Genomic DNA, 72089 nt, shown 5'->3' with positions numbered 1-72089 from the left:
GGGTTCAGGTTTCAGGCTCATCTGGGCAGGAGAGGAGAGAGTTTCCCTAGTGAAGTTCATATAACATCACACAGCGGAGATCAAATGGATTTGTCATCGTTTGACTAATGACAGGAAAGAGGAATAAACCCTATTAGAAAATCATCAAGAATCCCTCTGTCTCGGCTGATCGTCTTTGTGTGTGTTGTGTGTCTGCTGTAGAGAGGCCTCGGAGCCGATGCTGATGTATTTACTGTTAGATTGAATGCTGCAGATGATGTGATCTGAGGTTGATGGGCACCAAAAATAGCAAAATCTCTCTCTCTCTCTTCAGAATAAAGGAATGTACAAAAACTCCTGGAACCATTTCCCTTATTAGTTTTGTAGTTATTCAATCTCCATCCAGTTTTTTCTCACAAATAATATTCTTTAATCTGCATCCAAAGAAACATTTAGGCTGTAATTTCGCTGAGGGAGTAATGGAGAAACTTTTAACTCAGTGATGTGCAGATCATTTGGTACCCTCAGCTCCAGCAGCTGGGTCACACTGACAAGTTTTCATCTCAGAGAGAAATTTTAAGTTCAAGTCAAATATTTTTTAATGCAGAATACGTGTATTAAATTTAAGCATAGTATATATGTGGGTTTGTGTGTATTTGTATAAATATATGTAGTACACTGCTCGGACAGTCTCTATTAATTAAGAAACCCTGCACATGGAAGGCCCTCAGTGTCTGTACTCACCATGCCGTTCAAATGCAACTTCTCGGGTTGTGATTTACATGTAATGGTAGGCAAGTTGCAGACACAAACAGGGTATTTAGGGATAGACCAGAAATGTTCCTTTAGTCTTCAAGCCTCTAAATGAGCATGTTGGCGTTTAGGTTTGATGGACAGCTGATTTGGCAGGAGCATAGTGAAACAATGTAAACAAGGTATGAGAGGAAAATGTTAACATTGTGCATTTTTGCAAACTATGAATATGTTACATTTGTACGGTTTATATCATATCAATGTATCTAAAGTGACGTGGTATATTGGCTGACTTTGTCATACAGAGGAGGAGGGAACAGAGGACAGGGTGACTCCTGGGGGAGTTACCTGCCAAGCTCTAGACCACTGTTCAAGATTAACAAACAACAAAAGTGGTTGTGTTGTACGGAGTCATAGCTGTGTTTCCAGCCAACACATTCACTCCAACCTCATCACATATGGACGTTTGGTCCTGGACTTTCCATGTCAAGAAATGCAAGGTACCCTGAGTGTGTTGATTGCTGATGTTCTGGGACACCATGTCAACTTCTCCCTGTTACATGCATTGTCTGTTTTCAAAATACACTTCCCTTTTCACAGGAAATGTACAGTTTGTGTACAGTCTCTTTCAAAATAAACGCACTACATCTGTGCAACTATGGGGTGCCGTTGTAAAGTGGTTCACACTGAAATTAACACCAACATTTTGCCACATTTAGTTTCAAACAACGTTTAAAAAAAATGGTGTGAATTTTTTAAAGTCACTTTTTTCCACATTTACAGCAATATTTGAAATATGTTTAATATATGTCACAGTTAAATAAATAAATATTACAGATATTAAATGTTAAACCTAAATGTTAAATCTAAATCTAAATGTTAAATCTAAGTCTAAATCTAAATGTTATATCTAAATCTAAAAGTTAAATGTTAAATCTAAATGTTAAATATAAATATAAATGTTAAATATAAATGTTTAATGTTAAGTCTAAATGTACTTGGTGAAACTAAATATTTAGCTAATATGCAAATGCACACTGCCGGTCAGCGGAAGTACCAAAATAAAAGCCTGAGTGGTCAGACGGTGTTTATAGCATCAAATAACAAATTAAAACCAAACTAATCGGAGAAAATGAACACTTGAACATACATCAGCATGATAAGAACTACCTAAAATGACAGAAACCATGTTTGGGGAAATTTTATTTGACGTGTACTTTGAGTTTTTAGTGTCCCATCTGCTAACAGGGAGGGTGCGGCAATTTTATCTGAAAACATTGTGAGGGCCGTTTTGGCCGCAATTCAGAATTTCAGCAGTGCATTGTTGGCAACAGCGACAGCGATAGTATCCACCATAGAGCTACCACAGCACTCGGTAAGTTTGTTTTCGAACTTGCGTAGCATATGTTCCTTATGTTAGCATGTAAGCTATATGAAACTAGCTAACGTTAGCCCAGTAGAGATTTGCTACTAGCATCAATGTACTTCACCCATAGCGCATTTGTTTTGTTTTTTACCACTGGACATTGTAATGTTAGAAAACACAAAAGAAAATGTCACTTATATTTTATAGTAAATCTCTACTGGGCCAACGTTAGCTAGTTTCATATAGCTTACATGCTAACATAAGGAACATATGCTACGTGTGACATTGGAGTAAGACCAGGTTGTTCCAGCAACCTGTTAGCCATCAAATGTGGGTTTTGGTAGTAGTGTTTTTTAACAGCTTTCTAGGCACCACCTCACTGTGTTTCAAGCGGCTTTTAGGCACAATATGCAGTTGCTTTTTACCAAGAGCTAGCTATGTTTCCATCCAAAAGTGATTCGAATCATTGGGAAATGCCCATTAAAAGAAATACGAATCCTGTAGGTTTCCATTAAATGTACGGACTTTGGTGAAAACTACGAACTCACACGAGTTTTCCACAGAACCAGAAACAAAACAAGTCTCGCATTCTTCTTCTTCTTCTACGTTTTCTGGCGGTTGGCAACCAGCTTGTAAATGCATTACCGCCTTCCCGACCCGGAGTGTGGATATCACCATGGAAAGAAGTGCGTTACGTCAGACTTAATTTGAACATAACTGTTTCCATCCCCCGTTTTGCGAATCAACTTTTTTTTTAATCAACCAAAACCCGGCTAAAACGAGCGTATTTCAGTTTGTGCGAATCAGGGGATTTTAATTCGAATTTTGGCGTTTCCATCATAATTTTCCAATGCAATACTTCTAGATGCGCATCTAAACAGGCTGATGGAAATATGGCTACTGCTTTTTCTTCCCAAACCTAGTATTTAAGCCAAGACATGATCTTTTCCTACCCATAACCTAATCATAAATTGTTTTTTGTGCCTAAACCTAACAACATGTTAATTGTAGAGTTGTTGAAATGTGTCTGTGGTTTGCAGAAAGGTAGGCTGGCAATGCCAATTTTTTTCCTGCTGATTGGGTTATTTATATTAGTAGTTATATTGAGGAACAACTTTATCATCTGAGTGTACCAAACTAAAGCTATTCAATTTGCTACAACTGACGAGCTAATTAGGTATCTAGCATGCAAACTAACATTTGCAGTGCACTTTTACCCAGTGGATGTAAGGAAAGCTAGAGAGTTGGTTGCAGTTCAAAGTCTATAGCTCTGATCTTGAGTAACAGGCTGCTGTCTGACTGTTAGCCAGTGTGACTGTCTGCCTATGAAAGAAGTGTGATGTTACTTCTCCATGTACATACATGTTAAAATGAAAAAATGATTTGACCAGCCCAATGTAAAAAAAACAAACAAAAAATAAATTTACATGTATGTGTATGGAGAACCAACTGCAGTCCAACTGGTTGATGCACAGACAGGGTGCTTCATCATGATTCCAAAAATATTAAAAGATTTGTTTTTTTCCCATAATTGATGATGTGATTTACAGAGCAGATTTCTAACTAGACTTACAGTACATGATCTAAAGCAATTTTGGAAAGCAAAATAACTGGAATGTAAGGTTCTTTTGCTGTAAACATAAATTAGATCTTAAACTTTGACATTCCACATTTACTGTATGTGCATGCAGTATTTTAATGACATGAAAATATAGCATTTAAATTGGCCTTGGAAAAACAGCACTATGATATCAAGGTGGTATACGATTGACAAGGGAAATATCCAGACCTTCATAACATTGTCTTTTCAGTTTATGTTAACATGCCTTAACAATTAGCTCCTTATAATGTCATGAGCAAATCTACTGGATAGGGCCATCAGGTGACTAAAAGATTAATCTGATTAATTACATGCTCCGTGGTTAATAAATCTAAATTAATGGCATACATCAGTTTTTGCTGTTAAAGTATTTCTAAAAAACAATTTCAAATGAATTTTGGCAGATGTTTCGTAAGTAAAGCTCCTGTATTTTGGACACAATTGTCCCCCAGTCCTCTACCATTGAAACTGGTCTTGCAGTTTGCGTCTGAACGACTGGTTGAGTGTGGCTTGACAAGGCTGGCTGCTATAGTGCTAGTATCAGAGGCTGTGCTAGCTTGGACTTTAGGGTTCGCTGCTAAATGCTTTGCGTTGAAGTAATATTGCAAGTTGGAGTACTTTGATGGAACGATAATTCCTTACTACAGAAACTGCAGCGAAAGGTGCTCCTCAACAGTTCCATCTGGGCATTTTTTAAATGTAAATGTTCCATTTACAGGGCCAAACAACACTGTCTCGTCTGCCCCATCATGTGACAAAGCCACTGTGGCCTTCAATGACACAGTAGGTCAAAATTCACCACAGAACGCAATTAATTTTTTTAACATGCTATTTCTTCTGTGATTAATTAATCAAAATTAACGTGTTATTTTGACTTGTTTTATTTTTCAGAATCTTTGACTGTGTCTTATGAAGCTGTTCTTATCTCCCAGCAGTCCTGTGACATCTTTATGGATGTAGCTATCATCATAAATGGCTGTGATTCCACTGGATTCTGATTCACTTATTTGTCTCCCTGACACATCAAGCTAGAGTCACAATACATTTTCTCCTCATAATGATTTGGAGGCTGCTGAGAAAATGTATTCAGTCTTTCTACAGATATTGTTGCCTCATCCAATCACTCCACACGTGGAATTGGGTTTACATTAGGTTTTATGTGTTCATTGTATGACTCTTCATAATTTTTTTTTCTTACAGAGACACAGTGTTGTCTGTTGCAGCAGATATCTGCTCTCTTCAATGTTTAACATCCCAGAATACCCATGCAAAGCAGGATGGACTGCCTCCATTCCCAATGTTTAGATGAGGTCTCTGAATGTAACTCATTAGTCTTTGCTTGTTGGGAATCTTCCACTGTCTCATGCAGATGGATAGTCAGTGTGATGTTCTCTTAATGCTCTGTGGTCACAAAACAGGCCAGATCAATACTTGCTTCCCATAACTTATTGCTACAAAACACTGGTCATGCGTTTCAGAAATTATGGGTTTCTTATGCTTACTAACTTGCATCAACTAAGAAATGTTTTAAAACAAACAAAAACAAGCATGAGAAAATTATTTAAATAAGCAGTTTGTGGGGAAATAATTTAAGTCTTTGTGATTGCTTTGTTTTCTCCATAAATATTCATAGTCAGGGCCGAGGTGCGTCTCACCGTCTTACTGCTGTGGGCATGTGTCCTGCTAGATCAATACACTCTGGTCATAACTTATCAGCAATCAATATCTCAGGGCTATGCAGCAGTGTTTTTGGTAACCTTTATTTTACCCTGAGTTAGATCAGCCTTTTTTAACTGTGGTCTGATCTTTATTCAGTCATATATTCACATCTGGGTGCTTCTCAGTCACAATCTTAAACCACAAAAAGGTTAAAGTTACAATGTGTAATTTACGTGGTTGTTTATTAGCAAATATCAACTATTGCTTTCATAAATATATATCTACTAAAGTGTAATGCAATTCACATACAAATGGAAGCTTTCTCGTGGGCTTAGATTGATTTCTCTATATATACACAGGCAGGGCGCGGTCTGCTGGAGGCTGCCTTCTTGCGTCGCCATATTTGAATACAGTGGCTTCGCCTTTCGCGTTTATCTAGAACAGACAATGCATGTAACAGGCAGAACTTTGTTTGCCCTAAAGAATCCTGCAAGCACTTTTACTTTATTTTTTACTGATATTGGCAAATGTTAATTCCTTTGCTCAGATTGCACAAAAGTAGTAAACTTCTTTTTTGTATCTGGTGATGTGTTTTTTTATATTATGACAGTTTTCCTAATATTACATTTTTTGAATTGCAATATATCACCTTGCTTACAGTATTGGAATATATATTGAATTGTAACCCCTGTATCTTGACACATTGGCCTATTATATCACTTTGTTGCCAGTAATTTATATGACTTTTATGTGTCTTTTCCCTCCGCACTTAGTTATTTCTCTGCAACTTCCTCCCTCTGTTGAGTTAAAACTACAGACATGGCCATTATGGCTGATGTGTTGTCGCTCCTGTCTTGTCTCGTCCAGAGAACAAAGACACCTAGAGATGGACGACCTCTGTGTGTGTGTGACGAGACAGGAGACCGTTCTCATCACAGAGCAGCAAAGACCCTAATTTTTAAGAAAGCTGCAAAACAAAAAGATGAGGGCAGTTTCAAAAGGTTGTTTAAGGGGTTTAAATCAGATATGGTTTTTACAGGGTTTGACCAATCTGTAGACTCAAGACTGAACTCAACAGCAGTGGCAAAGCCAGTGACACAGCAAGATCTGTTAATAAAAACCTGATTTATCTGCATATTATAACTAAGCACATGCAGAAAGTCTCGATGTTCTCAACTTATATACATATAAATTCACTGACACTGTAATAATGCCTGGCTCAGTTTAGAACCTGCTTTACTCCAGGGTCATGTGTTTGAAGAATGACTTGTCATTAAATAAAGGATGCTTTCCACTTTTTTTCTTTTATAACAGAACTCTTATATTATGTAAATTCTTTAAGGGTTTTGTTTAATGACAATTTTTGCTCAATTTGGTACCACACCAAGTAGCATTCTTGCTTGCTTTAAGATATTATTATATGGTATGAAAATGAGACATAAAAGAGAAACAATGTTCAAACTGATTAAGTCTTTAAAGGAGCTGTTTATGACGTTCAGAGCTACCCAGTCTCACTCCAATATCATCTAAAACTGGCACTTGGTCAGTGACTTCCAGTGTGAGACATCGATGAAAGTCACTGACCAAGTGCCAGTTGGTCAGTGACTTTCATCAGTGACTTCCAGTGTGAGACACCGATGAAAAAAGTCATCATTTTATGTCGGCATGATATGTGGCTGGTCGCCATTGTTGTTTAATGGCACATGGCAGCATCAGGGGGAAATGCTGCAGGACAACAACAGAAGTTAAGGTAGTGAGTCCGAGTTGGGTTGGGTGGGGTAGGTGGTGGATGGGTCTAACAACCACCAACTTTCCCCCAGGAGGCCAGTGTTCACTCTGTTTGATTGCAATGCCAAACCCTGTTCTTTTTTCCTAAACCCAACCATCTCGACATCGAGAGTCCACGACCAAATGTCGATATGCGACACGGTCACACATCGACATTTGGTCACAGTGAGAATGTGTTGTGAGCATAGATATAGCAGAACTATTTGCTATGTAAAGATATAGTGGAGTAATGATATCCTGAGCAGAGAATGAGGTCACACTCCCTCTGTGTAATCAGAGCTTCTCCGTTCTTTGTTGTGGTAGCTACACATGCATGTTAGTGCTTGTGAGTCCTTTTGTGTCAATCATCTTCACACACTGAAACTTTCATTTGTCATTAAAGTTTATGGAACAGGTTCAGCCTGTACACCAGTGGAGGGAAGCAGGGGAACAAATGTGTCTTTCCATTTTGTCTCATATTGCAAAATGTCTCAACAATAGAAGCTTTTTGTGTGTGATGTATTTTTGGCGTATTTTAAAAAACTGCATGTGAAAAATACGGACTTGATGTGCAGGCCCTTAGCTCTGTTTATGGAGTTAGTCTGAGACTCTGAATCACATATATGTTTTGAATGTCACATACAGCTCCTTTGAATGTTCAGTTTGATAGTGTCAAGTCAGATCAAGATTGTATTATGAAAGAAGAAACAGATACACTTTTTGCATATCCCAAGCACTCCAAAAATGCATTTAAATGGTAATAAAAATATTTAAAATATATTTATAATTCCTTCAATTTCACTGGGACTCTGTGACCACCTGCGGTCGGTGCTCAGGCCCTAAAAAAACAAGAACTTCAATAAAATCCGAAGCTTACTGAAAAACATAGTAAGATAGACTGAATTAAATGGGGTAAAGATACACAAACACTGGAATGACCCTGGTAATTTTGTTCAAATCTCTAACACAGGAAACCATGTGGGCAACACACTGCTTGATGAAAAGTGCTTGAAAGCTCAGCGTAACGCCTCTCGTCCACCTTCCTACTTCCTCTGCCTTCCTCTCTGCCGCCCGCTGACCGAGTTCCTGCTGCAGCAGAAAACTACAGACGAGGTCATTATGGCTGACGTGTCGTCATCCCCGTCTTGTCCCGTCCAGACAGACAAAGCCAGAGGATCCTGTTGAACAGCTCTGTGATGATGAGACACTGGCAGTCTCCTGTCTGTCTCAGCAGGGTCTCAGGATGCTGTAGAGAGCAGGAGCTACATTCACTCCCATTCACAGTGGCAGCATGTGATGGAAAGCCTGTTAATGTTCAACCACGGACAGGAACTGATGCAGTGCTTCTGCCAGGGAACCACACACCCCCTCATTATACCTCCTCAACTGGACTTATTCATCATCTTTTTGTTGGCTGGCTCAAGCAGAGTACAAGATTTGAACAAGTAGCAATATGCACATGAATATGTTTATCAATATTTAATATGTGTAACACAACACTATTTTGATTTCTGAAAATGTTGGAAAAATATTACATAACATTTAAGTATGTAATACACACATATCTGTTTTATCATCATCATCACCATCATCATATAATGCTATATGATACAAAAGGCCCTGCAATTACTATGTATAAATACTAACATGAGGATATAAAAATGTAATACACATATATACATGCATATACAGACAGACATACTATGAATATGCATGCACATATACACTATACACCCTAAATTGATACAAGTGCAATTTCAGTAGTGTGTATGGGAGTGCTGGTAGAACTCAGAGATCCATCCATCTCCCAGGTGACAGTCAGTACTACTCCACCATGCCTCCTCCCAGCTTGCAACTCCACATGTCCTGTTACCCCCTGCTGCTCTCTCTGGCCTCTGAGAAGCAATGTGTCCATCCGTCCTGCTGACCTACACTTTGGCCCACAGCAAGATATCCCCACATCTCCTGTTAAGGTAGGTTATTCATGATCTCCAGAGAGTGAATATTAATGTTATGGTGATCTTAGGGCCTTGTGTCAAGTTTCATCATCAGGTCAAAATTTGCACTGGAAGAGGGTGGGGTGAAAAGGTTCACTTTCAATGCACCCACTTCCTTTGTTAAACATCCAGTGTGTCTCTGGAGATGTTGGTTGATCTGTAAGGGCTTGTGTCCACATAGCATATTTTCTCGATGCTGATGTGTTTTTTTAATAGCTAATGAGAAGAGAGTGAAATGCAAAGTCTAGTGTCTTTTTCTCAGAGCACTCCGAATGCTGTGGTTAACATGTGGTTAGGTGTAGGCACAAAAACCACTGGGTCCAATCCGATCTCACTCCAAATTGTTGAAAACAGGTGCCTCGTCAGTGACTTCCGGTGTCAGACAACAAAAAAAGTGTATAGTCAACCCTCTGTTAATGTAGCATTATGATAGCTTCAGAGCTAATGTTAGTGTTGAGATATTGTTGTCATAGAAACATACCCATGTGGTGGATGTAATTATAAAAAAAACACTGGGAGCACTTTTTTATAAAGCAGTGGGATGAAACACTCCCCAGTGCCCTGCCACCACTTTTCGGCTGAAGAAAAACACTGTGGACACAGGCCTGAAGTCCAGCACTTTTGTCCAGACTGAAATTTCTTGACAAATTTGGTTCAGACATTTGTGGTCCCCAGAGGATAACCTTAATGGCTTTGTTGACCCCCTGACTTTTCATCTAGTGCCACCATGAGGTCAGTATTTTTAGTTTTCAGTGAAATGTCTTGACAGATATTGGATGGATTGCCATGGAATTCAGTGCATATATTCATGATTCCCAGAAGATAAATCCTGATGACTTTGGTGAAACTCCAACTTGTCCTGAAGTGCCATCAGAGGACAAAACTTCAATAAGTCCAAAACTTGACACTTAATGGTAAATGGACCTGCATTTGTATAGCACCTTTCTGGTCATCCGACCACTCAAGGCGCTTTTTCACATTCACCCATTCACACACACATTCATACACTGGTAGCTGTGGCTACCATACAAGGTGCCACATGCTACTCAGTTCTTAACTCACTCACACACTGATGCAAGCATCATTAGGAGCAATTTGGGTTTTAGTATCTTGCTCAAGGGTGCAGCTGGAGGAGCGGGGGATCAAGCTGCTGATCTTCAGATTGCTGCTCTACATCTGAGCCACAGCCACCCCTTGACAGTTCCCCCAAAGGTAGTCTGAGTGGGCGGAAGTTCGCTGCATAGATCAGCCTCTTATTGGGCGGAACGAGCCACCCGCTGAAGTCCTGCCCTACCACTTCCGGTTGTGTAGCAGTTTTCAACCGTTTTTAACACGTCCTTTACTAACTTTTGCGGTGTTTGATCTTGCGGGGATGTAGCCATTTTTCTGCCATGGTTCGCCTCCTGTAGGCGATATTTTTGTGGGCGTGTTACACCAAAACCTGTTTCCCCCCAGCAATATTTTTGCAAGCGCACCATTGCTGTGGCACCGCCCAGAACGATTGTGATTGGTTGAAAGAAATACAAGAAAAACAAGCGGTTTTTTTTCTCCAATCTCAAAGTGAGAGTCAGCCCAGCCAGACCTTTCTTTTCTTGAGAAAGGTCTGGTGAGCGAGACTACCCCAAAAGTGAAGCCAAATCATCTTGATTGCCCCCTGGTGGCAGTATAGATCATATACCCCGCCCCCTCCATGTTAGCGGGTGGGACATGGACCAAACAAAAAGATCGAAGTGCAAGTCAAATGAATTTTCCCAAAGATGGTTTCTGTCATTTTAGGTAGTTCATACTGTTCTGTGATTAAGTGTTTGTTATTCAGATACTTTTGGTTAGAAGTGGTTGTTTAATGCTACAAAAAGGAAGTGTGACGTCATTATTGAAAGCTGTGTGTGTGTGTGTGTGTGCTCACGATTAATGGCTGTGATTACAATTGGTTGGATATTGAAAATTCAAATTATATTGCACTGACTCTGGCTTCAAATTTAATCACCAATGCAAGATGGCAGAATGGTATTGTGGCTCCATTTTTGTACAGGAAACACATTGTCTATCTTTTTTTTTTTTATGTTTTTTGGGTGTTTTAGCCTTTAATTGATAGGACAGCTTAAGTGTGAGGGGGGGAGAGAGAGGGAGGGACATGCAGCAAAGGGCCACAGGCTGGAGTCGAACCCGGGCCACTGCGGAAACAGCCTTGTACATGGGGCGCCTGCTCTACCACTAAGTCACAGATGCCCCCCATTGTCTATCTTTATCATACACCACCTGTTCACCACATGGGCATGACATTTGTACCGTAGTGAAAAAAACACTGGAATGTTCTGTCTGTTGATGATGTTGGAAAACAGATATTTAACTTTCTTCCCCTTTTCTCTTTTTCCAGAGCCAAGAACATTCGGGACACACTAGTGCATGCAGACACACATAGAAAATCCCCCCACCAGAGACGTCTGGACAATGCCACAGGCTTTTTCCCATGCCGCAACTGTGTTGCTTGTTCTAATGTCAAAAAGGTTAACACATTTACCAGTTTCATCCAAGGCTGTTTGTATATATGTATATTGTAATGGTGTGATGTTTGACACAGTGCTGGTACCCCTAATTGATTACCTGCCCTGTGTGAGAGGCTCCAGGTGTGCCCAATCAAGCTTGATTGAGAAGACTACACTATAAGAACCATGCCACTAGGACCTCTCATCATATGCACTGACGATAGTCCCTTGAGGACTGAAACGTTTGCTGCTTGTTTACTGCTTGTGAAGATCCCCAGTAAAATGATCTTTCATTAAGACTCTTAGTCTACATTTGTTTTCTGTGTGCGAGTCCTTTTCCGCTTTTTATCTTTATCATTGTCATTAATAATTGCCAAACTATGGAACTTTCAAGGTCAGACAACAATTTCTGTCCTTGAGAATGCACACAAAGCAAGGTGCAGATGAAAGTGAGCTTTGATGCAGGTCCATCAAAATTTTCACAACAAGTTGCACAGCATCTCTCCAGCACTCCTCATATGTGTCTGAGGTACTGTAGGTTGTTTGGTTTGGTTGTAGAAAACCAAAAACATCAGACACCGAAAGGAGGAATACAAAATGGTCCCAAAAACGGTGAATAAGGCAGTATATTTGTGCTTTATATGCTTGTGTGTGTGTGTGTGTGTGTGTGTGTGTGTGTGTGTGTGTGTGTGTGTGTCCTTACAGTTACCAGTGTAGTCTGTTAGCCCCCTACTGTTTCTTTTCTCCTTTCCCCCAGGACTGCTATTCACCAGGCCGTACACAGTAAATCAGCTCATCAATCTTTGTTGGTTAGTCCATTGGTCCTAAATTTTTTTTGGTTGTTTTTTTTTTTTTTTTAATTTAATACAAAACATATAATTTAATATTAAAAAAAATATATAGTGTGCTATATCTCTGCATATCTTTTAAGTTTAGCTGACTTGATAGAATAGCACTTTTTTTCATGGTTTGTTAGGTCACAGTTTATCCCAAATTTTGTCCCTATTAACATTTGTGGAAGTGTAAGACTGACTAAAATCCTGCCAGTGATTTTGTCAGGAGCTGTCCCATGGCACCCTACATCTCTAAATGCAGAAAGATGCTGTCAGTGTGTCGTCCCACAGACACAGCATCATATCATCCATCTCAGGGTGTCTTTGTCTCTCTGACAGGACAAGACAGGGATGACGACACATCAGCAATAATTGTCCATGCCTGTAGTTTTCTGCTGCAGCAGGAAGTCAGTGAGTGGCTAGCAAAGGGGAACACAGAGGACGTACAGAGCTGGAGGTCTCTCTCTGTCAGTGAGGTCATGAGAAAAACAAATGTAATGCTGTGGTGTCGAGAGAATTTTTATCAAATAGCATTTATCTCTAATAATGTCATAGAGGAGCGCTGACTCGTTATTACCTTTAGCTCACAAAGATGTCCTTTCACATTAACACTGAGAGCCGACCAGCTGGGAATTCACTACCATGTTACTGAGCCCACATCCACAGCAATACTGCGTAGCTCAAAGTCTTGGTGTTTCAGATTGTTTTCTAAAAGTTAGCGAGGCACACTCAAACATGAGCAGAACAGAAAAGCACCTTTTATTTTCTCTTTACAAAAAGAGGGTTAAAATATATATAATTGTTTTTTATTGTACTGAAATTTTAAAACTAAAAGATTAAAAGATATATGTCTAGCCTGATATATCTTCTTCCTCTATGCCATAGAGCTCCATTGCTCCATTGCCCCTGTAACTACTTACTAGAGCACCAAATGTGGATTAATCCGCCACTGAAAATAGTCCCCAACAAATCCACTCTTTCTACCTGTGTGTGTAACATTTGGTAAAAACCACAGTCCCTGGATGTTTAAGGTAATTGCTAAACATTTAAAAAAAAAAATTAAAACACATATTCATGGACCATCTTTAAAGATTTCCATATTTATTGAGAACCACAGCTGTAACTAGGTTGCAAGAAATAAAGTCCCACAATTCTAACCAAAACCAATTCCTACAAGATTTTTCATTTTTGGTTGTTCAGTGAGTTATATGTACTGCAAGTTGTTTTGGATTTTATTTTATTTTTTAATCAAGACAGGATGGAAAAGATGAAAATTACTGATGGTTTTTGAGATGTTTTTGAGAAAAAAATATACTGTAGAATATCATCAACCTGTCAGCTGATGCCAGTGGCAGGCTAAGAGTTACAGCTTTTCTTAACCTTCATCCTCCTTAGAAAGAAAGACTACTAGTGGAACCTTAATATGATGTATTTAACAAATGAATACATTTGACAAGGAAGTGTCTTTTGTGGAGAGTGGAATCCCTCCTTGGTGTGTGGGGAAGGTGTGTGGGAGTGTTGTGTGGGCTTTCCCCATACAGAGGGACTCTAAAGGCCAGCCTACACACACAGGATCCCACCTCTATCCCAGCCATGACATCCAGCTGGAGTCTGTCGGCAAAACAGCCAGCAAGGCAGAAACCATAGAGGAAGAGGACAACAAGAAGAGCAGAGGAGAACAAAGACTGTGCGAGGGTGAGCGTGTGAAGAAAGGAAGGCAAGTGTGTGATAGAGAAAGTGTGAGGTGGACAGGGATGCAGAAAGTGTGTGTCGGTGGGACCATCCTGGTGTGCAGAATAGGCCCACTCCTACACTCACATTCCTTGGTATTATATTGAAGTCAACGGGAATGACAGTATGGATGTGCACATCCCTGACAGCTGCACAGTGAGCAGAAGAGCATGAATACCTGCAGCAGCAAGAGATGATGCTCTTTCTTCCCAAGTCTGAATGCTGTAGGAGAGCTCAGAAAGCTCATGGCTTCAGCAGCAATAGCTACTAATTTCGTTTCAGGTTTCCATATGAAACACATGATCATTTGGTACTACTTTACTTAAACTCTCCCTATTTAGCATTTATGGGGAGTATAGAAAGGGGAGATACCCCAGGTGAATAGGGTAAAACTTTTAACTAACAGATATTGCCATAAAACTTTGTTTTTAACAAGTTTTTACAGAGGGAATTTTAGATATCTCTTTTTATCACTCCATAAATCAGAAAATACTGTAAACAGCTATTTACAAAAATCTATTTTTGCCATGTTTTTAATAATACAATGTTCTATAAATCAAGCTATGAATGATAGATTGATCAATCCCTCTGTAGAAAGCTCCAGATTATAGGTAGGAATAAAACAGGAAAGTTCGGTGTATGTAAATGGTAATGAATGTTTTGCTTTTTTTTTTTTCTATTTAGTTTCTTTGCAAAGTATTGACAATAAATCACATATACATAGCCACATCTCATCCATATGTGTCCATTTACTTCAAAAATGTTGTGGTTATTGAAACACATTCAGCATAGTGAACCAAAGAATAATGACGAACCTGATTCATATAGATACATTTTGCCTGACCTTCTCTGCCAGAGTTTCAATGCTATTTACAATGTTATATCCACTGGTACTGAAGTGGAGATTTCTGTCTCAGAGTCTGAGAAAAAAAAACCCAACTCATTTTGAGAAAATGGCCTAGAAATAGAAATACAAACAGAAATGTGTATTGTAAAATTCCATACATTTGTGGACCAAAAATATATATATTTTACAAATAGACAATTTTATGTTCAAATATGCAAATGAGGCATTACCTAATCAAATATGTGCCTGTTGCATACATTTCCAGACCAGAAATCTGAACTAAAATACACCTAAATATGTATTTTGGATGTTTTCCTTCCACTAGTCTGAAAAATGACAGGTTATGGAAGCAAAATAGCCCAAAATCTTAAAATTGACCAGTGGTTTCACCTGGTTTCCCCTAAATTTCAACAGCTTTATCTACACTAGTTTAGTCTACACCAGTTTTAAGCAGATCCAAGTGTTTATTAATATATGTGTTACAACTATCACCATAACTGGAGGCTGCTATATAAACAGATCATGAATCACAATAGTAAAACATCATAGTGTCTTTTAAACCCAAATTAAGCCACTGGTAATAAAACTGTTAAATAAATGCAACATTAAAACATGGCTTATACAGTATCAATCCATCAATAATCATGATCTGCAATCTAATAATATAACTTTAACAGCGACCATCCTGCATAATGAGTACTTTTATTTTGATTCTTAAAATTCATGTTGTTGCCATCACTTCTGTTGCTTCGATAAAGTAATATTTTGAATGCAGTGTTGTTACTCAGAAGGGGGGTATTTTCATACTGCAACTTCAGGAAATAAACTGAATATGTCTTGCACCACTGCTTTTAATTTGTAACACCCATCCCTATATAAATCTTTATACAGTATTATAAACACTCACAGAGCTTAACAATAAAGGAAAAACAACATGAAATGGATATCAAACAGCTCAATATATCACGCAAACATAACCAGTTCCACAGGTAAATACATATGTCGTCTTTTTGTATATGTAAAAGACTGGAGCAGTGGTGTGCAGAGGCCTCAGAGTAACAGTTTGTCAAGTGGCTCCCCCTGTTGGTCAGATCATTATAATCAATGACAGTATCAGCACACAAATCAAAGATGAAGGACTTGTCAGGCCTATACACTAATACTTACTACTTCAACATGACACAATAATGTAGTATCTTCAGACAAAAGTAAATTATCAGGCAAGGATAACACCAAACATCTTAAAGGAATACTTCACCCCACAGATGACCATTCATATATCATTTACTCTCCTCATGTTATGTCACATTTGCATCAAAGACTTTGTTTTTGGGGCATGCCTCCAGTGCAGGCAGAATCCAAAAACAGAAAAAAATTATTGATGAATTAATGTCATAGGGGTCCACATTTGATAACAGAAAAACTATATCAAAGCATCTGTTTACAAACTCAAACACACACTCAAACTGGTGCAGTATAATCTAAGTCTCATTTATCCAGTTGTATGCTCAGTACTTCCCAAACGGACAGCCCTTCCTGACAGGGAACTGAACAGAAAGTGAAACTTATCTATGCTCTCTTCAAACTCAGACTCCACTGACAGAAACAGTGATTTTACCTCGTTGAACACAGGAGCTGCTGGTCTATCACTGCCACGATCGGTTGGTTTGTCTGTGTCATTGTGTGATTTAAGTGTTTTAAGGGTTAATTCCAGGTGTGTTGCAGAGGGTATATGCAGGTATACGGGGTATACCCACCACTTTTTCAGGTCTATTAACCAAAAAGCCATTGGAATATATGGGAGAGTATACCCACTTCCTCCTTGGTTACCTACCCATCTATCAAGTGTACACCCACCTCATCAACTACCACTACACCACTGGTTAGTTTAAATTTAGTGCATTACACCTGCTGTGTGGCTTACCTCCACAGTTTCCCAGACACAAAAGTGTTTAATTTATTAGTGAATATACTGAGAATGTTTTATCTAGAGTATCATAACTGTATTTTTTATTATTTATTATTATATATATATATTTTTAATCTCATGGAGAGACCAGCTGAGAAAAGCAGGTGAAAGTGCTGACTTCCACACTGTGTCACTATGTCTGATGAACATGAAACATTTATGAAAGAGACTTCAGAAACTATTAATCAATAATATCATCAGTGATTCACAGGCATATTTTACCAAAACAAAAAAAAAACACAAAAAAAAAGAAGCCCAAAAGCAAGTTGGGATAAAATCACTTAACATAAAGTTAGACCGTATTTAAGTTATATTTCTTACATTTTTCTGTTGTACTGTATTTGTTTGTAGTATAAATAGTGAAACAGCATTAAAAAGGTGTTTGTGTCATTTTTCTATTTTGGTTCCTGGCAGCTCAAACTTCCGTTAAACTGACAAAACAATACATCAGACTTACATTTGAGTTCATGCTAAAATAAAAAGGATGTTATGCATGTGTGGTGAGGACAGTTTGAGCATGCTTAAGAAAGACAAAAATGAATGCAGAGAAAGCCTGACCATAAGATTAACCTGGATTCCTTATTTCTCACCCCATGCTTCCTTCACCAGAGATAGAATCCTGACTGTGGGACTTCCTGGAGGCATTTTATGATCATGTTATGGATAAGTGTGTCCACAGCTCTGCTGAGCTGTCACATCTCCCCATGCTCTCTCCACTGCTGCTCTCTTATTTCAATGGTGTTCCTGTGCTGAGAGGCCACTACAGTCCTGTGACAATGACACCACTGTGTTATTAAGCTTTGTGTTGTACTACATTCATCTGCCCCCCTTCATCTCCCTCTTCATCTGACCCCGTTCCCTCTCACTCACAGCCTTCTGCTGCTCGGGCAGCTTCTTGCTATAGATCCCCTCTTTCTTCCCCCCCAAGCCCCACTCCCCTCTGCCTCTCTACACTTCTATCTTTTATTCAATGAGCCATGACTCAATTCACATTTGTCTGTTGTTTACGTGGACGCCTACAGAGTTCCTCTCAGACAGCGGTGAGGGAAGAGCAGCGCAGGGGAGCTGGAAACTCTGCTCTGTGTGAATGTAGGCTGGGCTGGTGTTCTTGTAGTTAACCTCAAAATGTACGCAAAGAATAAATGTGAATTAAGATTACAGATAACACAAGAATAAAAGGCATGATTGGAATTTTCATGGAGTTATTTTTAGAACCTTACACAAATAAATGAAGAATCACAAAGGTGTTTCCTTCTATTAAATGCAATAAATACACCACAACAGTTAAAGTATAAAAAAAAAAAAAAAATTAGAAATAGCAGTAAATTAATTAGTGGAGGTCATGTCCTGCTATTTATTTAAAGTTTATGAGACACATAAACAAAAAAAACAACATTTTTTTTAGGATGGTATTAGTAATTGAAGTCATTGTGAATCCTTTTCATCTATACTTAAACTGTAAGCTAGCAACACCTTTTAAGTTTACACCTTTTTTAGATGTAAGAATTGCAAATACTTAGATTTGTAGCACTGCTAGTGATGAATAATTATATAAGAACATCTGAACTGATTTGTGCTGTTGCAAAATACATTACCTGAAATTATTTGGAAGCCAGCGTGTGCTCATCTGTACATGTTTATGTGCTTATGTAATTAAAATTTTTATTACATTTTTAACAGGAAAATCATTGACAAAGTAAAATGACAATCAAAAACAAACAGCCAGGAAGTCTAGCAAATATTGACAGACACTAATACAGTAAAGGTAGCTATTCAGTTGCAGTGGTGAGTCAATCAGTAGTGCAACGTGTCACTTACAGGTATACCATACCACATTATTAGTGTCTTTACATGATCACATTGTTCCCTCTAGACATATATTGCTGAAACTCTCCCATTGTTCATTAACCATATATGTTTTTCCAATGTAATCTTCCCAACATCTTTTTACATGCAGAAGTTTCCATCATTTGACCTATCCACATATTCAGTGCAGGAGTTTGAGGCTCCTTCAACACCTTAGAATCATCCAAGCACAGATTTTAAGACTAGTTTTCAATATTCTAAATACAAATCTATTTAAATTCTGCACTACAGTGTTGTCAAGAAGGAGACATAGCCTAAGCAAACTGGGCAGTTCACATTCTAACTATTTACCAATATAATCCAGAATGTTCCTCCACAAGGGAAGGACACTAGGACATTCTCATAACACATGCATATATGTGCCACGTCCTTTTCTGAATTTCCAACATAGATTGTCTTTAAGCAGGTCCATTCTATTGAGTCTCTTTAGAGTGTGATAATACCTGTGTATTGTTTTATATTGAATACATTTACTTGTGTATTTAAAGTTTACAGTATGAGTAAATGAAACTGAATATTTTTAATATGTGCAACTGAGATCCTGCTGCAGTCAACAAAAAATCAGGAAAAAATATATCACGGAAATTGTCCAGAATTCTCATTTATCTCTTCATGGAAGCAGTCAGATATGAGCAGGGAACTGTTTGAACTGAGCTCCATCTAGTGGTAAGATAGAGCTGATCTAGTTTGTTCATATTATCCACTAAAATAAAAGGACTTTTAAAAACCATCTCCAACTCAAGGAATACTTTTTTCAAATGTCCACCACACTTTAACTCATATAGATCAATCTAATACAATGCAATAGTTATTATGAACATACATTTTGAAAGATCTGATATGAATCATGCCCCATGGCACTTTAGTTTACTTTTAAATGAAGACTTTGTGGAATTTATTCCAAAGCAAGTAGATTTTTTCTTAGTGTAAACAAGGTGACATGATTTCTTACAGTGGTTATGAGAGGAAGATTGAGAGAAAAACTTGTTGAATCAACAAAATGTATTGCACAGCTGTACATACAACACATTTGTGCACAGTAATGAGCAAGATAAATATCTGTCTTACTTACTTATGAGATGTCTAAATATCTATACTATATACACCTAGCAGCTGCTACACATTCACTTTCTACAATTATAATTTATTTATAACAGGCAATAACAATGAAAACAAAGTGCAAACTTTAGTAGTCTAAAGTAAATAACCATCACAATCAACAAATCTTTCCACAAAATTGAAAAACACTGTTCTCTGAATTAATAAAATAATAAACCAATTAATCCATCCTCCAAACTACAAAGTAGGCCTATGTACAGTTACAATCAAGCCAAGTGGGTTCTCCTCTCCTCTCCTCTCCTCTCCTCTCCCTATTTTGTTAATCCTTTTTATTGCTCTCCTCTTCTCAATTTGTTTTTCTCCTCTCCTCTTCTTCTCATCTCTTCTTTTTGAAACAGTCACACACAAATTATGATTATTTTCCTAAATAATCTTTAAATATTGTTTAAGAAACCCAGAGAACTGCAACATGCAGCTCTGTAGTCCTCCTGTTCTCCTCTGCACTCTATACATAGCGCAGCCCCAAACTGCATGTCATTTTTATTTAAATTAATTATCAGACACACAACATGGGAGACATAAACTTCATTTCAGGTTGAGTTTTGGTTTAAAAAGATGCATGGAAGTTAGAAAGCAACTCGGCATCTGTCTCTGCTCACAGTGGGAAGTTGGTGAACCCAAACCTGGCAGAGAGCTGGAGGGAGACTGTATGATTTTATGCCAGACTAGCTTACTTGTTGTTAATGGTGGGTTACTGCTTCTTTAATTAGTCTAGCTCTTTCAAGATGTTTTAATAGTGGTTTAATTTCACAACAGTGACAAACAATGATAAGGCTTAATGCAAACACTATTGTTACCTAGCTGTCCATGACGGCAGATGAGAGAAATGTGATAACACTCTGCAGGGCGCACAATTTGCATGCGGCTGCCACATGGGAAGTTGAAGAGGGAGGGACAGGGGCTCGACTTAAGTGCAGCTGTCAGGCAACCAACACACTTTTAACTAAGAATTGATGCCATGGGCTAAATTTAAAAACCAAAATATAAAATTACTAAAAGAGCTGAGGGCAGTAAAAACATAGTTTGGGCCTTGAAAGATAAAATGTTATTTTTCTGCTATTACTGTTACATATCAGGCCTTTATCATTATCCATTATACTGACAGTAGATCTTCACAGTAAAAATGAAACACACCGCTATGATTAACGTTTTTATTTGAAGTATCATTCACCCTTGGGTTCCCTGCCAGTAAGAATTTAAAAGAAAACAAAATAACATTTCAAAAGTGACTTCAAATGAAAAATAAAACTTCATGTACAACAAATTTCACTTTCGAGACAAATTATACAAATTTGGACAACAAAACACACACAAACTCAACACTCCCATATGTGCAAGTACCTACTGCATATACAGGCCAACTCACCATGTTGTTTTTATTGGGATTAAGCTTAAAATGCATTTTCCAACACAATACTATTATTATGCAAAGTTCTGTTTATCAATAAATGCATGCATCCCAGTTTACTGTACACATGGAAAATGATAAAAATAAAACCAAATAAACTATACGTCCTTCACTGAAACTCACTGGTCACTTTGCCTGTTTTACATACAATAACCTTCAGCATAGAACACTGTCTCAAAGTATATCAGGACAAAAGAGCAGCATCAGCACATTTCACATTGCTGCTGTTGATTTAAAAAAAATATTTTCAAGGCTCCAGTAATGCTGTATTGCAGCCCAGTCTCCAGAAGAAATTATTGGCATTCTAAGTTTCTGCAAACCATGTTTACGTTACATTTGCGTGTTTCATATGTATCTATCAGTGTTTCTGAAGTATGAGCTGACTTTGTCATCAGGAGATGGAGGGGATGGTGGATAGTGTGTCAACTAGATGAGGTGCCTGCCAAGCTGCAGACCACTGAAGATGAGACCTACAAACAACAAAACTGGCTGTGAAGTCAAGTCATTGCTGTTTCCAGCATCTTTGTAGGCACCAAAAGTGAGTTTTTTTAGTGACCTATTGCTGCTGGGGGTAGCTGTACAAAAAAACGTTGTTTTTTACAGAGACATTGTTGCCCAGGATTATGCCCCCAAAACAAGGTATTCTAAGCCAAAACATAATATTTTCCTAACTATAACCAATGTACCTGCTACATAATAACGAACAAATGTAACATATCCGTGGTTTGCAGAAATGTACAATGCTAACATTTCATTTTTACTGGTGATTAGATTGAGTATTGCACTTCCATACATTGCACTTCCGAATTCTACATTTCCCATAATGCAATAGCATCTTCTGCAGACCAAGCCTGCCTTGCAAATGCCCACATCTTTTCATAATCCACACCGTCAGTAACGCAGGCTACTTATTTAAGATTTGACGTCTCCAAGCCCAAACTGAGATCTATTTTCTTAGACTTGACAAAGCTCCTGCAGAGCTGTGCGAGACGTAAGACAACTAGGGATGCACAATATTGGATTTTTTTGCCAATATCCGATATACTGATATATAAGAACTTATTTGGCTGATGACCAATACCGATATCGATATATCCACTTTTTTCCCTTCCTAATTTTAGTGATCATCAAGTCTCTTCTGTAGTGGAATTTAAGTCATATCCTACATGCATCCTGATGACCCACCAGCAGATAGAGACATGAAATAGAATGCTTTTTAATGTATGTAATATTCAGTCATTTTGCAAAATAAGAAAAAGCCTGTTGGCCGATTCTGATCATTCATTTTGAAGCCAATACTTGCCAGTACCAATGACGTGACGATATAAACGTGCCTCCCTAAAGACAACTGTTCAGTAGCACTCCTAAAGGTGAGTAAACTAAACTTGATGCGTAAAACTGGATTCCTGGACTCCATCATTACCAGCAAGCCAGGGCTTGAAAACAAAAGTTGTATGATTCACATTTAGCTCAGTTATTGGACAGAGGCTTGTACTGAATAGAGGATGCAATGAGCATAAGTGCAACAATCCCACAGCTCTATACAGTGTGGGAGTACCTTGTTTTCTGTCACTGTCTGAAGGACTTTTGAACCGACAGCAGCAAGTGGCCACAAGTATCACTTCCTACTTCACTGAATCTCCAGGGAAATCCCAAATAATTCATTTTCTCACACAGCCTGCACAGTGACTGATAGTGGCAACAATGAAAAAACAATTAAGCAATCACAATGCTTTCCTAACAATGATAATATCAAAATACAGGTGATTCTGTAGTACAGCAAATACACTGCAAGACAGTAATATGATACATCAAGATTAACTATAGACCTACAATAGCAAATCATTTTTCAGAAAGAATTAAACATCAGACACTTTATTTATTCACTGCATTATTAAGTGCTGCTTTGATAATTATAGACATCTCAGGTCAAACAGCCCGCTAGGCAGTTCAGCTCTGGCCTTTTACACATGTTTACATGTGTAATCATACAAATGTCTTTAGAAACAGCCATATACTGGCAAAAGGCTGAACCGGCAAAAAGCACAAGAGAGTTTCAAGTGTCTGCAGTGAGGAAAGGAAACTGCTGCAAAGTCATGAAAAATACAGATGGCACTTCACTTCACACACAGCAAAAAATAATGATAAATGCATTAGCCATATGTTCACCTTAGAATAGCAATCATTGATAACAGTGCATTGATAATAAATAACCAACAAAATTACCTTTATCTACTGTAAAGAAACCTGGTTTTCATTAAGTGCATAATATACTGTAATAGTAGAATTGGCTTTGTTTCACACTTTACACAAGTACTTTAACAAATTATTTAATTGACCCACGCCCAGTCCTTACATTGTTTTATAAGTCCAGTGTTACCAAATATTTTCCACTTTGAATTCCATTGTAGTATTGAACACTGAATATTAATAACTTTTTAAACCAGCACATGCTTCGTCAGAGGAAACCCTGTCTCAAAAAAATGACATTTATATACTACATTTTTTTGCCAAATACTGTGAATGCATTAGTGAACAGGACAACCTGGCACAGGGGACCCCTTAAAATAAGCCTCTGTTTGATGGGATTGTTTCTGCATTTCTCATTCATATGTCAAATGGCTCAATTGAAAGTGGGGATGCACTGATTATGTTGGTCCTGATTCTGGTCCTTTAATATTAAAGGGATAACTCAGACCTTTTGAAGTGGGGTTGTATCAGGTACATATTTATAGTCAGTGTATTACCTACAGTAGATGTCAGTCAACACACCTCCTGTTTGGAGAAGCAGGCTGGAATTCGACACGGAGGCGAGGCGATGTACTGCTGTGGAGGGGCCAGTAACAAAATACAGCCTATTTTAGCTTAGCTTTCATGCTGGACTCCAGCCTGCTTCTCCAAACTGGGCTGTGCCGACTGACTCCTGCTGTATGTAATAAACTGACTATGGATAAATATCCCGTACAACCCCAGTTCAAAGAATTTGAACCATCCCTTTAAGAATCTGTTGATTCACTCTCAGGTCTTATAATTTATTTCTCTTATTTTCTCTTTATACAGATGTACAGTGCATACTTTGTCATCAACTGTCAACTTTGTTGTTACTTTGTTCAAGTCCCTGAGGTGCTGTTTTTTTGTAATGCAGGACTTTGACACCAGAGATTAAGGTTTGCTGCGTCCCACATAAGGTTGAGATTGGGTTTCTACAACACTTTTTGAAGTTTTGGTCGATTAATCAAAAAGAAAACACGTAACAAAACAAGATTCCTCTAACCTTTGACTAAGTGCTGTGTGTTGCCTAAACAAAAGCATAGAACACTAATCAGGCCATCTTTGCTATGAGTGGATATTGTAAGAAAACAAAAGACACATGTTGTCACATTTTGTGGATGTTTTGAAACTGTGTTCAGTATGAACATTTTGCAACTTTGCAGAAACAAACACCTTTTCTTATTTTGTTGATTAAAAAAAAAGGTGTTTATACAGCATTATGTTTCTTTTGAAACATGAATACTGTTGCAAACCTGTATTATAATAAAAAGGTCATTTCTATGAGACAGGGTTGTCAGGGGATACCTTAGACATCTAAATCTTTTTATTTTTATTATTTTATTAGGCTTCATCAAAGAATCATTTTGTGATTCTTTTTCCTGATCACATGACTGCAAATTACAATAACAGACGTGGACATTTTCAGTCCAGTTTTAGATAACTGGTAATGCTTATGACTGACGCAGTTTGTGTCTGATCGATCACTCCATTTCCAATTGTGGCACTACTAGATGCTTCCACCCAGACTGAAGGGGGTGAACTTCTGGGCCTGCTGAGCTGCAATCTCAGCCACATATAGGGCCCCTGTCTTCAGGTCCAGGTCCACCAGGTGGGGCTTCACTTCATCAGCCAGCTGGATCACACTGACCACTCTGCACTGGCCAATCAAACCCACCGGTGGGGCATCCAGCATTGAGATCTGGTGGGTGTTAAGCTGGACAACAACAAAGTACTTCTTGTCCGGGGTCAAGCGAACTGAGTAGGGTGCATCCTCTGTGAAGCAGCTCCCCCATGTCCCCAACCAGTCTCCGGTGATGGAGTTAAAAACCTGGATCCTCTTATTCCCCCTGTCGGCCACCCAGACCCTCTGGGCGCTGTCTACGGTCACGCTGTGGGGGATGTAGAACTGAGCCGGGCGTTGTCCTTTTTCTCCGTGCGTCCACACTACCTCCTGATCTTTGGACAGCTTAATGAGACGGTTATTCATCCCGCCATCACCATCCACGATGTACATCTCTCCTGAGTCGTGGACAAAGATCTCAGCCGGCTGGTCAAACTGCAGAGGGTTCAACCCAGTACCTGCCTTCCCTGGCGTACCAAGCACCTGACAAATAAAAGAAAATATTCATTTGCATTTGCAACATTTGGCTTTTCCAATTCTACAGTTCACACTAAATAGTCTGATGGAAAACACCCTAGTGAAACCTAAAACAAGTGTACCAAAACAAATCAAACAAACAGTCACCTGCAGGAGCTTCCCAGATGATGAGTACTGTTTGATGCAGTGGCCGTATGGGCCGCTCCCCACATCTGTGATCCACACTGTAGGGTTTGACGAGGCAGCGTCTGCCAAAAACATGCCATGAGGCATCTCCAGGGTGGTTGTATTCCAGGACATGAGGAAATCTCCATCTGTGGTGAACACTAGCACCTTGGGCACATTGTTACCTAACAGCAAAGCGGAGGCAAACACCATGTGACTTGTTAACAGGGTGCACATTTTATACTGATTAGATTTTCACTTGTTCAAAGGAAAGTATAGTAAGGGGAATCAAACAAATAAGATATAAGTAATAATACTATTCAGTAAATTAAGGGTTGTAAAGATACAGTACCAAGAGGCAACTGTTTGACAACCATTTAATACTTTATAGTGGGCTAATCTCTGCTTCAAATTCAGGCTGACTTTATTTTTATAATATAAGTCAACATTAAAGCTCAAACAAACCAAACATTAGGGCTGGGTATTGGCACTCGATACCTTCAAGGTATTGACTGAAATAACACAGTACCAAGTAGTATCCAAGCTTCCCCAGTCAGACATATTTGACGAAGTTGGCAGATCAACATACTAAGATGCTGCCAATATGTTTGAAAGTATGGCTAAACTACATGCTTGTGGCCTCTGGGTATTACACACCTGAATGCCTCCATTCACATGATGGCTATCGAATAAAGCAGGATAAAGGTACTGAGCCAGTTACTCTATTATTACCAGTATAACTTTAAGGGTACTGGTACTGGCACTGGTATCGTAATTTTTTAAACAATATTCAGCCCCACCAAACATGCACCAAAGCAATGTTGGAACAACTGTCTTACGATGCATCCTTTATCTGTCTTTATTGTATACGTTTTTTATGTACAATTTACAAACGCTTTATAGATCAACTACAAGCCATTCATGAAAATAAATTTGTGTTTCCTTTATGGAATTCTAATTTTTGAATGAAACAGGCTGGCAACCTTTACTCTCAAAATCTTGGTGGGAAATGTGTGCGTATCCCTAATGAGATGGACCACAAATATTATCCCTGCACAATATAATCTGTGGCATTTTATTTGCTCACTGTCATCCAGCCTTGGGAGAATATTTCTCTGACCTCTTTGTGTTACTGCCATTTTCTCCTCCGCTTAAGAAACTCTTAAGCCTCTTAAAATATCTCCTCTCTACTCCTCTAACAGTTTTTCACCTTAGGAGGTTTAAGATGCTCTGTGAATAACTTTTATCTTTACAAGGACCTACTGTTAACTTTAAGGGGAAATTCTAAGAAAACAACAGTGTAACAATATACTACAAAGTGCGACTGAACTAACTCATAACAAAAGTAATGCTGACACTGCATTTTCATAGCATGCTGCACTATTAACCAGTACCACAACAGAATGAATTTTATATATTTCTGTCCTGCCATGTTGTATTATCTATAGCTTGTCTATAACTTTCTGTTACCAAATTAGCTTGGAGAAAAGTATTGCTTATTTTTAAGTCAAAGGGCTTTTGACCAAGTGAAGTCACAAGTCATTTGTGTTAAATGTAGAGGATAAGCCAACGCTTTAAGCCACTGAGATGCTGCACCAGGGATGACTTAATTGATGCACTGATCATTGCCATGTCTGATGAATGAAAGTCTGAGTCAAACCTACCAGTTAAACACTCGTCCATTTATTTTCCATCACAAACTTTTCAGTGTCCATTACACTGGAAAATGTTTCCAAAAATACTCAAAAACAAACACACATGTATCTCCTGCAGCAACAAGCTGCTTCAGTGGTCAAAACAGTTTTTCCTTCCGGGTGGATCACCTGACCACACAGAGAAAGGTTCCTACCATATGTATTGATGACTGCTAATTACTCTGTGAGACCTGATACTCAATACAACATACCCACCATACAGAAAAAGAAAAAATTCATGTATATTCTGCTCCTGCATCAAAGTTGAGTTGCAATTCTTTTTGATTTTGTCGAGTCGCATCGACTCATTAGATTTGTGACTCCAGTCTGACTTGAGTCTATGTCATGTTGCTCAAGTCCACACCTCTGGCATAGGCTACAAATTTTCACAATTAGAGAATGTAAGAATCACTTCAGGCCTTCAAACAATTACAAATGAAGGTTAAAATAAAATAACCATTAATCATTTCATCTATTCTTTTTGCCATAGCCACAGGAAGCCGCTAGAGAGGCTAACGAGGGAGCCTCCAGTTGCCTACCCCTATAATGAGGCATCGAGTCTGCAGTTAAAAATGGTAAGTTTGGGGATATTACATATTTACTTATAGTGTTCTGCTGCTTCTCCAAACTGGGGGCATGCCGACTGACATCTATTGTAGGTAATACACTGACTACTGACAAGGATCTCATACGACCCCACTTCAGAAGATTCAAACTATCCCTTCAAAGTTTTTTTAAGGAGTTTTTCTTTATCTAATTCGGGGGTCTAAAGACCAGGATCCATTTAAATATGCCAACCAAACCTACCTGTCTGATGAGGACACAGTCAACACAGCACCCAACCACACCCTGCAACACCTGGGATCCTCTTATCTCTAGCCTTATCCTGTTTACAGACTTTAGTTCCGCCTTTAATTCCTTCCTACTCCGTCAGCACTTCGCCACATTGGTAAAGCTCCTGAATTCCTGAATCCCCAGACTGCACAACAGAAAATATTTAAAAATAAAACTGGACAGCAGTGCGTGGTTGCCTATCATAGCACTGCAATTATACATGAATTTAATATTGGGGGGCTGTGCCCCCCTCAATATATGCTTTAAAAAATAACGTAATGATTATCATCAACGCTCTAAGGTAATGCATAGAGTAAGGGGGTAATGCATGTATTTACCTCTCTGTGCTACATACACCACAGCAGAATACTGGTTAACAGCCACTGCAAACACGTCCCCGGTGAACACCTCTGGGTTCTTGGGCCAGCCCAGGTCCAGTCTGTACAGAGGTCTGCCCAGCAGCTGGTAGTCATGTTTGAGGCTGGAGGTGACGGGAGGCTGGGTGCCAATGGTGCCGTACAGCACCATCATGAGCACGGCTAATAAAGCCATGCCTGACACTATCAAACACGTATGGTTTCTCTTTTTCATCAGCATCAGTTCTTCATCTGCTGCCTTGTGTTGCGTTTTATTTCCTGGTCCAGTGACGTTAGGTCGAAATCGCACTAAATGTTTTTAACAGCGCTTGAAAGAGCACTAGGCTAACTGAGGTCATCTACCGTAAAGCACGCAGTCTGCTCCGAAACATGCACAGCTTTAATGTGATACCTGCCGCGACGCTACAAAGTTAGAAATCCGGTGATCTATCATTTCAAGTCCGCATTTGATGTAAAATTCACTTCCTCAATTCCTCAACGAAAACAAACGAAAGGAAAGTAAATAAAGCAGCATTTCCGTTCAAAGTGTCACAATAAAAGCATGACTAAGGGACTGTTCTTTACTTGTCAGAGGAGAATGGTCGGTAGTGTGACTTCGCTTTGTTGTTGTTGTTGTTGTTGTTGTTATTTTTAAGCTTGACCCTCCCCGAAGCTACAATTTTTTTTCCTTAGCCTCCCTGGGTGGCTGGGGAAAAATGCATGTTTTTTTTGTTTTTTTTTATATACACCTTATGGGGTTCTTGGAGCTAATGCAACGAGCAAAGAGCATGGATGGAATGAGAGTTATCACAAAAAACAAAACAAAAAAAAGTTCAAATCCTCCATACAAATCGCATTATCATCACACAAGTTGTGTGTGCACATCAGCACAATATGGGTGCAATTTTCTTAAATAAACTGTACCAACCACTGGAAGCAGCGGCTGGTCAGAATAATATTTTTAACTTGGCACGGTGGTGATTTGCGTGATTTTTAAAGAAAACATGCCTTTAAAACCAGTTGGTGGGTTTGGGGACTTAGATGGTATTCAAATTAGATCCAAAATACAACTTTTCAGAGCTGTATGTCCCTTCCCTGGGCTAGAATAAAAAACACAATTTCCTCCCCAGTGTCTAAAAAATATTCCACATGCCATCCTCGTTTGGCACCATCTCTCCCCCTCGTAAGTAAGGAACAGTCCCTAAAATGCCAAGACATAAATGCTGGCTAATGCTCTACCGTTATCGTTGGTCGGGTTATGGGGCCAGATAGAAGACTCAACGTATAAGTATGGAATTAAACCTTAAAGAGACGTCGTTAAGTTCGGGGAAATCCAATGCGTGAGTGTTCGTATTTCAGACCGTGGCCACAATTTCGACGCTATTATTTCAAGGCTTTTATTTTCAAGGCAAACCATCTCAATGCACGGGAACTTGACGCAGCAGAACTGCGAGCAAAACATCTGAACCAGCACGTACTGCAGAACGGTGTGACGTCACGACGTATTGACGCAGCTTTGGCTGTGCTTCCCTGACAGTAGCTAATATTCTTGTAATTATTTTTTCAAGACTTTATTTTATCGCAGCGCGAATGACAGTCCGTGAGGGACAGAGACACCTTTCATGTAGTGTAAACCGTCGAGGAATCGATTCCATGGAAGTCGTGGACAGCCCGCTCAATCTCGTAAGTGTCGGTCTTGGTGTTGCAATAACAAGCTAACGTTACTGTAGCTAAGAGATTGCATAGGTAAGCTACAACAGCTAACGTTAGCTCCCATAGTAAGTTAGCGGCTAACCGCTGTGTTTGCCTTGTTCCTGTTGTTGTCCGGTAGCTTGGACATGCTACACATGATACATTTTGGTTTTCTCCTCGACAGAACGAGCAAGACGTCTGGCGTTGGAACATGGTAGCTACTGTCTGATTTATTATGCTGTCATGACCATATAATGTAAAGAATTACTGTTAACAGCGAGGGACGAATGTATTAGTAACGTTAGTTCACTTGTTAGTAAGGCCATTTGACAGCAACCTGCAGCTGATTACACATTTACACAGGGTAAATGCTGCCGCAGTGTTATTTCATCTTTATAATGTGTCGCTGTTTCCATTAAGGTTAATGACTGTGGTATTCCCCCAAAGACAAGTTACCTGATTTGATGGAGCATTCAGCATTATAATCAGCATTATTATTAAGGAGGACGACATTAGGGGGTCAGTAGCCTATAGGAGTCAGTAACAACCTATACATACATACATACATACATATATATATATATATAGAGAGAGAGAGAGAGAGAGAGAGAGAGAGAGAGACGGATGACAAATGTAAGGAAATGTGTATCAGGTAGGTGTTACTTCATGAACAGTTAATTTGCATTATGATACTCTTACATATTTATTCATAATAATACATACATATATATACATATACATATGCATATCCTTTATACTTATAATGTGTAACATTCCTGTGCAATTTTCTATGGTGCAGTATTTGAACTACTTATTGTGCAATAATATTTATAGATTTCTATATTTTTACAACAAAAATACTACACATCGTGTGTAACACAGTGATATCCTGTGCAACTGTCAATTATGGACATACAGTATCTGACAGTATCTGTATAAGTGAAAGGTGTATGTAGTTTTGTTCAAAACAATTAAGGAGACTTGCCTTCTCTGTCGACAGACTTTGGAAATTGAGTCACAGCTTGGAAAAATCTTTAGCAGGGCAGCAGGACTTCCCAAAAATATATATTTTTTATCTAGATGGCCAGCAGTCTTTGGGGAAATGACTGTAAAACTACATCCAAAACACTAACTGGTATAGGCTCCAATCCCATGTAGCCCCTACAAAAGAATAAGGGCCAGGGTATATTAATGGATTGATGGACAGAGGAATGTTTAGCTCTCTGACTTTAATCTACTGTTAATACTTGAGAGACACCAGCTGTAACTGTGTGGTGGAGAGAAAGTAAAATAAGTAGATTTTATTTATACAGCACTTCTCACAGAGAGGACTCACAAAGTGCTTCACATGGTTAAGATACAAAAAATACAATGAAATATCAGCATATAGTATAATCAGAAAACAACAAAATCATAGCAAATGCATGAAACAAATTACAAAAAATAAAATGCAGAGAAATACAGAGACAATACAATAGAATATTGCTGGAATGCACGCCTTAACAGATGTGTTTTTAACTGCCTTTAAAAATAGAGAGCACTGTCTAACATGTCGCTCCAAAACCTCACAGTCTTGTTCATTTGGGTTGAGATCACCTCATGCCCTCTGGATGTGCTTTGAATCCTCCTTCAAAGTCATCTAGATCTTTTCTTCCTGCCATCTTGAACCAAAATCAAGGTCAACTGGACCCGCTCAGAATTCCTGTTTATGTCATTAGGCATTTTGGGATGTTGATTGCTTAATTGTGTCATACAGTACACCAGTAAGGAAGCATAAGCATTTGTTGTGTTTCTCTTCTCATTTACTCATGTTTTTCCTTTAAAGGAGCTGTATGCAACATTCCAGGCAGGCTGGCGCAGGATTGTTTGCACACGCTTCTCAACATGGAGGTGGCAGAGCTGGCGGCTAGCTATGCTAACTCCATTAACAGTGCTGACAACAGTAACAGTGCTGACAGAGCTAGTAGCGTTATCATGAGGTGGGGATTGAGGGTGGGTGCCACGCTTCCGTGACAATATCATCCCGATATAGGTGGTATGAGCACTAGGGCTGTCAAAATTGCTCAAAAATGACGTTCGAATATTCCTTCTAAAAATAACTCATAGGTTCGAACCATTCAAATATTTTTTTTCCGCATTATGTCTACAAGAGGGCAAACTAATACAAGGAAACATAATTGTATATGAAACATAACTACCTGTAGGTATTTTTATTTCAACATAAACGTCTTTGAAAACATATACATACCTACACATTAAAACACATAAAACAATTATCTATAACATTACGTTATAAACGACCGCGGACCGTGTTTTTTTTCTCTCTCCACAATCGAATATCAATTTTCAAATTCGAATTTAAATTTGAATTTAGAATATTCGTTGACAGCCCTAATGAGCACAGTGCAGAGCGGCGGCAATGACCTAGCCAGTGGGATATACACACAGGGAGTCAAATGCACCAACATGCATGCGCGGCCAGCACGGCTACCACAACAACAACAGAGAAACTCGGATTACAGCATGCACAGAGGTAGCGTGACTTCCTTCTCTGCTCGGGACGCCATTACTCCACTATATCTTTACAGAGCTAATAGGGGTTTGTTGCTATATTAATGCTCTGAATGTTGCAGACAGCTCCTTTAATTTGTCAACTTTATATCCATAGAACAATCTGTCCTTTAAAATATCTTAAAGTAATCAAGAATTCCCATGATCAGTATTGTAAAATACACTTTACACAAATCTTACAAACTAGTTGTGGCTAACAAGAATATTTTGATGTAACAGAAGCAGTTTGGTAACATGTTTGATCTGCGGTTGTACGGCTGGTTGGATGTGCTGCCAAATACCAGCACTAACAATAACAATAACAACACTAGAGACAGCTTACGGTAGTTAAATGAACATTAAGTTCACAGGCAACAGCTCTGGTGGACATTGCTGCAGTCAGCATGCCAATGACACACTCCCTCAAAACTTGCAACATCTGTATCATTGTGTTGGGTCATTAAACTGCACATTTTAGAGTGTTATTTTATTGTGACCATCCCAAGGCACACCTGTGTAGTAGTGATGCTGCTTAATCGCTGTCTTGATATGCCACACCTGTCATGTGGATGGATTATGGATTATGTTGGTCACTGCCATGGATTTTAACATATCTGTGAACAAAATTCAAGAGAACTAAGACTTCTTTGTGCATTGAAAAAGTATTACATATTTTGTTTTAACTCTTGAAAAATGAGAGCAAAAGCAAGTGTTCATATTTTTGTTCAGTGGGTGATGAAGAAAGCAGCAGATCATCACATCAGAGAAGCTGGGACCAATAAATGATTGACAGTATTGCTGAAATAATGACTGACACTATAAATAGAATATCAAAATTTAGATATCTTTTGATTGATTGTATTAATTGACTAATTGTTTCAGCTCAAGCTGCATCTGTTTAAACCATGAACAAGGAAAGATTACGTTGATTTCTGTGATATTGGATATACTGTGTAAGAACAGCTCCCTCCTTGTACATTTCTTTCCCACCCACTGCTTCTTCATCTTCTCTTCTAAATTCTGTCCCCTAACCGTGTCTTCTCTGTTTTTGACCCACCTGTATCTAATTCTTCTCCCACCCTTCTCTCTTCCCTCCATGTGCCTGCGTTTCTTCAGGCTCATCAGCAGTGCAGGAAGGCAGACCGCTTGCTAGTGGCTGGAAAGTATGAAGAAGCCATTTCCTGCCATGGAAAAGCAGCAGGTAAGTCCAGTGACACTGTGACTGCAACACCTTGTGCAACTCCTTGTGCCACCTCTAAGGATAGCTGGCCTTAAATGAGCATATGATATGGTGGACTACATTTCATACAGTTTTTGTGTTTCCTATCTATGACATATACTCATATCAAGGTTTTCAGTGTTTTGTTTTGGAGTGAAAAAAATACTCTTGGGCTTAAAGTCCTTTATCCAGCTAAGCATGCATTTGACTTGCTATGGCTTGTAACTTTGCAACCAAATAAGAAATATGATGACTTTATTGAAGTCATCAAAGAACTACAGTTCTTCCACAGTTGATCTGATGTGATACATATATATATATATATATATATATATATATATAAAGCTTTTCTACCGTATTGAGAAAAAAATGCAACCAGACAGGGAATGTCATCTGCATGAGCACATCTCTCTTCCTCCTTGAGATTCAAACTTGTGCTAAACACACATGCAATGGAGAAAATGTCAGAGAGAAGCGAGGCTGAGATCACTCATCACCAAACTAAATTGATATCAACATTATGGGGTGACTTTGGTCATGCCCAATACTCATAAAACCCTACCCCCCCCATGCACAACAAAGTATGTGTTTCATTTATAACTGTAATCCCTAATGAAAAAACGTGAATGTTTAAACATCAATTATAAAATGAGCCATTGACATAAGTGAGTGTGTGTGTGAGTTAACAGTACAGACAGAAACTGTCTGGCTGCACTGTGACACACCTACAGTATATGTTAATTGTTATTAATCGCAGTACATTATTTTAAATGCTCATAGGTGATGTTCATGTTGTTGCCGATGATGATGATGATGATGATGATGATGATATTGATATCATTTAGTTGTTAATTTAACATGCTATAGTGCTGCTAGCGTGTAAACTAACATACATTAGTTATATGTTGACTGTAAGAAAAGATGGTGTATTATAGTCCTATGTGCGATGGGCCACAGGCATAACACCGAAATAAATATAGAAGAAATGAATGAATATACACTATAACATGTTGTATTTACATGCAGTTTTTTTTTATCAGGTTCAAAATTCTGCTTTCTAACTGATAATTATAATTGTGTGATACCGTATACCATGAAACCATGATATTAATGATATCTGAGATGCTTATAATGCAGTGAAAATCCCAAACTGTTGCAACCCTTATTGCTTCAGCATTTATTGTGAGAAGCTGTAAATTTTGTAATATAGCCTCTGTTTGCATTGATAATAGTGTGGACATTTTTTTGTGGAAAAAGAGAAGCAGGCCAAGTTTTAGGCCCCACCCATGTTGCTCAACTGTCCGTCTCTGTCTCTCTCTCTCTCACAGATCTTTTGACAGATGCAATGAAGACAACAGAGTGTGAGCAGGTAAGACATTACAGGTTTTTGTGTGTGTTCAGTTCCATGAACTGGTGTAAATCCCAGTTCAGACCAAAGGATCTCGACGAGATGAAAGTGTTTTCGAACGTTGCAGAGAAAAGTCGCAGCAGTGTGAACTGGCTGGTCTGAGCCCGACTCAAGCCAGCTGATCGTGTCACCTGCAACTCAGTTGGTCAAATCGCTGGCAGCTTGTTTTAGAATGTATAACACGTCACCTGTCTAAACAGCCAGTTGGCTTGTAGTGAAGTCCACTGGTCAAGTCCAAGTGACCACAGACAGCGTGTTTGCTTGCTGCAGCAGGTGCTCCGTCCCCGATGAGCCCTCTGTTTCCGTCCTCACAGTGTGCCAGTGTCAGATGGTGGGTCGCTGCTGCTCACTGTATGTGCTAATGCCTCCCTCACACACACACACACACACACATACACATACACACATTCTCACTGACTAATTAATTGGCGCTAGTTATTTATATTGTTGTGGCACATTCATCATGATTACATTACATTTTGTTTATGTTTTTTGCCGTTGCATCACTACTACAAATGCAACTGTAGCCAGTATCTCACTATCACTATCCTCATTCATATTTTAAGAAGATACAAATTATATTTAGTCACAAATAAGCCTGAAAAGCTGGAAAACAGAATGGAAGTCCAGAGAGTTGTTGCATAGAGATAATACACCATCTAACCTAGTTGCATTGGTGTGAACCAGCAGGTTTTTAGAACGCTGAAGAACAACTCATCTCGTTGTGAATCTTTGGTTGGAACTGGGCTTAACTCTTCTGTTCTCCATTTATCTAGACTTTATCTTGACTAAGACTAAAGCATTGTTTCACACGGCCTTCAGTCAGGCCATTTGCTTATGTATTGATATATCAGTAACAATATTTAACATCATACAACACTGCTATTGTGCCCAGCAAGTACTTTTACTTTTGATACTTTAAGTACATTTAACAATACTACTACTCTTATCAATGCTCCTTATTGGTTTGATACTTCATTGATACCCTTATCTGTGTATTTCTATGACAAAAAAATAATAAATTCAAAACAGGATTAGATATTATTTATATTGTTATTGAAAACTATTGTTTTAAAGAAGCAACAGCAATGTTTACAACAGCAGAGTCACAATATAAACTCAATACCTTCCTGCAAGGAAATCAAAAGAAGATAGTGATATTCCAAACACTAAAACAGACTGAAGTTTAAAAAGAATGTGCCATAGACATCGGTTACCATCACTCATTCATCCTTTCCTGTGTCATCCTCCCTCTTACTGCTGGTGTGGATTTACTGCTGGACATGTAAGGCAGGTAGAGGGAGGAGGGGCTGATGAGGGATGTCATCTCAGCCTGTAAGTAACCACATTTTAAGATACATGGCCGACATGGAAGGTAACATCGCCCTGGATTAGGGCTGGGGGATACAGACAAAAATTCATATCTCGGTATTAACGGGGTGACAAAGTTTGTCGGACAACAAAACATTAAAGTCTTTTCAGCTTTTGCTAACCACAAACTAGGGATGCAGTGATATACCAGTTTCGTGGTATACATGATATAAAAGTTGACGGTTATTACCATGTACATTTGCTTATCTATGATATTGACAAAAAATATCAACTAGACTGAGAATCTTCCCTTTATTTTCCTTATTTTCAAAGACAGAACATATTCACCTGTCCTCTCATCTTGTTGGATTATTACTTGTGCAGGTTTTATTGCTCACAGTAAGGAGTGTAGTCATTATCAACTTGAGTAAAAGGTTATCTTTCATTTCTCACCCCTGCATCTCTGCTCAGCTGCCCATTCAGTGTGTGTGGAAGAGGAGCTAAGCCAAAAAACTGAGGCTAATATGTTTTCATTTTAAAACTCATAACTATTGCTACGTTACCGCCTAGTGTTCACACTGTTCTAGTATTTTGAACCCCTAAAACTTCAGAGGCTACATGTGTGACTTTAAGATACACCAAAACTATATTTCCCACTCTGCTAATCTCTTTCCCTGGTTTCTTCAAGTACCGATAACCTAAAAAAGACAGCTGGAGGCAAGTTTAGAGCTGGTTCCAATTCATAAGTGGGTTTCAGGGGGGCATTCATATCTGTTAACTAATGCTTCAAAGACAAGGCTGCATACCAACTCTCAGTTTTTGCCCTGTATCAGTCTGATTTAGTGTAACTGTTAATATTGTGAGTGCTGCGGCTGGTGTTGATACTCTGTGTCTGCAGGCTCGCCTGTCCATGGAGCTGCAGAGGGACAGTCATATCAAACAGCAGCGACTGATCCAGGAGCGCTGGAAAAGAGAGGCTCGTCGTGAGGCAACAAAGGCCCGACCTGGCCGGGTGCAGCCCTCCAGTGGTACAGCCCTCCTCACCCAGACCCAGTCCACAGGCCAGCTTCAGCCCCATGGTTCACCAGGCCTCTCAGCTGCAGAGGGTATAGGAGCCAGGGAGAGAGAGTACGACACCTTGCTCTACCAGCTTCAGACTCGGCAGACTGGAGGCTGCCAGCCTTTGACGCCACCGTGCCCTGGATCTAAGACCACCAAAGATGACAAAACTCGCCTGGAAGAACAACAGACCACCATCGATGACCTGCGGCGCCTGGTCGACCACCTGATGGATGAAAACCAGCGGCTAACGGCTGAGAACGAACGGCTACAATCAGAAAATGCCCGGCTGCGCTCTGAGGCGGCTGAGGCGGCAGACTTCGTGGAACGTTCGGAGCTCTGGGTGCTCCCACAAGCAGGTGGCGCAATGGGAACAGGGGGTGGGCAGGAGAGGAAAAGCACAGGAAAGGGGAAGGAGATCGCAATCCCTCAGCTGCCGCCGCTGGAGATGCCAGCTCAGGAGGATCTGTGTCTGGATGACCTGCCTCCTCTGGAGTTGCCAGAGGACATCCAGAATGAACTACAGGAGCTACTGGACAGGGATAAACTGTGATAAGAGACATGTCTCACACATGCGCGTGCATGCACACACACACACACACACACACACACACACACACACACACAAGCACAAGGGTTCAACCAATATGGCTTTTGGATGCCAAAATGTTTGACATCTTAAACCCACAGGCTCTGTGTGATCAGACCTCTGCTCAGGTTAAAGGTGGACAGAGATATCATTGAAATTCCAGGAGCCCCACAAACTCTCTGCACTCAACAGATGATAAATGATAATCAGGCAGATGAAGTGATACCCTTACCACTAATACAATGCAATCAAAGTCAGAGATAAAGGAATAGTTGACCCACAATGTCAGTTGGAACATTGGTGAGATTGTGTGTCAGACTGAAGTATAAGAAGATGGATGTTAAGTTGTTATTTCTGTTCTGTTTTGTTTGATGAGACACAACATATTTTATTGTGTCTAGATATAGCCATTAAATAACTCTGAACAACTTAACCTGGGCTCAGACTACAGGAGTTTGTGCGCGATGCACCCTGATTTCAAAATCGGTTAGGATTTTAAAACTCATGTAGTTTGAGACTGGTTTTAGGCCCCGATCACACCGAAATCATTTTAGCAGGTGGAGGTGGCTTTATGTAATTGTTTTTAATGAGAACGAAGCTTTTTGCTTGCTGTATTTTGCGTTGCTACACGGCTCGCGTTTCTGCACTCTAGGCGCCTGATGTTTTTGCCCGAGCGCTCTGACCTCCTGGAGTTGAAAAAATTTCAACTTAGAGCGAAAAAGCGCCCCTTTTCAATCTCTGCATGGTCCAGTAGGATGACTGGAGAGGCGGGCCTTCTGTGGTGGTCATGACAACAAGTTTACAGTTGGTTAACAGTGGAGGAGAAACTGGTGGTAGTGGTTGCTGGATACCGAGAGCTATACGACTTTACAAACCAGTTACCACCATCTCAATAGAAAACAGCAGGCGTGGAAGCATATAAAAGTGCAGTACTGAAATAGCCATCATGGAGGCGAAACGCCTTGACCAACTGGTGGTGCTCAGTCATTCTGCAGGATCAACGAACTCCCTGTAGTTAGTATTCATTTTTGTTATGCTAGGCCTGACGATAGACAGCAGGTTGTCAACCCACCCCCAAGTCTTCGTAAAATGGCCATCATCAAGGTGTAACTCCTGGACCAACTAGTTGTACTCCCCATGATCCACCGTCTTTTTTAGGGTCTCATGTACCCACACAGATCTCTGTTTACCTGTGCCTAACAAACTATTTGCTGACAGCCTCTCACCCTCAACCAGGGCAAGAGCAAGTACCCTCTGCCTGTCCATTTTGGGAACTTGATACTAATTCCTGTGAAATAAATAATAATAAAAATAAACGGCAAATTGATTACACAGAAAGGTTATGGTAAGGAGGTGATGGGGTGGTTGCCTGGCAACAATAAAGAGGCGCAGCAGGGTTTTTTCTACTAGTGGCATTCAATTTACACAAAAAAGGCAACCTGTAAAACACTTTGTGTGTGACCGGGGCCCTAGGCAGCATCATTTCAGTGATCTGAAGCTAAATTAGAGGGCTTTTTTATTTATATTATATATTGATAAGTCGTATTTTTTCTGTCTGCAAATCTCGTGCGTGTGTGTGTGAGATCTGAGTGGTAAAAACAGTGGAGGAAGACAAGCACATGTAGGCCAATGACTGATTAATATATTATGATAATAAGTTGACTATTTAATTCAGTAAACATTAAATAAACAACAATATTACATTGTTTTATGAGTTCATTGGTTATAATTTGTAATTTGGTGTGATTTTATACTACCTTTTTTTAACTTCTGGAACCTGAAAATTCTGTTGAGGGATGAACAAAATACTGTCAGTGTGACGTCTTAAAGCAAACCGTTGCCTGAAACCTTATGAATGAGTACAACTGAACTTTCCTTTTTTTGTCTTAAATTCTCCTTTGTTTAATATAGTGTTTTGTTTTAGATAATCATGTAATCATAGACTTTTGATCCCCCTTCCGGTCTTACAACACATCTATGCTACACATGCTGTTTGGAATACATTTTGCGGTTATTCTGTGTTCCCAGCAGCCTCAGTCAGAGAAGTTGGAGAATGTAGCTACTAACACACTCACCTGATGTTACACTGACTGGGTATCAACTGTGTGGATGAACTGCTCCTTTTAAGGGCATCACTGGAAATGCTTATTCTGTTCGCCTTTTAACAGTGTCAGAGTTATTGGTCTAACCCTACCACACACACACATACACATCAGGATCATGTGCCGCGAGAATCACAGAAAAGCATATTGCTGTTGTTGAGGAAAAACTACATGGCTGCATTTTTATCTTTTTTATTTTCTCTTAGCGTACTTGAATTAAAGGCTTCAATGATCATTTGTCTGTGTGTGTGTAGTGATTTTTTTATGAGCAGATCTTTGTCATGACGTGGCTGCCAATGAAACAATAAGCACGTTTCTGATTTTCATGCAGATTGGTGTTTTTGTGCAACAACAGCAATATACACATACATCACATACACACACTGATGACATTTAAACGAGAAGGCTGAGGCACACACAGGTGATAGAGCCTTGCTGACACATCCAGTCGCTGCGTGTTCACACTGCGAGCAACTGAGTTAATGAGTTGCTGTATAAAGCTTTGTGTGTTTCATCATGTTGGCTAATGAAAAGAGCATACCAGTGTTTTGCATGTTTTAGCCTTTATACCACAAATCAAATGCACACTGTTTCCAACTTTGCAGTTTCATAGACTTTTAAATGTTTTTTATATTCCAGTTAGACACGTCCACATCTGTAGAGACTTGAAACTTGCTTTTAGAGCTAAAAGTTGATAGACAAAAAAAAGCTGTTTTAAAGGGACAGTTCACCCCAAATCAAAAATACATTTTTCCTCTTAACTGTATTGTTAATTATCACTCTAGATTGTGCGAGTTGCCGAGTGTTGGAGACATTCGGCCTTAGAGATGTCTGCCTTCTCTCCAATATAATAAAACTAGATGGCACTCAGCTTGTGGTGCTCAAAGCACCAAAAAAATGAATTTAAAAAACTCAGCAGCAATGTCTCTCTCTAGAAATGATGACCAGGTTATCCAAGATAATCTACAGACCTTGTTGTGAGCAGTTTTATGTAGGAACTATTTTCTTTCTGCCAAACTACACCCGCAGAAGGAAGCATGCATCTACTGTTAGCTCACCTAGAACCACTGAGTTAGCCAACATTACAGCTCAGCTGGGGAGGATGCCCTTAATATTTACACGTCATGCTGTCGAGCACAAGCCCTGCATCCATGAGTAGATGCACACTTCCTTCTGCGCAGTGACACGACTGCCGGCCATAGCATGGTAGAGGAATAGTAATTTTAACTGCATTACCATGCAGTGGTAGCATATCAAGCATTTTGTGCATAGTTCATTTTCATACCATATGGTAATTAATGTAAAGAAATGGCTGCCTGGAAGCCAAGACACACAGTCAGAAATCTAAAACAAACAAAAAAATAAGCCAAGTTAGGTTTAGTTTCATACACATTAAAAAGTACAATGTAATCAAATGCAATGAAGTGCATCTGCCCTGGCTCTCTCAGCCCTTCAAAGTATATATAAATAAGAATAAATAAAAGACAACAATAATAGGTCCTTCAACACTTTAAAACACTGAAAGTACTTGCAGTGTGTCACATTAAAACCTTTGAAGTGCTAAAACATGCAGAAACAATGGTGTGGTTCTTTGAAAGCTGCATTAATCCATATCTAAGGGCTAAAGAACCCCAATTAAGTTGATAGACAGCACAGATACATTATCATATTACAAATGTTTTATGGCTAGCATGTTAGCTAAGAGGTGACTTTTTTACACATCCAGCAGATATTCATTTGGAGTAGTTCTAGCCTTGTCCATTCACTTTTAGCCCTGCTTCTACCAGCTCCTAAGAGAAATATCTGTCTCTTAAATGCTACTTTGTTTGTTAGCACAGAGAAAAGAGAAGGACTTGAAGCAACTTGTTGACTTTGTTGCTTGCAGTCTGAATATGTTGTTTGCATGCACACACTATCGCACACTGTGAGGCATTTGTACAAACTCATTGACTCACTTTTGGAACTGTATATTTCCTTACTGGAACAATAATTGAATGCAGTGATGGTATGTTTTGGGCTGTAAAAATGGCATTCAGAACTTAAATTTAAAAATGAAACATTGGCTTTGAAACCTGTACGCTGGAAAAAGTTATATCGGCACTGAAAAAAAATTCCACTGACAAACAAAACACAGGCATTAAAAATAATTTTATACATTATTTTGATATTTTTGCATTCTGATGTTTCTTTATGACAGTCTTGGTATCAGGTATTTTTTTTAACACTGCCATTTTTCAGTGTCACTGGTTTTAAATCTCAACAGGTACCTTTTTGGCGTAGAGGGGAGGGGTCTGTCGGGAGGGGACAATGCCATTTTTTTCCAATGCCAAAATTTAGTGTCACTGCTCTAGCTCCATACAGAACTGGCTTCAAATAGGACTTTATGCTGCGTTCACGACCTATGCAAAACATAATAGATCCACATTTTTAACAATGAAATACTCGAATAGTGTTTGCCTTAGCTTTCAGCTGTTAAATACTAAAATACACGCTTCTTGATAAGAGTTAGCATTAGGATTGACCCTATTGCTGACATATAGGCAACTCCAGAAAATGTTTTCTTTTTTAAAAAGAGGCAATAAGTATGTTTTAATGATAAAGTCTCATCATTTCAGATCACAGCTCTTGAAAGCTATAGCAGAACACAATGTCTTGCTGCATGTTTGTTTTATCTTTGGCATGATAGGAACATTTTACATACTTAGTCAAAAGTGTTAAATGTGAAAAGGTACATAAGGAGCTACAGAAATCTACATTTATGGACTGTTGAATTTAAATGTGAATAATTGTTGGTTGTTTTGATTGTCATTCTCATAGGGCGTGAATGCAGCATTACCATAAAGACAGACACTCTTTGTACAGCTAAAGGGAGTCACTTCTCACTTATAATTGATGGCCAGAGTACAAAAAGAATGCTTCAAACTGCCGGCTGGCCGGCTAAGAATAATCAAAGTAGCCGAAGCAGCTTCAATAACCCAACATCCTCTATACCTTCTCAACAAACCCAACCCGTGCCTTGGACAATGTCTTGTACTGTGGTGGCAGTCACGTCTTTGGAATCTTCAGATGGACAGATCTTTTGACTTAACGACTGACAGGATGGTTAATCAAACTATCCACCAGACAGATGAACACTGACTGTAAACAGCAGCTCTTAAGTCATCTCAGCTCTTGCCGCTGGCTCCTAACAAAAGCCCACATCTGTATCTGCTACATACTTATTTGACAATATAGGTATCTAATGCTGTTTTACCACATGCCCACTGTAGTCTGCTGTAACCACGCTATGCCATCCATGACCATGTGTTTCCTATGTGGCCTCACAGCAGGGCATAATGATTACTACTTTGGACGTGTGGTTCTGCTTGACCAGGGAAAACCTGTGATGGTCTCCCCCTCAGTCGAACTTTTGTCCTGCTCTACACTGATTAACTCAGCTTGTGGCTATATTGGTGACTCTAGAGAAAGCTCTGCTCCTACATACAACAGCTTTTCGTTTCACGGTTTACTGATTACTCCACTGCTGCATCAGAGCTGTGTAAAGCCTCTACTGATGAAAGCAATACGTTTTCCTACTGATGCTGCTTCACATGAAAAGGGACCTATTATACTTATTTTAAGGTTCATGCTTGTATTTTGGGATTCTACCAGAACATGTTTCCATGCTTCAGTGCTAAAAAAAACACACTGCATTTACCTCATATTGTCTGTGCTGGAACAACTGTATTCACCTTCTGTCTGAGACACTCAGTTTTTAGAACCTGTCCCTCCCGAAAAAGCCCAGTCGTCTCTGATTGGTCAGTGTTTCCAGATCTTTGGCACCCTCTGCTAAAAATCATTATTAAAGGCCTCTAAACACAACCGCACATGTTCCAGCAGGATTGTGATCTGAAATCAGGAAGAAAATCAAACATTGGCAACAAAGATCACGTTTTGCTGATGTTAGCACGTGTCCTTGCAGTGTCCTTGCAGACAGGGAATAACTGTAGAAGAGTACAACCACACTTTGTCCCAGAAAAAAAATCACCAATAAAGGCTTCTAAACACAACTGAACATGCTCCAGCAGGAATATGATCTAAAGTATGGGACAAATCAGCAACCAAAATTACATGTTTCCCTAATGTTAGCATGTAGCTCCACGTAGCAGTGTACTATCAACCGGGAAATGACTGTAAGAGAGTACAGCCACACTTTTCTCAGGTGAAACATCACCATTAAAACTTGTAAACACAGTCGAACATGTTCCAGCAGGAATATGATCTGAAATAGGGGATGAATCAGCAAAAAAGGTTATTTGTTTCACTGATATTAGCATGTAGCTACATGTAGCATTGTACTTGCAGCAGGGGGATGACTGTACAGCAGGGTACAGCAGCACTTTCTCCTGAGAAAAAAAATCACCAATAAAAGCTTCTGAACACAACAGGACATGTTTCAGCAAGAATATGATGCATAATCAGGAAGAAATTACCAACACTGGCAACCAAGATTACATGTTTACCTGACATTACCATGTCATGACATGTAGCATTGTACTTGTAGCCCGGGAATGACTGTAAGAGAATGCAGCAGAATTTCATCCTTTGAAAAACTGCCGTTAAAGGCTTCTTAACACAACCAGACATGTTCCAGCTGGAATATGATATGACATAGGGGACAAATCAGCAACCAAGATTACACATTTCCCAGACATTAGCATGTAGCTACATGTAGCAGTGTACTCATAGCCTGAGAATGATTGTAACCAGTCATTCAGAGTGACAGAGTACAGCAGCATTTTCTCCTGTGAAAAGAAAAATCACCAATAAAAGCTTCTAAACACAACAGGACATGTTCCAGCAGTGATATGGTCTGAAATTGGGGAGAAATTAACAACACTGGCAACAAAGATCACATGTTTCTCTAACAATAGCGTGTAAACACTTGCAGTGGCGTGCCTGGAGCAGATGACCACATAAAGAAATCCATCACAATCTGATGTCTGCTTGATTTAAAATGAGAAAAAAACTTAGAAAAGTATTCAGAAGCATTTGAAGCCTGATGTTTTTGCTCACAGAGATTATTTTTACATACCTTTACATACATATGTACCTTCGTATTTAAAACTTGAGCCAGGTTTAATGATGAACATCCAACATTGTACAGTATATATATATATATATATATGTGTATATATATATATATATATATATATACATATGTATTTATATACACACATATGACAGAAAATAAGTAAAAGCATAATAGGTCCCTTTAAAAGTGAGGGGTTTATTGTAAAACAACTACAGGAAATGCAATGTATTTGGCTAGGAGATTAGAGGTGATTTATTAGCAGTGCTGTTACTTAATAAATGGTTGTTACCCCCCAAAAATATCACTATTTGCTCAGTGGATCAGTTTTAAACATTGCAGAGAGAAATAGTACAAACAGAAACATCCACAATAAGCTGTTATCCCTGGTTCACATATACTGACTAAAATGCCAGAGGTGTCAGTAATTGTGAATGGAACCTCCAAATAGCAGCCTTGTCAAGCATGTTTCAGCACTCAAAAAAATCTAGCAGCATGACACTGATGAGTTGATAATGGTTCAACAAATTACTTCTAATGTGTTTTCTGACAACCAATTGAAGTTTGAATTCCCTTGGGAAACAGAGGTACTGCCAAAGAAATGTGTGAAGCCAACTGTCCTATTGAATATATCATTATAACAAGCCACCAGAAAACAACAGTGCATGGAAACACATCACTAAGGAAATTAACTACTTCTGTGTGTACCAGTATAATGGTAACAGGAGAGGAATTACATGCTTGAAAGAGTGCTAGAGTACAGTACAGATTCAGCACTGCACTGCAGTTTGAAAGAATGATCAAAATTGATGCAGCAGAATTGGAGATATTGTCTATTTTATCCCAGGTATTCTTTTCCTTATCCAAACCTTATTCCTACATTTCCCATTGGGCACAGACTTGGGTGTGTTACAGCCCATGTAGCTTCAAGCTGCTAACCTGCAGCAGAGGTGAGCAGCTCAGGCCTCCAGGAAGTGCACTGGGCTTTGAAGCCAACTTTTGTAGTAGCCAAGCAGTGGCATTGTAATTTCCAGAGTCCGTGATGTGATGCCATTGGGCCCAAAAAGACTTTTCCCTATTGACTAACATTGGGAAAGAGACATCTGTAAATCAGTGGATACATTTTTTGAGTGTCACAACCCTTGCAAAATGACCTGATCCACTTTTACGATTTAAACCATTGGAAAGTCTAAAAGAGCTGCAAGATTAAATTATTTATCCTCATTCAAGTTAGCAGAGCGCTAAACCGGAAGTCAGACAGTCGTTCAGGGAACATTGCCTGCTTGGCCCCGCTCCGCAGCCGTACGTATCTATTGTTCCCGCTCTATGGGCCCAATGATCCAGAAGCAGAGGCGTCATCCTGGTAATTTGATAATGTGAAAATGGAGCGATTTTGGCTTAATGCGCCACTGAGCAGCTTTCATGGGAACGGGGCCCCGCCGCCAACACTGTATCCAGGTTTCTCAATACATCCATGGCTGAACTCCTCTCCAACTCCACACTTCCAGATCTTTTTCAAACATTAAGTCTGTGGCCCTAGTCGATATGGACTCATGCACATGAGACGGAGAGGTTGTGAGCTCAGATGACTGCAGTGGATGGCTCTGACATTAACCTTCCTTACACCTGCTCCTGTTCTCTCTCTCTCTTCAGACTATTTTAAGACTTGTTTAATGACTTTAGCGATGTGTGTGTTGTTATGAAATGTGAAACTATGTGATTTGAAGACTGATATGATTTGTTCTACCATCTGAAAGACAGAAAACAGTTTGTGAAAGTTGTGTTCTTCATGTTTTATTGAGTATGTGTTGTATGAGTGTGAGAGTCCATTAGAGATTGACTGATAGACGGTTTGAAGGCCAGTTCGGGTCCAGTCCTACTGTAACTAACAGTTACCTATGTTTCAGCTCAGTAAATATTTTATGCTGGTACTGTATCTGTTGGTATCGGTTGCCGCCAAAGAGGCCAAAGAAGTATTGAGGTTCAATATTCAGAGTCACAGATAAGACCATGGGAAGCTCTTCAAAATAGTGAAATAAAACTTCCCTGGATAATAAAACACATCCATACAAACTCAAGTCTGATGCATCAGATCCAGATTTCTTAGACATCGTTGCAGAAGTTTCCCCAAACTACCATAGTGTAGTTCTTTAATTACCCAAACTAGATCCCATATTTCATATTAGCAGAATTGTTGGCCCTTTATCTGTCCAGTCCTTTTAGACTCTCACTGTCAGTACTGACAGGCCTCGTACTGTTTTTCCTTTCCCTTCTTCTCCTTTTTTTGTTTTGCTCCCATCTTCCAACCAGCCTGTGAAGGGAGCAGAATGTTGGGTTTTTTTGCATTTTATTTTGTTAATTTGAATGAAAATACTCATTAAATGTATTTAATGTATTTGCTTTTTTTTACATGACTTGCTTTACATTGCTTATTGTAGTCAGTCAGCAGATAACTAGCTTATTAATGTGGTCATGTTTTGCCTTATAAAGGAAGAAGCTGAGATATATGCCTGGTCTCAGTTTTGCATTGATGTTCAGGTGTTACTTGTTGTCCACAGCCAGAAACAATTCTATACAACATCCATGTTTGTCCATGTTTTTTTCCCATTGAATGTAACATCTTACAGCTTCCAACGTCTTTTGAAACTGTCCTGATTGATTTGCAGGGACTAATTAAGCTGCTGCAGTCACCCTCGGGGATCCATGGTTAGTTTGGCAGAGGGAGTCCACTGCTGAGTGATTTAATGAGGTGAAGAATATGGCTATGTTTGCTTTCAGTAATGACAGAAAAAGTCAAGCAAAGGGGTTGAAATTGAACATTTTAATGAGCAATTGCGACTCATTAGCATGTTCATGGTAATCTGTTGATTCATTAATCAGTTTCCTGACACTTGTCTGGGACAGGGTCGTGGCACTAGGGTAAACAAGGTATCCAGGACATCCTTCTGTCTGACCACATCCTTCAGCTTTTCCTCAGTGTTCTCAAGGTGTTCCAGGCCAGATTATCTATCCCAGTGTGTACCAGGGCTGCCAAAGGGGTCTCCTTCCAGTTGACTATACTTGGAAAATCTCTAAATGGAGGCATCCTTATAAAATGCCTAAAGTAACTCAACTGGTTTCTTTTAACACAAAGGAGAAGTGGTTCTTTTCTGAGCTCCCTCTGGATGTCTAAACTCCTTACCCTGTCCCTAAAGGTGAGCCCAGACACCCTGCAAAAGAAACTCATGTCAGTTCCTTGTACCTACTATGTCATTCCTTAAGTTATACACTACTTAAAGGGCGGCAGTGGCTCAGTCCATAGGGACTTGGGTTGGGAACCGGAGGGTTGCCTATCGAGTCCCCGTCCGGACCAAAATATGGAGCATGGCATGGTGGCTGGAGAGGTGCAGCTGGGCACTGCCGAGGTGCCCTTGAGCAAGGCACCGAACCCCCCAACCGCTCAGGGCGCCTCACCAAGGGCAGCCCCCTCACTCTGACATCTCTCCACTTTGTGAATGTATAGGTCCTGTTTGTGCGTGTGTGTGTCTTTCGGACGTGTGTGTAATTGACAAGCAAGAGTGAAAACATTGAATTTCCCCTCTAGGGGGATTAATAAAGTAAAACAAAACAAAAGCTCATAACCAAGGTCCTAGATGGGAAACCCAGATTCACAAAAACTCCCACGAGGTTAGTTTCATGTTTCAAGTGATCGTTTGAACCCAAACCATGGTGTTTTTCTAACCCTAACCAATGCGTTTTGTGCTTAAACCTAAGTTGACCTTAACCACAGCGTTGTCACATGATAAAACAGCAAGACAATATTTTGAAGCGGCTTGCAAGAGTTTTGCAAATTTAGGGTAACTATTCCAGCCATGACCCACGCCTGACTGGGTTGGAACATACATAGAACGACTGGTCTCAGACTTGGAGGTGCTGACTGTTAACCCAGCTGCAGTTTTGTTCTCCATAAAGGCAAAATCCTTTGCTAGAAAATCCCACACCAGGCATCACCCAGAATTTCAAGGCACATTCTGGGGGGAATAGGAGGAAACAACATGTAAGTCCCAACCGAAACCTTTTGTGTATGGATTAAACAAATAAGACGTGTATTAATTAGTGGATCTTAAAGGTGTTGGTAGGTGTTGGAGCCAGGCTGACTGTTTTCCTCCTGCTTCCAGTCTTTATGATAAATTACATTAATCACCTCCTGGCTTTAGCTCTGTACTTAACACACAAACATGAGAGAGGTATAGATCTTCTCATCTTATGCTTGGCAAAATCAAACTCTACTCTGCTCTTTTTCTTTGCTGTGCTTGTTATGTCAGACAGGGACAGTGGGAAGTTAAAACAACATTAGGAGTTTTCCCCTATGGTTAGCATAGTGAACCACTCTGTGACCAGACCCAAATCTAGAAAGATGGCCATGAGTAATGAAAATGGCCCAACTCGAGGGGCGGCACCAAGCATGCATTTGAAAATATAACTGCACGCAATTGGATAACATTACGACCAATCAGAACAATACGCTGGGTGACGCAGACGATAGTTTAAAAAAAATAAATAGTTTTTCTAAATTTAACCAGACTGCCTTATTACACCTTCATACAGTACACTCCCCATATGAATAACTGTTGTTATCTATGTGTGTAGGTTATAGCCAACAGCCACACATTTCTACCATACTTATATAACTGTGATTTAGCTTACAAAACAGACATAACATTAGTAAATATTATGTAACACGTCCTTAGCTTAAAGGGCAACTTCTGGATTTTTTTACTTTTCCCATGTTTCTTTGTCTAAGTGACTAATTGAGACATCAGTTTGAGTGAGAGCTCTGCAGACAGCAACAGCAAAACAGGCTGCAATGTAACCACTCGGGGCATGTTCACACTGTAGGTGTATGTCTACTAATAGTGTTTGTTTTTGCTACTGACAGGCTTAAATTGTTTTCTATGTGTCTGACAACATAATGAAAAGGATCCCTACAGAGATAGATCTTTTTGTTAAAGAGTAATATCCTTTTTGTTTAACCAGAAACAGCCCTGAAATCACAATTGCCCCAACTCAGACTCCATTTAAATAGAGTAATTTTGTCAACCTAAAACATACTTCATTCAATGACAAACAAACAAACCAAAAAACTTACAAAAAACATCTTGGTTTGTCTCCCCGCTTTTCCAGCAATGAAAGACTCTGGTTTGACTGCACTAAACCCCTAAGTCACCCAGTCAGGTGTGAAAGTATGCTGCCTCTATACACATTAAAATTACTGTTTATTTAAATAGAGTCTGGTGAAACTGGGGATAGTGATTTGTGGGCTGATTCTTATGAAGCAAAAGGATCTTACTCTAACAAAAGGCCTATCTCTGTAGGAATCCTTTCCATAATGTTGTCAGACACTTAGAATAACAATCTGAGCCTGTCAGCGTCAAAAACAAGCACTCTTAGTGGACATAAATTGATGGTGTGAAAATGCCCTGAGTGGTTACATCGCAGCCTGTTTTGCTACTGCTGTCTGCAGCGGTCTCACTCAGTACTGGAACAATTTCAAAATTGTTGTTCCCATTAGTCACTTGTACACAGAAACGTGGGAAAATATGGTCCAGGTTGAAAAATATCAAAGTTACCCTTAAACAAGGCTGCACATGCTACTTATCTAGCTGGCTAACTAGCGAGGAGGGGCTGTGATTTGGTTCATACAGAGCATTGAAATGAAGAAACACTTAACTGCAGTAGCTAATGTCAGCTGGTTTATTCAGTCACCTTGGCTGCATTTTGGTCATAAAGATGTTCCTCAGAGAAAGACAAAACTCTGTGTAGAGCAAAACAGACACTCTCTATGGTCACTCTAGCTAACAGGAGCTAGCTAACTGTCTGTGAGTGCATGTACATCGACATGAATAACCCATTTACAGTATGATCAAATTTTCGAGTATCTTGTTTATGTGTTGGTACATGTTAACACCATATTTCGTCTATGTGAACTCCAATATGCCAGCTGGAGTACTGTGAAAGATACCAAGATGTATGTGGGGAATATGAATAACCCAATTTCTCTGTCCCCATGTAAACACCATATCCCAAATATGACCATAACCTTCTAGATGGTTGATTGAGAATAACTTTGCAGTTGCTCCTTAGCTGACAGGAGCTAATTTGCTAAAGTTTATAGCAGTTGTTGACCCTGCTAGCTTAGGCAAAGCAGGGGGCATGTGATTGGTTGAAAGGGGAGGGGTAAGAGAGTGTCATTATGGAGTGATATTATGAAATAAAAGTGTTATCAGCAAATTTATGAAATAAAAACAGACTTTTTAAATAACTAGAATAACCGCCCTGCCGTTGTATGCCTCTGTGCACCAGTCAAGTTTCTCTCACAGATTATATCTATGTCTGTTAAAAACATGGATACTTCTTCCCCCCAACAGCACAGGAGATCTAAACAATCAGCACAGTTTCAATGGTGGACACCCAAGATTAGTGTCGCCAATTAAATATCAGACCAAATATTTCTCCTTCTGTTCCTGGGATATGATATTGAGAAGTGTCTTATACAGGACATTATGATGTCACAGTGAAGGTGACCTTTGACCTTTTTGATATAAAATATCATCACATAATTATTTTATCCTATTAGACATTTATGTGAAGGTTTGTCATAATTAGTTAATATGTTCTTGAGTTATTGAAAAAAACATATTTTGTGAGGTCACACTGACCTTTATCTTTGACCTTCAACCACAAAATTCGAATCAGTTTATTCTTTAGTCCAAGTGGATGTTTTTATCAAATTCAGAGAAATTCCCTTAAGGTGTTCTTGAGATGTTGTGTTCAAGAGAATGAGACAGATGCAAACTCACAGTGACCTTGACATTTCATCGCTGAATCAAAGTGGACATTTGTGCCAAATTTGAAGAAATTCCCCTGAGGTGTTCTTGAGCTGGCACGTGGGGCATAAAAATGTCTTCGTTGGAGAAAAAAAAAAAAAAAATCTATCCAATAAAACTACCGATAACATGAATGATAAATAACATTTCATGAAAATGAACTGAATAATAACTCTAATCTCTTCAATTATTCAATATAAACTGTTGGATCATTTATATGTTTTACAAAAATTATTTATTATTACAAATAATGATGAATGATTGAGTGATTACCGATAATGATTATGACTAATGACTAATGGTGCCATATGGGGGGGGGGGATTAGGACAATTCCAAGGGCCCCTGACAGGGGCCTCAAAAAAATTAATACAAAATTATTAAACCATCCTCAATAAGATTTTTTTTTTAAAATATAGTAATAAAATTAATGATCTCTTTTTTTTCACTTGTTTTTGGCAGTAAAAGTTAAATATCCCCACTGACCAAAAAGTAAACATCCATATTGACTGACCACCCCCCTGTATCTGCATGAAATGGTTTGGTCCTGCCTTAGCGCACTGATGGTGATGGTGCTTATTAGCAGTCAGCAGTTGCACTAGAAGGCTACAGTCATCATCATGCTACCTAGTACTAAAAGAAAATCCGGTTTTCAAAAAAGGAAAGAGAGAAAGGAGAGAGAGGAGAGGCTAAAGAGAGGGTGTCAATATGTGAGCCAGTTTTAAGAAAGGTGGGTAGCCTATAGCCTGCGAGTGGTAGAAATGAACCTGTTAGCTTAATGTCCATAGTGAAATAAGCTAGCTACAGACTAGTGTTAGCCTACACTTCACTCCTTTTTAACCTACATTTAATCGGTGCAGGTAAATGTTTAGCAAGATATTCATATTAAATCAGTTGTCCCTGCCCCTTTTACCAGACTCAACAACAGATGAGTCAGAAGCAGCAGCCCTGTCTCCCCATAACTTTACCCCTCCCCATCCCAATGAAGGTGAGCAACATTGTGTTGAATGACATGCATGTTAGCATCATTGCAGGGAGTCTGTGGCAATTTCTCTCTCTCTCTCTCTTGCTCTTTTTTACCATTACAAAAAAGAAAAGGAAATACTTTTTAATAAATTCAAACAAATTATTTTTCCACATAATTATTATTATGAAACAAAAACAGCCGACAACTGTCTGGATGCTGGACAGTTGTAAACATTAAGTGCCTAACTCAGCCTGTATTAAAGTTACAATATTAAAATAATCCAGTTAGATGCTTTCATTTAGATTGAATTTCCATGTCAGCTTTATTTTCTTGTTTGCATATATGTGCAGCCAAGTTCAAAAATCTGCTGTTTTCATTATTTTGAGTTGATGATCTTAATTTATTTTGATTGAAAAGGTAATGTATATTTAAGTTTATTTTTTAAGTCTTTCATTAATGTTAGGAGAATTTCCCATTTTGAGATTTTACAATAAAAATTACATTTAGACTGTAAAAGATGGCCTTTAGCACATTTTTTATGGCGGCTTGTAATCTTGCATCAAATAGTGAATTGCATACTGTATACAGACTGCTGCATGTACAACTCACTAGCAGTAAATATTGTACTGTCAAGACAGTTGCAAGCCTTCAAAGTTAGAGTTATGTAAAGCTTTTAATGGGTCAGTTAGGTCCTAGAGATGTGGTGACAACAGCTGTGCAGGGGGGGCCCAATGTGATTTTTTTTCATGGGGCCCAAAGTTCCTGGCAGCGCCCCTGTGTATGTTATGTTTTATGTCATTTGAACACTTTCATAGGTTCAAGTGAACAATCTAAAATGAAGACATTATGAAATCATAAGAATAAACACAATGTCTATGTTCAATGTAAGTTGAACAGTGTGTAAATCAGAACCCTCTGTGTGCTGCTGAGAAAGTCCACACAAACTCAAACATACAACCTTTCTGCAGTTACATACTTGTTAAAGGCATGGACAATAAAAATGCATCAGGCTACAGACACACTTGACTTGTTGCCCTTACTGTATTTGGACAGCCTTTATTGTATTGCATTTACAATCCACACACACCAGACATTTTCCCCACACAGATAAAAAAAAAAACACAGTCACACAGCTCCGGGTCAGTACATGAAGCTTTGGTATCATTATTCAGTTATGAGCATTAAATGGAACTCATGACACAAGAAAGTTTGGCTTGTTATTGATATACTCCAACACAGACAAACGCACAGCTCTGTTAACCCTTTGAAACCTGGATCAACATCAGTTTTCTTGTGCTGCATTCAGACGCCTTTCATAAGCATTTAAAGCTTTGAAACCTGAGCAAATGAGTTAGATTTTTCTCTCAAAAACATGGGGAAAAATGACAATGAGCAAGAAATTAGTAGAACCTGAAATGAAAACTGAACTAAAAATCAATTATTAAAAGTAGAGAAAGACAGAAAATAATTTTTAAAAAGTAGGGAAAATGTCCAGAAAAACAGGCTGAGCGGTTTTGGAAAATGAATGAATAAATGTCCAGAAAAACTAAATTTATGATTATACTAATTATATATTCAAACTTATGTTATGAAATACATATACGTATGTATTTTTCAATTTTTAGCCCCTTTTTTGTTGTTCACTTTTGTTTTTTTTACCTTTCTTTTCTTGCTAATTTTCAGGTAATTTTCTTCTAACTTTTAACTATTCCCTCAGTTGATGTTTTGATGACAGTGATGGTGAGTGCGGTCAAAATGGAGGCAATGTGCAGAGTGAAATATTGCAGGAAAGAATAGTGTAAAGAGTAAACAGTAAATGAGCTCTGCAGATAACAGGCTGGTGCTGTAGTTTGTGTGAACCAACACACCTCCAACACGTCATCAAGGCGATGTCTTGCTGTTCTCTGCTGTGGAAAACCATTCTTACCATGCCAGCATGGCCTGAATGGTCACTGCTGAATCAGAAGCGCATAAACAGGCTGTTATATCACTGATCTCAACTCTCTATAACAGCAACTGTGGAGGGAACTTCAGCTACAGCTTTTCAGCATTGGACCATCGACTGTGGTACCAGACAAAAACAAGCCAAACTTTAAAATGTCACGAGAGGCCGTTAGTATTAGCATCCATCACCCAGAATGGTTAAGCTCACTGTGTGCTGCATCCTCCTACAGCAATGTACATTATAAAATGAGATGACAAGCAACAACAGCATTGATAAAAAGGGTTGGGGAGGAGGCATATGTGCAAAAACAGGTGGTTACAACACAAAACACTCAAATAAACATTTAAAAAGCTAATCTTCACTGATACTAAGAAATACAGCGAGAAATTTACAACCAGAGGTGTGATCAGGACACAGCCATATAAAAATACGAGTGTACGTAAAGCAGAAAAATTACATATCATCATTAATAGTGAGTGGGGAGTTGAGGGCCTTTGTAAAGGCTGACAGTTTAACAGAGAAACCTGAAAGGATCATTTTGTTTCATTTGGTTCTCTCTTCCCTTTCTGTCTTACTTCACTGGTGTTCAGTCTCCCCTCTCTGACAGGGATAAGAGATAGTGTTCATCTGCTGGTGTTCAGGTGAGTTTCACTCAGACAGGCTCAGTTCCACATCCGATTCATTCACCGCCACTCTCTCCTTAAGTTCAAATGTTCATGTCAGAGCTGCTGCGATTCAGGGCTCTCATACTGTCACCACTGTGACAGGGAATGTTGCATGTGTCTACATGTGTCCCTCAGGGTAAAAACAAATAGTCTTCATTAGTACATTGAGCCACACAGAAGTTAATGGACTCCAATACTAGTATCAAAGGATCAACTAGGAACAAGCTCCTCATTGATAAAACACCTGAAAGGCAGCAGAAGCGACGTTTCAAGAAAGTACTCTTTGTAAAGGGTTTTTAAGCTGAAACTAATAGCTTACTAAATGGGAAATAAAATTATTTAAGGTTTAACGGGTCACTTATGAGCCATTAATCTACACAACTTTTGGATTGCTAGCTTGCTAAATATCTTGTTATCTTTGTATCATGTTTACAGTTAAAATTGTTGGTAAATCATTAAAGCTGATAAAGTCCAATATTCACTTTCCACACTGGTTATTCATAAAGTCTGTCTGCCATTTAGAGGTGTAAAGACAGACACATCGATCTGGACTAATAAATCGATTAAATTATTAATAATCCAGTATCATGGATGCAAAGTGAAAACATCAGTATGTATTGTCACCTTTAAGATATGCCTTTATTTTAAAATTCCTATGACACACTGTGTCACCATTTCCATCCGAGCGCACCTCCTTCCGAAATATTCTAACAGTGCTAGCAGCCTAGCAACAAGCAGATAATGGTAAGCAGCCAAGAAAAAGACAGAGGATATTTACTGACATCGATCACAGGCCCCTGAAGTGCACCAAATCGAATTTGTATCACGGCAGACTTTGTGATATCAGCAAATATCACGTTGTCCAAAGAATCTAAGGATGCACGTCATCGGTACTGGCTGATATCTGCCTGTAATGACATATCGGAAACAGCCAACATGCTTTTTCTTATTTTGCACAATGACTGAATATTACAAACATTGAAAAGCAGTTTATTTCATGTCTCCATCTGCTGGTGGGCCATCATGATAACAGCATGCATGTATAATATAATGTTGATTCCAAAACAGAAGACACTTGATGATCACTAAAATTACATGGTGGAAATAGTGGATATATGGGTATCGCTATCGAGTATTCATCGGTTATTGGCCAAATAAGTTATGTATAGGTATATCGGATATTGGCAAAAAATCCAATATCGTGCATCCCTAAAAGAATCAATATAATATCTTATTGTGATGAAACATCATCTGTTTGGTGCTGAGCACCTAGTGTATTGGAGGTTTAGAGGTTTTTCCACTGAACCAAGACCTTTATGTTGAGGGCCAAAACAATGAGCGAAAAGACACACACACACAAAAAAAGCTCTGTAGAGTTTAGGGGGACTGCTGAGCTGGTGGAGGTTCAAACCCCACAAAAAGCCCCACAAATTTGCTGACATTAGCCACCATAAGTCACTGTTAGACCAAGTAAGGCTGCAGCGGCAAAATTCCTGAGTGCACTGAACTAGACAAGTGTGCTGTGTTGCTGTGTGTAAAGTCAGCTCTTCATTTGTAATGGTTTGTTCACACCTATGTCATGCTAAGTCAATATAAAGTCGTGAACTGCCGCAAATTTGAACCAGGAGACATAAATGACGCAACGCAAATGACACAAACACACGCAATACTTCAAGTTGCAGCAGAAATTCGTGTGCCACTGTGTTCCTAATGCCTATCAGCATTAAGATGTAATTGAGATTCTCACTAATGTGAGGCAAAAATCCACAGGAAGAATGAGTTATTTCTAGTTGCATAGTCGTGTACATAAACAATCGATCCATGTGTGAAGTGAGCTATGAGGAGACTGAATATTGGACTTACATTCTGTGTCTGCTGGATACGTAAATAAGCAACTGTTTGCCAACATGTTTGCCACAACAACTTAATAAAAGGTGATAACTCTGGCTTTATAGCTTGTGCTATTCATTTACAATAGCTTGTGCTATTCATTTACATTTTGGCCCCAAGTGCCCAAAATGTAAATGAATGCAGCTTTAATGAGGGCTTAAAGGTCTCACTTTCTAATAATCAACAGTTGTAAATGAATCCTGTTTTGGTGCAGATGTTGGGTGAGTCTCCCTGACAAACTAAAGTGCTAAAAAGACAAATTAAGAGGTGGAGGAGAATAAGGAATAATAATAAGTAAGGAATCACACCCCAGTAATCCAAAGTTGTTCTTATTAATGGCTTATAGCTGTGCTATTAAGCGTTAAATTATTAAGTTAGCCATTAATTGCAGTTTATGAACTCTTTCTAAAGAATGCCTTACTGGGAAGTGGCACCACAAATCTTGTATGACATTAAATGAAAAGACTCAAGTTGAGTGATGGATCTAAAATCTAAAAGACTACACATATATAACATCACACCTAAAAACTACTATTCTAATGAACAACACATGAAAAACACAAGTCCATGCAAAAAAACACATTATGTACGCAATCATCAACCCAAAGAAACACATCGAAGTCCTCAGAGTGAAGGTTCACCAACAGTTACTGGTTTTGGATGAGTGAAGTAATAAATATGTCAGAAGAAAGCTCATCATCAAAGACATCAAAGAGTTCAGCAGAGTGACAAGTCAGACTGAGAAGAGCTGGAATACCATCCACCAATCAGAACACTGCTCTGCTGCTGAGAGTTTGTGTGTGTGTGTGTGTGTGTGTGTGTGTGTGTGTGTGTGTGTGTGTATGTCTCCTGTATTCTGTTCAAATTCCATAGTTAACAGAGCTCAGTGCTGGTCTCTTCTTGCCTTTAATCTTCAGGGATCCATAACGAGCCTGGAGATAAAATTATGGAAATAATAGTTAGAAATGTGTCCATACACCCAGAGTCTCTATGCTATCAGTGGTGATACAGAATAATCTCAAAATATATGTACTCTGTGTGTACAACACTTCAGCACCTACTCTCTTTGACCTCTGCTAACACTGTTTTCTTCACACTTACATCTTTGCGGACTCTGGATCGTGTGATCTTGACACTCTGTGATCGTCTCAGTCCTTTCTGAGTAACAGCCTCGTCTTCAGAGAAGGTTGGCTCAGCCTCTTCATCAGTCCTCTCCTCCTGGTCATAATAGTAGTCTGAAAAACACAGACACACACGTACATAAATCAGGAATCACTGAAACACACACTTGCAGTTGTGTCCTGATAACAAAAATATATTAGACACCATGTTTGGTTGCAAATCTGAGCCTGTCCTTTTAATAACTGAGGTGAGGGTCACCAAGTCTAACAATCACACAGGCTGAAAAAAAAAACATCAAGACCATTGTTGTGGTGTATCTGTAGATTCACTTTGCAACATATTTAACTATTCTGAAAGACAGGGTGTATTCAACAAGTACTGTGTACATCCAAAGCCCGATATATCTTCTTCCTCTGTGCCATAAAATTCCATTTTTGTTTAAAAAACTATAAAAACACATCAATGTACCAAACTGTTGCACTGGGTGAATTGTTCCTCCATTACTACAATGATTCACGATCACACACCGTAATTAATTTTGAAAAATCAAAATCAACAGTTGCCAGCTATTTTAGGAACTTAATGAGCCTTTCAAAAAATAAAATGATAAATGTGTGATAAGTCTTCAGTAGAAACCAATGTGCTTGCTGCTGAGAGCCACAGACAGGGTAGGGGAGTCAGAAAGAACTGAGAGGTTGAACTGAAAATAAAGCTGAAGAAAATAATCCTCTCACATATACTGTGTACATGCAGTATGCGGGATTTTCCTAAAAAACAAAAGAAATAAAGATAAATGAAATAGTGACAAACTATATTTGCTGAATGTCCACTTCACTCCTGTTACAGTGAATGAACCCTGAAGATGACTTGTGATGACAGGTTCTGATCACAGGCCTGTGTTGCCTTTGTGTTGAGGTGGCGGTGTAAAGAGCTAAAGCAAGTCAAACTGTTAACAAGAGAGGCAGCTTATCCAGCAGAGGTCAGCAGACACTCGGCAGACACACTGCTGCCTTCCTGCCTGGCTCTTTGAGTCTCCTCATAGAAACGTAACAGCTAGAGAGGTCATACACAAGCAGCTATCTGTTTCACACTACAGCAAGGAAAATACACTTAGGCAGCACGATGAGTCTAACACTGTGGCCAAAACATCTGTAATGTGGCTCAATCAATTGCAGTGAAACCAAAACCAGAGTAAAGAAAATCTTATAAATCTCCTTTACCATTTATGGCTTTTGGGAGCAGCTACAATTTACATATGAATACAGAATTATCCCATTTTTCTGTTCCATCATGAAAATGAACATGGTTGACTGTTGACCAGAATTAGCATGGCATGGCCCTCGTTTCAATACAAGTTGTTTAAAGAAGTATTTCACTGGTGGATAGATGGTCTTTTCATAAAACTGGGCTGTGCATGCAGTGGAAAGATGCAAGTACTTTTGAAATTGGTGCTACATGACCAGAGAAATCAGATAAAAAGGGCAATACATTAACCTTGGCTCAAGAGATAGAAAATCTGCAACTACTGTAATAAACAGCGCCACCACACCAATCCAATAAATGCTCCACCTGGTGGGTGACGTGATGCAAACTTGGCAGTTTTGGCACAGGAAACAATATGCCGGCCGGCTGGTAACATACAATCTCCAATAGGCCAAGAAGTATCAGAATCTTGGTTTATTTTTGATCAGCACTTCCTAGTTTTATCGTTGATCTCAGTTTAAGAAAGAGAGAAAGAGGGAGCGAGGGGAGAAGTCTCCTCCAGGTGCAGAGAACTCCAAACTCTGCATGCAGAGCTGAATTAGGCCAATATCCTCTACTGTTAAATATTAAAAAACGAGCCCTAAACTTCCGGAACCACATTAAAACAAGTGACCCACTCTCATTTTCCTATAAAGCCCTTATGCTGCCAGGAGCTGACCCCACAAAGGAGTCCCCTTTACCTGCTTGTCCAGAGTCTGACCAAACCTTCAACCACTCAGGTCACTACATCACAACCACCTCAGCTTCAGGACACATGCCCCCGAAAATTAGACCCAACCAAATTATGACAAAAGAAAAAGAAAGAAAGAGAGAGAGAATATTGGACAGAACTAATAAAATCCCAGAGCAAAATGGAAACGTATATAGCCCTCAACAGACAGTACTCTGTGGCAACCTACCTGAGCACAGTGTCTGAAAGGAATATGAGGAAAACATTGACTAAGTACAGACTGAGTGAGCACAACCTGGCAGTAGAAGTCGGCCGACGCAAACAGAGCTGGCTGCCCAGAGAGGAGAGGTTGTGTTCTCACTGTGACCAGGGAACAGTAGAGACTGAGCTGCACTTCTTGACTCAATGTGACAAATATAAATGCATTAGAGAAGAGTATTTTGCAAAAATAATAAAGATATTCCAAGAGTTCTTGCACTGGAATAACTTAGAGAAACTTCCGGTCCTACTGGGAGAGAGGGAGGACTGTTGTGTACTGGCGGCAAAATATGTAACAGCCTGCCATCAACTTCACATCACACATGATAATTGATAATTGTTTATATATTGATAATTAACCTGTTGTATAAATTCATTTATTTATGACTTTCACCCTGCCATAGCCACTCATGCTCTCCATGTTTTGTTTTTTAAAATTGCAATTATTATTAATGTATTGTTATTGTTTATGCTTGTTATATTTGTGTTGTATTGTGTTAATATGCTTTGGCAACATTGTTTCGAATGCAGTCATGCCAATAAAGCAGCTTGAACTGAACTGAACTGAACTGAACTGAACTGAACTGAGAGAGAGAGAGAGAGAGAGAGAGAGAGAGAGAGAGAGAGAGAGAGAGAGAGAGAGNAGAGAGAGAGAGAGAGAGAGAGAGAGAGAGAGAGAGAGAGAGAGAGAGAGGGGCATCTCTCTGCCTTTATCTGTTTCTATACTCTTTGTGTCCATGGTAGCCCTAGAGGCAGCTGGTTGAAAATTGGCAGAGTATCCCTTTAATGCATGATAAACTGAAGTACATGTTATCACTTTTTATGTCACATAAAACAAACCACCTACTAACTCTAACACAAATGTAAATGATGTAAATAAAGTCCATTATCAAATATGAAGTACATCATCTTCAAGAGAACTGACCTTATGTTATGTTAAATATGTCACTTTAAGTATCATCACCTGGTCGTGTTCTATCGTCCAAACGCTGTCTTCAACCATTTTTTTCAAGGCTGAGTTATTAGTATTTGAACAGCAATGTGTTTTCCATTTGTTCTGGTTCTAGCCCCTGCTGCTGCTGTTGTTGTCACATCTGGAGTCTATAAGAGAAAACCTCCCACTCTCCAGAGTTGGAAACAACCTTTTCCCTCCCAGAGGAAACAGGGTGGGATGAGACGGAGGCCAGTTTCACATGAGATTTCATATTCCAACACCAGATCAAAAATACCATCTGAATTCTGGATGTGTTGGTTGGATGGTAATCAGCCTCTATCACAAACAGGCAGAAATGGTAAAAAGGTTTGTATTGTTGAAAGAGTTCAGTCCTGCTACCGGTGTAGAGTTTTGGACCCTACAGTTGAAACTGCCCAGCCTGCTTGGCTTCCACTATACTGAGGTAACTCTCTGCAGCTCACAGAACACAGCTTGACCACACAAGACACCAACAAGAAATGAAATATACTGTAAACTAACTGTGCTGTCTGAGCAGCGCTAAAATCCCCTGATCCTAACGTTACACTTGCATTAATAAGTCATTTGCAAAGGAATAACATGTTACAGTAATGTTCCAGGGTGGAATCTAAATTCTCTGTCTGGACTGTGAAGAACAAATCCAAGTCATTCCTGTCATTCCAGCTATCAGCAGTCTATTCTGTGTAGAACTCTCCAATTTCCTGTCATGTAATGAGCTGAGGGCTTTATAAAACAACCCTCCGCCTAGCTCAGCCAACAGCAGAGGACTGGAGCAGCTCGTCCAACCAGGATCTTGGAATCCTTCTGTTTCTTCAGAAAAAAGCACCACCTAGTGTTTTCTTGTCCTAGATATTTACAATATCTTAAGCCGCTGTTGAGCCTTGCTTTCATTCTCAAAACACAATCCATCTTCTCAAAGCACACTCCAAAAACTGCAGTCCAAATTCACCTAGAATCTCTAGTCAAAGTTGTGTCTTTAGAACAACGCTAGGGTGCAAAAAAGGGGCATGGTGTTAGATGTCCAAACAGAAAACAGCTGGGCTGTAGAAGATCTAAATGGTTCGATTTGTTTTGCACTGATTTTATTGTACTGACACAAGTCAATTAATTAATTATATTCATTCATCAAGTAGCAGCAGCCTTTCAATTTTGCATTTTTTACGTGGATGATACGTCGTACTATATGACTCCTTCACTTCTACTGTACTGAATGTCTTGATGATCTTACAACTCAGCCCATCTAAAATCACTAAACTCATTTCTGAATATCTTTGCTACTATCCAGTTTGTTTCAAGATAACCAGATCTAAATTTTAAATATTTTCCTAAATCTTGTTTTTACACCCTTTTTATCCAAACCTTGTCTTTTTGCCCTTAAATAGAGATTTATTAGCGTATAAGGTTTATTTATATCTTTGTAAAATAAATAGCTTTGGATTATTTCATGTTAGTCAAACAAAAAAAAGCAGTGTGATCACTTTGAGTTTGGTGACCTTTGTTGGTAAGGATATCATTTGTTGTTTTCTGGAGACATTTGTTGCACGTTATCCCCCTCTCTCCCCTCCTCTTCTATCATCTCTCTACTGTACTCTCTAATTAAGTCAAAATATGCCTATGGAAATACTTGTGCAGATCAGGGAAAGCAAATTCATCTGTGACAGTGTTTCATGTCAATATTTTACATTATTTATCGTTATTGTTAACAAATTAAGCTACCATATATGTATACATATATATATACATATATGTATACATGTATATATATATATATATATATATATATGTATATATGTGTGTGTGTGTGTGTGTGTGTGTGTGTGTGTGTGTGTGTACCAGGGTATATTTTTTGTATTTGGGAGAACATCACCTTTGAGTCATATGTTAAACAAAACAGAAGAGCTGAGAATCTTTAATATGGCCACTAGAGGGTGTATGATGTCATATGAAAACCCTCCACAGCAGAGAGAACCATATGAAAGAGAGCGGTTGGAGGGTAAAAACATCTCTTCCTTTGCCTCTCTTCATCTCTGTGCTGGCAGGCTGAGCTGAATACATAACAGTCTTTCCTCTCTCAGTATGCTAATGTTGTCTACTAGCGTCGCTTCCCTCCATCCATCCACCTCTTCTTCCAATTCACTCCTTCTCCATCCATCCCTTACATCTCCACTCTCCTCCTATACATTCATCTCAGTCCTCTCCTACGCTCCTATTCTCTCCCTCTCCACGCCTCACTGACTGCCTGTGTGTCTGCGTGTGTGTGTGCGCGCGTGTGTGAGTGTGTGTGTGTGTGTGTGAGAGAGAGAGAGAGAGAGAGGAAGAGAGATAGACTGAAGGAACAGAGAGAGTGTGTGTGTGTTTGACATTCCAGCAGCATCCCACTCAACCTCATCTCATCCCCTCTGTCTGCTGGGAAGTCATCTCACACACTCTCTCTCTCCCACACACACACACACACACACACACACACACACACACACACACACACACACACACACACAGACACAGCTTTCATTGACATGCCAGCCAGCCTGCAGTTCTCATCAAGCAAGGAAGGCACGGAGGAAGGAAGCAAACAAAGACAAAACAAAGAAACGTAACACCAAAATATGAAGCTGACGTGGCTGTTTGGCACATTGATGGTGCAGATGTGTTACTGACTACACTATCTATGTGCTTACTGTTAGGACAGTTATTCAAGGTGATTTCACAGTGGCACTTCTGAATCTGGGGGCGCTTCATCTAAAAATGTGGAAATTTGCACTATTTTTCAAAACCCAATTATGGATAACGCAACCTTTCCTGAGTGCACCCAACAGGTGCACCCATTTTTGAGGCATTTTCCTCCGTTAACTTTTTTCCTATGTACTAAGTACATTATATACAGTATTCTAATTTACAAAAAAAGCCAGATATGTACAGTATGTTTTTCTTATTTCAATTAGGATAAGCAACTGCTACAGTTCCCATCATGCTTTGGATGAAGCAAAAACAGTTTGTCATGAAGTCAGTGAGCTAGGTGTACCCTAGCTTCTATATTTGGCCTCTATTTGTTTGAGTAGGATCCAGCTGCAGAGCTCCAGCCTCAGGCCCACCTCCACTGTTGGACCCTTTCTGGTCTCAACAAGCCCCCAGGATCAGCATCGCGCTTTGAAGACAATTTTATATAATGGCAAAAAAGTGGAATTACAATGTCCGAGTCTGTCACAAAATGCCATGGGGGCCAAAAAGACTTTTTCCAATAGAATTACATTGGGAAAGAGACATCTGTAAATCAATGGACAAATTTTTTTGAACGTCACAACTCTTACAAAATGGCTCATGTCACTATCGGGATTCTATCCATTCAGTTCAATAACATTTGAATAAGAACCACACAATCAAACCATTTTATCTCCATTCAAGTTAGCAGAGGGCTAAACCAGAAGTCATCCGACTAGCCTACAGATGTCAGAGACCTGACCACTCTCAGCCGTGTTTGGCAGGTGTAAATCTCTAGTACGCTTGCTTTATGGGCCCCACACTGCGGACGATTCGGGTGATTTTGGACTGTGGAAATTGAGCATCTTTGGTTTCACTCGCCACTAAGCAACTTTCATAGGAATAACCGGGGCCCCCCCTCCAATGCTGTATGCAGGTGTCTTTAAACCTCCATGGGTCCTGATCTTAGAGAAGGAAGTCTATAACTGTGTTGACCAGCGTCTCTGCTGGTCAACACAGTTATCACACAGTTCATCACAATGCGATAGCATGCATTCATTAATTTGAATTAGCCACTTGCCCTTCACCAATAACACCAAGGTAAAACAATGCTACGTAATATTTGGATATATCTGTCGGGTAACGTAACGTTACCTAACAGTAAGGAAAATCCTAACCTTATTAGTTTGCTAACATTAGCTAGCTATATGCTAATGTTCTTAGCAAGCTAACGTTAACGTTAGCTGAAATGATGTTAGTTTGCTAACAACAATAGCATAGCCAGCTAACATTAGCAGACTTATAAGGATGCAATTTTGTAGAGCCGATGCGCTGCTGGTTCTGCCGGCCTGAATAGAATGTCTATAGCCTTACTGTTGTGTGTACAGCCTTATAGACTGAGCTGAGTAGTGATGCGCGGGTCGACCCGTTACCCACGGGACCCGCAAATGGACTTGTGGGTCGGGCAGCAGTGATCGTCTGTTAAATCGGTCTGTAAATGATATTTTGACATTATTGGCTATTACTGTCATGGCATCCGAAGGTACTGATGCGTTGAGCAGGTGACAGTCCGCGGTCGTTTTCAAAACACACTTGTGTCACGCACTCCAAAAGAAACTTGTTGAAACTTTAAACAATAATTTATTGTACAAAACGGGGGAAACAAACGTTGACAAAAACGGTTCCATAATTCATATTAAATTCAAAAGATAACGAAAAAACAGCTACAAGTTAGAGGGAATAGTGATAAAGTGGTAAAACTTGGCATTGATCCACAGCCTCAGACGGATGCGCTCAAATGTGCCGTGCGCACAAGCTCAGTTGGTAGGATACTATATTTTCACATTTTTAACAATGCAATTTAAAAGTTTTGATTTTTATTGATAACCTATATTTACCAACAACAAAAAGACTACATTTATATTTACCAACAACAAAAAGACTACATTAAGCACCAAAAAAATATGCAACAAAAAAAAAAAAAAAAAAAGTAAAAGTAAAAAAACTAAATAAAAAAATGTATATCGAATACCAAATTTTCATAACAAATACCTACCCATAGAAACGAATATTCGAATTCATAACAAATACCTACCCATAGAAACGAATATTCGAATATCCGAATATTTGGGTACAGCCCTATCGAAAACATGTAATTTTCTACCTTAACAGACTTTCCAGCTTAACACAAGAAATAACACATCAAATTTTCCAACCTAATACACGATAACTAATGTGATTTTCCACCTTTACACACAACATCACACCTGTTTCTCACCTTAACACAAACAGTAACACACCTCTCAAGATGAAGACTACGGGTCTTAACAACTGAACAATAACTGAATGACAACTAACTAAACTCCATCTCCATATTTCATACGTTTGTTGCATAAATACTTGTACACTAGGAAAAAACACTGCATTTTGTGTGTGTGTGTGTGTGTGTGTGTGTGTACCAGTTCCATCGGCAGCGTCAGTGCTCTGAGATCTCCTGATGGCGGGGTTGGCTGAGTGGGAGCTGTACTGGTAAAGTTGGTTCCCCCCGTCATCCTGCTGGCTTATCTGTGTGAGGTCGTGCATACTCAGGCTACGCAGCTTCTCTGTGATGGCACCCTGACCCTGTGACACAAACACACACACCAGTCAATATTACATCATCTGCAAACAGCACTTCAGACCTTTCGGTGATCAACAGGACAAAATCCAACACACGGATGAAGTTAATGAGTGTCAACAGAACACAACTAACTACCAAGTCCCCTCAACATTCACAGATGGTGAAACATCTGCTGGTTGCAACTGAATATCTGGAGGGCTGCAGGCTGTTTTAGGGGAGGTGGGAACTTTCTTAGAGTCAGAAAAAAATCTCAATTTGTGTGGTAGACAAGTATGTGATTGTCAGTGAGTTTGTTTTGTTGTAAATGAGCATAGACATCTTCTATTTTATTGGCTACTATCACACAACTTAAGAACTGACTCTGCTGCTACAAACAGATGCATGTTGCCTCACTAACCCTGACACCTATCATTCGGATGCAGCTTGACAAGTTTAATTGTGGCAGCTTTACACCAGCTGACCAGCTAGACAAGTGAGAGCTGAACTGGGGAACAGGAATGTAGCACCAGGGCCACTGACAGTCCAAACTGCACTATCACTATGGGATTTGCACTTTCCTATGACTTGTATTCAGCTGTGTTCTATGTCTGCAGGTCTGTCACCTCTCACTTAAGTAAGCGAAATGACTCTAATAAAGTCATAGAGAGCTTGGTTAGCAAGATACCAGCAGAGCATTCATTTTCACTCAATGCACAGCTACTGTAACACTTAACTTCGGCTGCTTTTCATTGTGTTTCAAGAGAATCCTGAAGTCCACTCAACTTTAATCTTTTTTCTTTGAACTTGTGTTTTGGCTAAACAGTTGGAGTTAACCAAGTCCCCACTGCGCATGAAAAACACATCCGGTTAGGGGCTCTCATGTAAATGGTTTCATGTCACTTCACTGTCTTTAAATCTCTCATCACCAGGTGCAATAATGTTAAAACCTATAACTTCAAGTCTCAGGTTGGAATGGTCAATATATCAATATTACATCAATATTGTGATATCAGACTAGATATCATGTTAGATCTTGGATACTGCAATACTGTATGTGTTGTCTTTTACTGGTTATAAAGGCTGCATTACAGTAAAGTGATGTAATTTCCAAACTTACAAGACTGTTCTCGGTGTTTTATTTACCCAGTTAGTCATTAGTCACTAGAGCTGCAACAATAGTCAATTAATTGATTAATCAATCAAAAGAGAATTAACTGCCAACTATTTTGATAATACATTATCGTTTTAGTAATTTTCTAAGCAAAAATGTAAAAGATTTTCTGGTTCCACCTTTTCAAACACAAGCTTTTGCTATTTTTCTTTGTCATTTGATAGTTAATGAAGATTTTTAAGGTTATTGACTGTTGGTTTGACAGAAGAAGCAATTTGAAGACGTCACTTTAGGTTCTGGAAAACTGTGACTTTCCAACATTATCGATTTTTTACATTTTTTTGCGGCTAAAGAGTAATTGATTAATTTTGAAAATAATAGGCAGATTAATCCATGATGACAATAACCATTAGATGCAGCCCTGATATACACAATACTGATGATTATTTATCAAAAATCTAATTGTATAAATATTTTGTGAAAGCACCAATGTTCAACCCTACAATATTGTTGCAGTATAAATATTGCTGTATTTCATCAAAAATATTGGAATATTTGATATATTCCATATCGCCCAGCCCTAGTCTCAGGACTCATAAACTGACAGACTGCTCTTACCAGTTCGCCATGGAATATGAAAATAAATCTCCCAATATTCCCACTTCATGTAAAAATTACTTTAATTGATTTGTTGACTTTATTCTCATAATATTTCATTCTTGTAAATCTCTGACTTTACTTTTAAAACATTTTCTTTTTATTTTCTTGTAAATTCTGGTTTTTCAAGCAACAAATGCTGGGGTCAGATGTCATGAGCATAAGCATTTGGCCTTCATTACATAAGCACATAATGATTACTGATTATCATCTCCACTGATTCTACCCAACAACTAGTTTGACATATTTGCTAGTTTGGCTGAAGCTAAGCAGACTTTGGCCAAAGATACACCAAAGCCAACAGTCTGAGTCATGCACCACAGTGGGGGGATGATTAGATCGATATCTGCACATTTACTTTACAAATGACTTAACCAGTGGTCATATACTTGATGAGGCAAATTAATAAACCTTACTCAAAACTTAGCCTTAGCAGGCGGAGAATTTAGTATTTTTAAAAAGTGAGCTTTCTGACCCGCTGCCACACCCACGGAACACGGTGAACATATTGATTTATTGATTGACTGGGAACCACGTTTAACAGCTGCAAAACTATGTCAAACCATTCGTTTACAAATTCTCACACAACTGCAGTATAATCCAAGTCTCATTTATTGAGTTGAATGCTGACATGCATTTTCACTAAAACCTTTTCTATTTAAAACTGAATGGAAAGCGAAAGTTATCAATGATCTCTTCAAGGCCAGACTCCAGTGCTAAGGTTTATAGTGAAAATGCATGTTTGGGAAGTACTGAGCATCCAATTGGATAAAGAAGACTTGGATTATACAGCCTGAGTTGTTTGAGAGTTCATAAAACAATGTTTTGATATAGTTTTGCTGAGGTTAAGCATGGTTCCCAATCAATCAAGATATCAGTATGTTGACTGTTTTAGTGGAGGCATGCAAGAAAAAACGTTTTCTTCACAAATTCAAGGTAACACGGCATAACTAATCGATTTACAAATACTCATTTTGCGGATGAAGTATTCCTTTAACAACTGACTACAGCGTGATACAAAATGCAACAATTGTTTGGCACAATTATTGTGGTTAAGCAGAAGGATTGATAATGACAACAGCAACTGTAATTTTGTCTCCTGGCTGTGTGTCAAGTGTGTCAGACATAAAAATGTCTATTTTTTTTAATATGTTAAAGCTGCTCTGTCATCACTCAGAGACTTGCGGAGGACACAGAGGTCTGTCCAGAGCTCTAAACGCAAGGACATGGTTGCCAAATGACACCAAATATCAATATGTACAGATTTTTTACAGGATACCTAAAGTTTAAGATGTTAAAACAATCATCTGCATCAGATCAACCAATTAATTATTGAATTAGTGATAATACTGTCTGACTGGAGTGTACCCAGTATTATATTTTGTCTAATATACATATGTAAAAAATGTACATAATATAGAAATAGTAATAGTATACACTGATACATATATTTATATATACTGATTTGAACACTGAAGCACAGAAAATGCCATAAGCATTAGGGACACTGATGACAAGTAACCAGATTCTACAATGATGAAATATATCATCATAGACACAGTTCACATAATGAGGACCAGCAACAAGGGAGTAAAAAAATGAAATGATTTTTGATCAAACATAAAGCAAGAAAAACAGGACACAGGAAGAATGTGTCAGGTGTTACAATGAAATGAACGATTTAAACACAGGAAGATTAATGAAAAAAAAAAAAAAATTCAGACATTCTGGGATATAAATGAAGAGAAATGAGTAAACTGTAAATATTGAGTTAAACGTAATTGCAATTGTTGATTCCTGCAACTGTTGATTCTTTATTACAACACTAAGAACAACACCAGGACTCATGTTCAGCTAGCAGGTCTGGTAAAAGAACAGAAAAGTCTGAAAATCAAAGGGTGGGGAACACGGTGTCATGGCAGAATAATGCTGGTATGAAATGGAAAGGGAATGTTCTGTCCATGCTGCTTACACTGACGGGTTTTACCTCCCAGAGTAGCCTGCTGAAGCACACAAGCCCTGAAGAAAGAAGGATGTCAGTACAGAGAGAGAAAGAGAAACAAAGTCATAAGAGGGTTAGCTAGCAGGCAAGCTGGGGCAGCTCCATATAACATCATCCTGACCAAATAACAATAAAGAGAATGGAAAACACACAGCTTTCAGTCTTTCTAAAATCAGTGTTAGATACTCAAGAGCAGAAGCCTAGCAGTTTTCCCACAGGCCCCCATTATAAACAATTCACACCATTTTGAGCATTAGGTTAAAAATCTTCTATCGTCCAAGCTGTGTAGCACCAGAAGCACGCCTTCTGATAACCTTTTATTTATTCTAAACAAAGATCAGAACTGGGTTGCGTCAGTTTTTCCTTAATTCATTACACAATTTGAACATAAACGTTCTGAGTAAATACTGGCTAGTTTCAAATTGATGTTTTACAAAATCAGGCTGCATCATTTAAACTTCAGAAATGTCTTATCTAAGCAAGATGGTTTCTAGGAAACATCTATAGCTTGATCCAATCAAGAGCAACAACTATGTAAAGCAGACGTTTTAGCAGCACAAAAAAAATACACTTTATGAATGAATGTATTTGTTTTATTTACGTCTGC

The 72089-nt window shown here is 39.1% G+C and overlaps 3 protein-coding genes across 4 annotated transcripts in view; 1 reads left to right on the top strand and 2 right to left on the bottom strand.

Moving 5' to 3' along the window:
• Positions 1 to 21109: 21109 nt before the first annotated feature.
• Positions 21110 to 29315, bottom strand: LOC126399697 (NHL repeat-containing protein 3-like). The gene is made up of 3 exons (XM_050059874.1): positions 28781 to 29315; positions 25897 to 26099; positions 21110 to 25755 (listed from the first exon to the last, which is right to left on the bottom strand). The coding sequence occupies exons 1-3, from the start codon at positions 29037 to 29039 to the stop codon at positions 25159 to 25161; spliced, it is 1059 nt and encodes a 352-aa protein (XP_049915831.1). The 5' UTR covers positions 29040 to 29315; the 3' UTR covers positions 21110 to 25158.
• A 938-nt stretch (positions 29316 to 30253) lies between these two features.
• On the top strand, positions 30254 to 40963 carry nrbf2b (nuclear receptor binding factor 2b). Of its 2 annotated transcripts, none has more exons than XM_050059875.1 (4): positions 30254 to 30481; positions 34157 to 34241; positions 35588 to 35628; positions 37877 to 40963. In XM_050059875.1, the coding sequence occupies exons 1-4, from the start codon at positions 30389 to 30391 to the stop codon at positions 38588 to 38590; spliced, it is 933 nt and encodes a 310-aa protein (XP_049915832.1). In that variant the 5' UTR covers positions 30254 to 30388; the 3' UTR covers positions 38591 to 40963. The 2 variants fall into 2 exon arrangements, with proteins under 2 accessions (XP_049915832.1, XP_049915833.1); XM_050059876.1 differs by lacking the exon at positions 30254 to 30481 and adding an exon at positions 30507 to 30704.
• A 13689-nt stretch (positions 40964 to 54652) lies between these two features.
• Positions 54653 to 72089, bottom strand: part of reep3b (receptor accessory protein 3b) — a 58619-nt gene continuing 41182 nt past the window's right edge. The window contains exons 6-8 of the mRNA XM_050059879.1: positions 67573 to 67735; positions 59232 to 59365; positions 54653 to 59062 (exon numbers count right to left, since the gene is read on the bottom strand). Of these exons, the coding sequence (XP_049915836.1) occupies positions 58991 to 59062; positions 59232 to 59365; positions 67573 to 67735 (369 nt within the window). The 3' untranslated portion in view covers positions 54653 to 58990. The remainder of the gene's footprint in view (positions 59063 to 59231; positions 59366 to 67572; positions 67736 to 72089) is intronic.

This window comes from Epinephelus moara, chromosome 13, assembly GCF_006386435.1.
Source record: "Epinephelus moara isolate mb chromosome 13, YSFRI_EMoa_1.0, whole genome shotgun sequence".
NCBI lineage: Eukaryota > Metazoa > Chordata > Actinopteri > Perciformes > Serranidae > Epinephelus > Epinephelus moara.
The sequence above is the reverse complement of the archived record's forward strand: the minus strand, read 5'-3'. Positions and strand labels throughout refer to the sequence as shown.

Coding starts and splice junctions, on each gene's coding strand:
- LOC126399697 (XM_050059874.1), bottom strand. CDS start 29,039: ATGCTGATGAAAAAGAGAAACCATACGTGTTTGATAGTGTCAGGCATG. Junction 26,100..28,780: donor GGTGTATGTAGCACAGAGAG/GTAAATACATGC, acceptor CTTTGCTGTTAG/GTAACAATGTGCCCAAGGTG. Junction 25,756..25,896: donor CATCTGGGAAGCTCCTGCAG/GTGACTGTTTGT, acceptor TTTATTTGTCAG/GTGCTTGGTACGCCAGGGAA.
- nrbf2b (XM_050059875.1), top strand. CDS start 30,389: ATGACAGTCCGTGAGGGACAGAGACACCTTTCATGTAGTGTAAACCGT. Junction 30,482..34,156: donor TGGACAGCCCGCTCAATCTC/GTAAGTGTCGGT, acceptor GCGTTTCTTCAG/GCTCATCAGCAGTGCAGGAA. Junction 35,629..37,876: donor AGACAACAGAGTGTGAGCAG/GTAAGACATTAC, acceptor CTGTGTCTGCAG/GCTCGCCTGTCCATGGAGCT.